The following is a 72,089-nucleotide window of genomic DNA, read 5'->3' as shown; positions in this document are numbered from 1 at the left end:
TGAAAGCACAGGCTCTGGGGTAAGTAGCCTGAAGTCAAAATCTAGTTCATATCCTTAGTGGCTGTGTGATCTTGGGAAATTTCTCTTAACTCTCTGTGTCTTGGTTTTATCGTTTCATCCATTTTTGCCTCTCATATGAGCTGGTGAGCATCACACTAGTTTATGCTTCTAGGACACTTAAAACTACCTGGCTCTTGATACATTTTAACCATTTTGTATCATTTTCTTCACCTTGAGTATTTCATGGCCAGATGGAAATCAATGTCAATATGAAAAAATGTTCATAATTCAACAGGAAGAAATACAAAACCTTATAAACAACTTTGTTTTACTGGCAAGTATATTTGGAAGCTATGTTAAATTGAGAAGGGGAAGGGAAAGCCTCTAAGGGCATCGATTAATCAATGACCGGAAGCTGATGAGACTTGTCTGGAATTTTCTGGAGACTCTGAGACTTAAAATTGTGACAAAGATAAGGAGATGAATTGAGTAGTGTGGAAGAGACATTTTCTGAAGTCAGCAGAGAAGGACAGACAAATATGGTAAGGGGAAAATGGTATTAAGTAATAATATCTATGAAGTGCTTTCGAAAGTATGACACATGTAAATTGTGTTAAATGTAAACTATCATGATTATATCATTACTGTCTGACGGATAAAACTATTCCCACTTCAGTTAGCCACATAAGATCAATTTTCCTATACCTTAGAGAATACCAGTAACCTCCAGTTCAGAGACAGCTTAAATATCTATCCACAGCTGAGCAGACACATACAGCTAGCTACCAGATGAAATGGGCTATATCTTCAAATACTATTGTTTTCCATTTTTTAGTTGTGGCAAAATACACTCAACAATTTGCATCTTAACCACTGTTAAGTATACAATTCAGTGTTATTAACTGTATTCACAACGTTGTGCAAGCATCACTACCACCCATCTCCAAAATTCTTTTTGTCTTGTAAAATTGAAATCCTGTACCCATTAAACAGTGACTCCCTATTCCCCGCCCTCCCAGGGCAATTACAGCTTTACTTTCTGTCTTGATGAATCATACAGTATCCAATGCAATTTTTAAGATATTTAAAATCTTTTGTCTGGAAGCAAAGTGGAAGTTAACATCAATGGCTATGCCTTCAGTGAGTTCTCAGACCACATTACAATGTAGTTACCTATTTATCTTTTATTACATTCTACACCTATTCTTTCTTCCTGGCACAAAAATATCTTCTTTGTAGATTATGGCATTTACCTCTATCTCCACACCTTTTTGCATCTCTCAGCCACTGATCATCAGCCTCTTGCTTAGTCTTCCATTTAATGACAATTTCTGTTTAGTATACAACAGCCCTTCTCCCTGCAATGCAATTTCTTCACTCTGAAAAGCTCTGACTCTGGCTACTGGTCTCTGTTATGTACTCATTCCTAGAGCCATGTCTTCAAATATTTCTCAGAACTTCTTCACATCTAAAAATCTAGGATTGATTTATTGCTCTCTGACTATATTCTTCTGGTATTTCAAGTATCCTGTATAACTTCTTCATCTGCCCTTGCTTTTCTTCTACATCAAGATATCAAGTTCATGGACTTCCCAATTCATCATTTTAAAAATTTATTTCCAGCCTTTATGAGTCACCACAATATACATATGTTCTCAGGAATTATGGCCCTACAATTTGTATGTGGGAACAGTTCCTGTGTCAGGCATTATGGACATAACAGTAAATAAATTCTAGCCCCTGCCTACAAGCAGCTAATTCCCAGCCTAAGACAGACTGCAAACAACTAACACGCAGAGTGGTGAGTCTAAGGAAACTGATTAGGATGTACCTAATTCGAGCTGGGAATATCACAAGAAAAACTTTTTGAAAGTCATGAGACATGAGCTGTGCCTAAAAGAATAAAAAATATAGGGAGAAATAAGAAGAAATAAATTAGGGAATGAGATGAGCACAACAGTAGAAAAAGGAAATCTCTTTAGGTCAAGGGAGCTTAGAGATGAAACAGGGTGTGAGAGTACATAGGGAGGCTCATAAACTCAGTGTGGTTAGAGAAAACAGGCTGAAAGGAGAAACGGGAAAAAGTTACAAAGGGAATCAAATGTGTTAGTAGTTGAGGGAAAAGCAAATATTGAAGACGACCCACAGATCTTGGATAACCCAGTGTTTGGTAGTAACTTACATGAAAGGTTTTGACAAAATAGCGGGATAGATGGAGAAAATAATAACTAAGTGTTATATTTCCTCAGTAGAAACAAACAAACAAAAAAAACGTGTAACACAACCTGATCTTTGAACTGGCCTCCACTTATCTTGCTGCCTGGATTGGCATACGTATTCCGCTGCCTGAAAACTGCCCAACACGTTTGAAACGTTGTTTCTCACTATTACACCCAGGCATTCCTGCTTCACCAGCTGAGTTGTAAGGGGCCTCCAGGAGGCCTAGATTGTTCTCCTTATCATATACATTATTTTCATTTATCGATTTGCCCAGAACATCTAATGAAATATTATGGACACCAATAACATGAATACAAACATAGCTATAGACACAAAAAAGTAAATTGATGTCTTTTGAAAGGCTGTCATGTCTTAGATGCTAAATTTGGAATATGTGCTTCTAATAAATAAATAGCTTGCTTTAATCATTCTGGTTTATGAATATAATATAGGGGAGCAGCTTTGATTTTGCCCTCAATCTTAAAAAACAATTAGCCGGGCATGGTGGCAGCACCTGTAGTCCCAGCTACTCAGGAGGCTGAGGCAGGAGAATGGTGTGAATCCGGGAGGTGGAGCTTGCAGTGAGCCAAAATCATGCCACTGCACTCCAGCCTGGGCGACAGTGTGAGACTCCATCTCAAAAAAAAAAAAAAATCATACAAGGAGTAAATGATGATTTAGCATAAAACACAGTTCATAGGACTCAAACTTTGTTATTTTATGGGATTATACTAACCTGTTAATATTCAAAATTTACCATTTCAAAAGAAGAAATATTGGTCTGGGAAAATTGCCATTGCTTATACAGAAGAATGGAGGAATCTTTTTGAGCACAACAATTCTAATGATATTCCTCATCACTGGTTCCAAAACCAAGCCCAAGGAAGGCCTGCATAGGGATAACGTGTAGAACATGCAAAAGAAATACACATCACCAGCTCCTCAACCCAGAGCTCCAAGGGAATGGCCAAGGAAGCTGTATTGTCCTTAGAAATTTGAGGCTGTTTTGGCTTACATTAAATCCTGCTCAATCATATGTATGTACACAGACACACACACACACACACACACACACACACACAGACAGTGTCGTCAGTGAAGCCTCTAACAATGCATCTTGACTGGATAGATTCAACAATTAAAATGACTGGAAGAAAATAGGGCTTCATAAGTGGCACTTACTATTCACATAACACATTAAAAGGACATCTCCTAAATTAAATCTTGTCTATGATAAAAAGGAAGAAAATCATGACCCAAGGCTAGTTTATAACTGCAGAAATGTTCAAGACAGCCCAATGCTTTCGATGTTTAGGAACTGACAAGAAAGTACAGGTCTTTATAATCTACCATTTTGCCTCATTTGATACCAGGTGACCTTCATAATGCAGGCAACAGAGAATTGCAAGATTTGTCGGAGATTTCAGGTCTTTGGAAAGCTACGCCCTTTCACAAGAACAGCCGTGGAAACAGGAAGAAAGTCAATTCCCACTTAAGGCAATCAGAATTTACAAATATTCCTTCCTTCATTGAAATTTCAATAGGCACTTCAATATTATCTTTAATTAATTCTTTTGTTCAATCGTACATCACATAACATTTTGGTCAAGGATGGTGCACACACATGACAGTGGTGCAATAAAATCATAACACTGTATGTTTACTGTACCTCTTCTATGTTTAGACATGTATAGATACACTTACTGTATAGATATAAGTAAGCATATAGCTATACTTAACTGTTGTGTTACAATTGCCTACAGTATTCAGTGCAGTAACATGCTGCACAGGTTTCTAGCTTAGGAGGAATAGGCTATACCATATAGCCTAGGCATGTAATCAGCTATAGCATCTAGGTTTGTGTAAGTAAACTCTATGATGTTCATACAATAATAAAATTGTCCAGCAATGCATTTCTCAGACATACCCCTGTCATTAAGTGACACATGACTATATTAGTTAACACTGTGGGAACTTCATGGGAAATGCACTCTGCAGCTCCATCATAAATAGAAACCATTTATATCAAAAAACACATAAAAGCATAGTTGCAAGATTACAATTCCTTCCAGATATTTCATTTAGTATCTCCACAGATCACTAACTGCCTGAATAGCATTCTTGAGTCTCCACTGCCTCACATTTGATTTCAGGTCATTCCATCAATTGTCAAAGACGCATCCAACGTTAGCTTTCCAATTACTGGTTTGGATTGTGTCAACATTGTCATCTTGGGCCACAACAACACAAAAGGCTAACTCCGTGAGGTAACATAGACACCGATCAGTGAGATTTTGCTGACGGGTGGTACCATTTTTTACCAAGATCAAGGGTATTCATACCTTCAGGCATATAGATAACATTGAAAAGGGCAGGTTCGTAGATAAAAAGGCAATGAGGAAGGGTTATTGCAGGATACATGAGCTACGGTGTCTCCTGTTTAACCTGAGTCTGAAGAGATTCAAAGTGCAGGTGCCATGCATGCCTCTTCAATAGTTCCATGTCGATTGATTTTCTGGGCTACACTTCCCAGCATTCAAATTGCTAAATGCATATAAACGACAACTGAATATTTATAACCTGGATTTGTGCTTTTGAGTGACCTTATCTATAGTTATGTGCCTCAGTGATCTAACTTGGGGTTGACTCCAAACTTTGATAAAGTAAAGACCCTGCTTATTCCTTGAGTACTGCTGCACTGACAACTGATTTAGTGAATGCCACTGTGAAAATAATAAACCTCTTGGTGAATATATTGAGACATGTCTTGTAACCTGTACACATCTTAACCAGGGATGTTACTTGATCTTTCTATGTAAAGGAGTGTGTGGAGATAGAACAACATACAGGATTGTAATTGTTGCCTGTGAGACTAATAGAAAATTCAAGCTAGTGAAGTATGTTTATGCATGGCACACTTCTCACTAGCAATTTTAGGAAGTTATACCCACAACCCATATGTCTTTTGATATGTGGGTTACCTTGGAGAGAGAAAAAGGAACTCTGAACACAGGCACGAAATCCTTTAGAATTTTATCTAGAGTTGGACTTGTCCCAAAGCTTTTGTATAAACTTGCTTGATGAGCAACTGTTGTCCACTGGTACCTTCACTGTACAATCCACACACAACCAAACTTCACAACTGGAGTCCTAAATTTGCACTTTGTTTGGTAAAGTTGAATGAAAAATGGTCTTTTAAGCTTATACTCTCTTATGAGAGCTGTTATTAGATTAATTTTACTCCAAGATATGCCAGTTAGGAAATAACTTCTAATTTAATTTCACCAGCCCCCTGTGGGTGGACTAATTAGTCATACATCACACTTACTCTGGTGGTGAAATGCCTCAAAAGAAGGTCTGCAGAGTGTTGCTCTACCTAGAAGGACATGAATAAAGAGACTTAAAAATCATTCATTAGGAAGGAAGAAGACTTTCCTTGCCTAGATTTTCACTTGTAGGATCCAATTAATTTTATCACTTAATATTTTGTCCTGGTGGGCATTCATTTTACAAATTTGTAAGATCGGTAGAAATGGAAACTTTCAGAAATCAAATTGTAAATGTTCTGTAGACGTTGACAGAAATAGCTATTTGGAGCTGTGCTTTTGCCAACTAGACACTCTGAGAAAATCTGTGAAAGGATATTTTCAGGAAGTCATTGAACCCCCTAAAAATCAAGTTTATTGTTCTTATCATAATATAAATAATTTATTATCAACCACTTTCAATATTCTAATAAGTAACCTTTATTGTTTATTTCATTGGCATGATCTACATAGACACATGATTTATCTTCTTTTGCAATAAATTCAGAAAATTTGCTGCCTGGAAAAGCCATGTTTTAAAATTACCACCTGTTTGATGATTTTCTTATAAAAACATTTCCACTTAAGTATCTATCTCTATTTGTCCTTTATTTTCCCTTCCATTCTAGCTCTACCCCTTGTCTCCTTTGTGTGTCTCAGGATAAGTGCCCTATAACATTATGTATTTCTGGAAACCCTTTGATACAAAGTTATTACATGTAAAAAAAAAGTATGTTTTAGCAAACTCTTTGTTCACAGATTATCTTTGCCTACTTGCCTATTAGACAATTTTTGTAGGCTCCATATGCTATTAATTTATGTTCACTTTTAGAAGAATTTTCATCAAAAGCAAAAGTCCTATGTAAATTCATTATCTGCTATTTGTACTTCTGTGTATATATACACACAGAGCCACATACATATATGTAACTCCGGAGGCCTGCCTGGACTGTTTAATAACTGTCCTGAACAAGAGCAAGAAAAAGCTGGTCAAATTTCAAACAACAAGTTGAACTGGGGAGCTCACATCTTTGCATAAAATAGACACTAGCGGCCTTTAAAAATTAAACATTTCTACTGTTTTAAAAAATTATAGCCATCATAGTATGAGGAAAAAATGTAATAATCCTTTTTAATTCTTGCCATTTTATTAACCAGAGTCCTTACGCCCTAACTTCATTGGTATCCCTTTGAGATTAAACAGAACACTTAATTTAAAATTCTGATAAATAAATAATTACACCATTTACTTGAGGTACTCTTTCACCTTTCAAGAAATATTTTGAGAATTCATTAGCTAAATATTGCTATAATGCAGGCTAGTAAAAAATGGAAATAACGAGTTCATTGTAAAGTTTAAACTAATGATGGTATGATCTGGAATTTTTGTTAACCTAGAATACATAATTAGCTCTAGAGGTGAAATGAAAGACAAAATCACTTCACATATTAGTAAAAAACAAATAATGTAACTTTATAAAAGCTACTGCTGTTTTTTTGCTCTTGAGAACCGTGACATCTCTAATTAGGAAACATTATGGAAAGGTTAAAGATGAGAATACATGCAGTCTGTCTACAGGAAACCTCAACTGCTCAGGTTAATGAAATGTCTGCAGAAGTCATATTAATTAGCAGGTCCACAGGAAACTAACATTTATTGTATAAATTCCATGGTAAAATGTATTAGGGCTCCAGGCACACAACTGTGCGCCATCTACGTTACCACACAGTGCCTACTTCTTTCCGTCTTTATTCATTTCTCTCCTAATGGTCTGTATGTTATTGTTACATAGTTCTAAAAATCTTCCATGAGGCAGAAATTTCATTTAATGATATAGCTTTGAAAATAAAGAAAAACAGTAGAAACTTTCTATTTTCTTATAAAGCAGAATTGTTGAATTTTCAAAGTTTCATTTATGTAATGTCACAAGGTGACAAACGTATTTCTTTAATTCCCTCTTGTTGTTATTTTTGTCTAACATCAACCAAAGCCGTTTCTTTCATTTGAAGGTGAAAACTGCTCATCAAAATCAAGTTTAAGCTGAGAAACAAAGAACTAAATTTGCATGAGAGATTATACACTACATAAGTATAAAACAGGACCAGAAACAATGGTGGATTAGCAATTTTAAAAAAGGTGAACGCAGGTTATCATCAAATCAACTGTTACCAACACACCAATTCCACCTCTAGGCCAGAAAATTAGCCACTTCCCACAGGAAAACAATAATTGAAGACAAAGTTCACCAGTGAAAGTTGGTTATTTTTTTTTCCATCCTTGCATCAACTAAAATGATATCTATAGTTCCTCTTAACACTTTTCTTACTTTCAAATATGTGGGCATGCTTAATTAGCTAAGGCCATGTTTCATACGCACATCTGGCTACAAGGGAAACTGGGAATTTGAGCCCTAATCCTAATGTTTGTAGAGTATTTAGAAATTTGAGAATTCCCTCCAAATAAAGAGTTTTTTAAAACACTGTTAGACAAAAAGTTTGAATTACAAAATGTGGTAGCAGCTCATGTCTAACTCAAATGCAGGGAAAAAAAACTATAAACTCTAAAAAAAATAAATACACATTTGATGGTAATAAGAAACAGAAAATAGGCAGAAATAGTAGAATATTTGACCACTGATGAAGTTTTTAACCGTTGAATAAAGAAAAATTGCAATGATTTAAATTTGCATCAATGCAGCTTCACACCTGATGACACTCCCTGGTCTGTGCAAAATTGGATGTCTACGAGTAAAGCAGTGAGTTTTACTAGCTTGAGGAATAAGAGCACAGAGTTCCAGGCTGACAGAAAAGAAGAACTGGGAAATTTGAGTGACATGGGAGGAAATCTCACACAAGTGAAAGTCACAGAGGAGAATGTCACAGAGTAAAAATCTAAAATCAGCACTTAAACTTCATTCAGATATATGACGGCTGCTACATTTCACATTGATAAAAAGAGACTCCATAGAATCCAGCAGAAAACAACACCTAAATTGCTAGTACAGAGCAGATATTTCAACCATTGCATATAGCTCAGGAGTAAAAGTTTGGTGTTTGACTACACAAAGAAGACTAATATTAGAAAAGAGTCACTCTTCAAAGGAAAATAAAAGAACATATCTGTACAAAATATCATCCACATAATCTAACATATAATTTAACCTGTCTAGACATAGAACCAGGAAAATATGACGCATAAGAAAAAAAGTAAACAATGGATTAAGACATTGAAATGGCCCACACGCTGGGATTAGAAGATAAGAAATTTAAAATAAGCTATTGTAAGCATATTCAAGGATTTAAGGAATAGATGGTCATAAGAGTGAATATATGGAGAATCTCATCAGAGAAGTAAAAACGATAAAGAAATAATGGGACAAATTTTAGAACTGAGGGACAGAATATCTTATATAAAAATGACGTCGTATGCACATACCAGTAAATTAAAGGTGGCAGAAAAAACTATCAGTGCACTTAAAAACAGATCAAGAACAATTTCCCAATACAGTTAAGAATACAGAGGAAGAAAAATAATAAAAATAGGGCCAGTCTAGAACTAATATAATTGGAGTCCTAGAAAGAGTAGAGAAGGAGAAAATGAGACAGAAAAAGCTATTTGAAAAAGTAAAGACCAGAAGTTTTCCTAATTGTCAGCATATATCAACCTACAGGTTTAAGAAACTCAAAGAACAGAATAAAAATAAAGAACCAAATGCAGACATACCATAGTCAAACCACTGGGCAAAAAAACAGTAAATCTTGAAAGTAGCTAAAGGGAGGGAGAAAAATAATGTACATACATGGAAACAAATAGACAGATGACCTGTCATCAGAAATGACAGTTTAAAAAGCAATGAAACCACATCTTCAAAATAAAAAAAAAACCTGTCAACTCTAAATTCTATAACTAGAAAAAGTAATTCTTGAGAAAATAAAGATTTATTCAGATAAAAGAAAGCTTCAAACATCTGTCTTTAGCAGACCTAAATACAAGAAATGCAAACGGAAATTTTTCAGGCTAAAGAAAGATAACAACAGATGGAAATTCTGAACTACAGGAAGCAAGGAGAAGCTCTGGGAATGGCAAGTGCATCAACATGAAAAACTAAGGCTTTTTTCTTTTAATTTTATAACAAACAACTGGTGGTTTAAATAAAAAATTAAGTGTACTGTTGATAATGTATGTAAACTATTCTAAATTAATAACTCTGACAGGAGACTAAACGCAACAATTTTGCTGCAACATTTCTTTATGTTACATGAAAACGTTGACTGTTAACAGTAAGTGGACTGCGATAAGCCCAGGGTGCTGATTATAATCCCTAGAGAACCACCACATCATATGAAGACATTCTTCTAAAATGTCAATAAAGGAATTAAAATGGAACGCTGAATATTGTTCAGTTAATATAAAAGGGCATGAAAGAAAGAACAGAGGAGCAAAAAATGATGGAACAAATAGAACATAAGAGCAAAATAGGCTGGGCGCGGTGGCTCACGCCTGTAATCTCAGCCCTTTGGGAGGCCGAGGCAGGCAGATCACGAGGTCAGGAGATCGAGACCATCCTGGCTAACACGGTGAAACCCCGTCTCTACTAAAAATACAAAAAATTAGCCGGGCGTGGTGGCGGCACCTGTAGTCCCAGCTACTCGGGAGGCTGAGGCAGGAGAATGGCGTGAACCCGGGAGGCGGAGCTTGCAGTGAGCTGAGATCGCGCCCCTGCACTCCAGCCTGGGCGACAGAGCGAGACTCCGTCTCAAAAAAAACAAAAAAGAAAAAAAGAAAAAAAAGCAAAATAGTAGGCTTAAATCCAACCTTATCAATAATTATTTCAAATGTAATTTAAATACTCCAAATAAAACACAGATTGTCCATTGGTATATTCTGTTGTATGAATATACCACATTATCTTTATTCATCTGCCAATAGACATTAATAAAAGTACCTATAAGAGATGCATGCCAAATATTATGGTATAGATAAGCTGAGAGTAAAATAATTTCCAAGTATACCATGGAAACAACAAGCATAAGAAATCTTATGTGGCTATATTAATAGAAGAAAAAGTAGACCTCCAAACAAGCAATATTACAACAGAAAGCTATTTCATAATGATAAAATGTCAAGTACTTATGAAGACATAATGCTGTATTGCTAACTGATAGAATAACTAAAGAAAGTTAAGATAAAATAATTTTGACAACAGCTTGACCTAATCAATATTGACCAAGACGATAGAATATATGTTCCATTATGCTACATGTGAAACATTTATCAATAGACTATAGACCACAAAATATCCCTCAAGAAGTTTCAAAACACTGTAATCATAGAAAGTATGCTTTCTGACCATAATGAAAATGAGTTGAAATGGGTAAAAACAAGCTACCCAGGAAAGTCTACACTACTGGAGGATTTAAATACACCTTAAAATGCCCTTTAGCTCAAGGAAGAAATCATGAGAAACACCTTAAAATACATTGAACTGAATACAAATAAAAATATACTATATCAAAATGTGTGGGATAAAGTTAAGCAGACCCAGAGTAAAGTTTTTGTATAAATGCTTATTCTAAAAAAGAGAAGTTCAAAACAAGTGAACTAATTTTCTACCTTAAAAAGAAAATCTAAAACAAGAGAGCAAATTAAGTCCAAAACAAGTAGAAGAAAGGAAATAGAACAGAAATTAGAAATCAATGAGACAGAAAACAGACACAGGAGAAAATTAACATGGCCCAAAGTTAGTTCTGTGAGAAAGAAAGAAAATGCAAATTATAAATATCAGGGATTAATGAGATTGTACAGTTGTAGACACAAGAGACATTAACAGGATAATGGAATATTGTGAAACATTTTATACCAATTTTCATTACTTGGATGAAAGGGTGAATTCCTTGAAAAAAAACTTATAAAAAAATTCACAAGATTAAATGGAACATATGAATTGACATTTACTAAAGTAATTAATTGTCAAATACTTGCACATAAAAACATAAAACTAAATAAAAAAATAAGCAAACTCCAGATCCAAAGAGTTTTGCTGGTGAATTGTTTCAAACATTTAAAAAAAATAAAATGTTTAAATTATTTCAGAAATAAAGAAGGGGGAAATTCCAAACTTGTTTTATGAGTCAGAATTCTGACACCAAAACTACAAAACCCAGGAATGCAAAACTGATTTCAGCTTAAAGAGCTATCACCATTCTAATCTGTGATTCTAATGAATTTGGCTATCAGGGATACTTTATACAAGTGGAATCACAGTTTGTCCTTCTGTGACTGATTTCCTTTACTTAGCATTAATGTCCTCTAGGTTCATCCATGTTGCATATTGCAGGGCTTTCTGTTTTTAAAGTTGAATAATACTCCGTTGCATGAATATACATTTTCTTTATCTATTGATCTGCCAATAAACATTAACCTTATTCCCACATTTTGATTAGTGTAAATAATGCTGCAATGAGCCTGAGAATCAGAGAATCATCCCAATTTCAATCCTTTCAGATAAATAACCTGAAGTGAGATTGCCAGATCATATAGTAGTTCTACTTTCTTAATTTTTTTGAGGAGCCACTGTACTGCTTTCCATAGAGGCTGCACAGTTTTACATTCCCAGAAACACTGTACAAGTCTTCCAATTTCTCCCCATTGTTAATACTCATTATCTTTTTCTTTCAATAAGACCATTCTAAGAGGCTTGAGGCAATATCTCTGTGGTTTTGATTTGCATTTCCCTGATGATTAGTGATGCTGAGCATTTTTTTCATGTACCTGTTGGTCATTTGGATATTTCATTTGGAGAAATATCTATTACTGATTAAAAAAAGAAAAAACTCTCAGCAAGCTAGAAAAAGAAACTTTCTCGAAGTGATGGAAAGCATCCACAACAAAACATATAAACAATATTATATTTAATGGTGAAAGCGTAAATGTTTAAACCACATAGATTAGGACAAGAAAAGGATGTGTGTGTTCGTCACCTCTATTCAACATTGTACTGGTGATTCCAGATTTTGAGTATAAATATTTAGGGGACAACTGTTGTCACTGAAGCCCAAATCTTGGTCATCCTCAGAAAAAAAAAAAAAAGTTGGTTAGGTTGTATATAATCTAATATACAACCCTAACCCTAACCCCAACCCCAACCCCAAACCCAACCCCAACCCCTAACCCTAACCCCTAACCCTAACCCTAACCCCCAACCCCCTAACCCCCTAACCCTAACCCCTAACCCTAACCCCCTAACCCTAACCCTCTGACCCCCTGACCCCCTGACCCCGACCCCGACCCCGACCCCAACCCCAACCCTAACCCAACCCTAACCCTAACCCCTAACCCTAACCCTAACCCCTACCCTAACCCCAACCCCAACCCCTAACCCCCACCCTCACCCTAACCCCTAACCCGTAACCCCTCACCCTCACCCTCACCCCAACCCTAACCCCTAACCCTAACCCAAACCCTAACCCCTAACCCCTAACCCCAACCCTAAGCCCAAGCCCAACCCTAAACCTAACCCTAACCCTAACCCCTGACCCCGACCGTAACCATAACCCTTCTAATTGGTCTCTGAACTTCCTTATTCAGGGCTGCAAACAGGAGGGATGTTACTTACCGTCAATGCAGCCCCGAGTTGTCCCAAAGCGAGGTAGCGACCCGAACGTCTGTGCTGAGGAGAATGGTGCTCTACCTTTGCGGTATCCCCCGGGTCTGTGTAAGCAGAACGCAGCTCCGCCCTCGCGGTGCCCGTGGCCCACCCGCCCGGTTCTGTGCTGAGAAGAACGCTGCTTCGCCTTCGCAGTACCTTCAAAGTCTGTGCAGAGAGGCACGCAGCTCCCCCCGCGCAGGCGCAGAGAGGCGCACCGCGCCCGCGCAGGCGCAGAGAGGCGCACCGCGCCCGCGCAGGCGCAGAGAGGCGCACCGCGCCCGCGCAGGCGCAGAGAGGCGCACCGCGCCCGCGCGGGCGCAGAGAGGCGCACCGCGCCCGCGCAGGCGCAGAGAGGCGCACCGCGCCCGCGCAGGCGCAGAGAGGCGCACCGCGCCCGCGCAGGCGCAGAGAGGCGCACCGCGCCCGCGCAGGCGCAGAGAGGCGCACCGCGCCCGCGCAGGCGCAGAGAGGCGCACCGCGCCCGCGCAGGCGCAGAGAGGCGCGGCGCCGCCGCGCAGGCGCAGAGAGGCGCGGCGCCGCCGCGCAGGCGCAGAGACGCGCGACGAGCCGGCGCTCCGCCAGGGGCGCGGTGCAGGCGCAGAAACGCACGGCGACGCGGCCCCGTTGTGGAGGCGCGGCGCAGGACGGAGACGCACAACGGAGGGTCGCCGGCGGGGCGGGTGCGGCGCAGGCGCAGAGATGCACACTGCCGGGCCGGGGGTTGGGGGGCGTGGTGCAGGCGCACACGTGCACATTCGCCCGCCGTCGGGCGGGGGGCCGTGGTGGACGCGGTGCAGGCACAGAGACGCACGTCGTCAGGGGCACAGCGCAGAGACAAATGGAACCTCAGTAATGTGAAAAGCCGGGCACTACAGGACCTGCTTGCTCACGGTGCTGTGCCACTGCGCCTCCTGCTGGCGCCTGGGGCAACTGCAGCGCCCTCTTGCTTACAGTGGTGGCCAGCGCCTCCTGGTGGCGCCAGGGCACGCAGGGCCCTCTTGCTCACAGTATGATGGCGGCACGCCGCCTACTGGCAGCTAGGGACGTTGCAGGGCCCTCTTGCTCACAGTGTAGTGGAAGCATGCTCAGCTGCTGGCAGCTATGGACACTGCCGGGCCCTCTTGCTCCAAATGTAGTGGCGGCTGGCTCCCTTGGTGGCAGCTGGGGACACTGCTGGGCCCTCTTGCTTGCAGTGTAGTGGGGGCACGCCCTGTTTTGGCCGCTGGGTGCACTACAGGATCCTCTTGCTCACAGTGTAGTGGCAGCACGCCCCCTTCTGGCAACCAGGGCACTGCAGGGTCCTCTTGCTCATGTTGTGGTGCCCGTGCGCCACCTGCGGGCAGCTAAGGACACTGCAGGGCCCTCTTGCTCACAGTGTAGTCGTCGTATACCCCTGCTGGCAGCTGGAGACACTGCCAGGCCCTCTTGCTGGCAGTGTCGTGGCAGCACGCCACCTGCAGGCAGATGGGGACTACGCAGGGCCCCAATGCTCCTGGTGTGACAGCTGGGGTCCTTGCCACCTCCTGCACCACTTAAAGTTGGAGCGCTAGTTATTAAGCCCCATCAGTTCTGTAAATTCAAACTGAAATGGAGCTATTACTGGGGAGAGCTGATGTCCCAGTTCTTGTCTAACTTGGAGGAAAGATTTTCACCAAGAGGCAGCACAAAGATGGCAGATAACTTCATTGAAAAGAAATACAGTGTGAAGAGCTTATTGTAGAAAAAGGAGGAGGAGTGGGCTGATTGTGCATGAAAACAGCCTAAGAGTCCGGTGCAGGGAATTTTATTTTGGGCTTCTTCACATTCCTGCCTGTCTCAAGTCTCTGCCTGTTTTGTCTGGTTTTCCTGCTACTGCCTTAGGTCCCTGACTTGCCCCACTTAGGCGTGTGGGACCTCCTCACTGTTGGTTGAGGTACATGTGTGGTGATGAATCCAAATCCACTCTGGCACCAGCCTCCTTCCCGCCATCCCAGGCAGGCTGACCGCAGTGATGTTTGTACCTACTGTGCCTGCCTATCTCTTTTGAATGTCCATCTCTGCCCTAATGTGTACTTATGGTGCCAGGTTTCTCTGAAGGATGTTCCCTTTGGCCTTCTTATGAGCATGTAGCTAGCAATATTCTGACATTTTTATTGCAGAGTGAACGATGATTGGGGCATGTTAAGAGGAGTTCTAGGGTGTTTCTTTCTGCATAGGTAACTCTTCTCCCTCCTACCCACAATTGAAAAATGCCCATCCCCTCCGGCACTAGAGATGCTACTAATATGTGAATTTTTGGTGGTCCCTCCAGGTGAGCCTTCCCAGACTTTCTCTTTTCCAGGAGCTCCCTCTCCTGTTCATGTCTAGTTATCTGTCTACTCTAACAGAACCCACTATCCTCTGTCTTTCCCCAAAATAGTGAGGGAATGATTAGTTGGAAACCATAAGAAATGATATGCATGTAGATTACAACTTTACAACTTACACAAATAATCACTCAAAATCATCCTTACAATGGAAATGCAAAACTACAGAATTTCTAGAAGAAACTATAGAAGAAAAGCTATGTGCCTTTGGGTTTGGTCTGACACAAAAGGTTGATATACACAGAAGAAATGACAATGTGGATTTCTTAATATTTAAAGTTTATACTCTGGAAGAGACCTTGTTAAGAGAACAAAAAGACAAGCCAAATATTGAAGAAAATATTTGCAAAATACAGATCTGAGAATTTGTAATCAAAATATATTTAAAAATTGTTAAAACTAAACAATAAGTTAAACAGCCCAATTAAAAATGCACACAGATCTGAACAGACACCTCACCAAATAAGATGTACAGATGGCAAGTAAACATACAAAAAGGTGCTCAACAAACTAGAGAACTGAAAACCACAATAAGATAGCACAGCTGGTCTATATCTCTTAGAACAGCTAAACTCTTTAAAAAATGACAAATTGCTGGAGGAAAAACAGAACTCTTTTCATTGCTGGTGGAATACAGTGTATAAGACCAAAATATGCCACCCCGAAATATAATGGTAGGAAACCAGAATATGCCACCCCAAAATATGTCCCTTTGGCTTAAGAATTATTCCAAGCTGATTATTTTGAAAAAAAAAAATGCTAACAAAGGAAGTTCTGAAAACAGAGTAGAAGTTACACTTGTGTAAGGAAAATTTACATCTATAAAGGAAATCACCATTTAAAAGCTACCTCTCTCGACACCAAGAAGAGAAGGATAACTAAATCACTAAAGAGTCTTATCAATGGAGAATGCATGGACTTAAGTCTCTATAACAAACCTTACCCTTGTCTACTGTGCTTTTGCTGGTTAACTCCCCACTACTGCACCTCAAATCTTCTTTTTTTAAGTTGAAGATAGTATTTATGCTTGAATTGAAAGCCACCTGTTGGAGATTTACTCATTTTTCCCTGAGTATCTCCCATGTATCCATAAGGTATACATGTTTTTAAACTTTTCTGTTTTTCTCATTTTAATCTGTCAGTTTTTACAGAGGGTCCTATGTAAGAATTCCGAAAACATAGAAAATTATTTTTCCTCCCCTATGACAAGCTGGGCATTTTTTTCCAAAGCTAAACAAGTCTCACCTTACAATCCAAAAATCACATTCCTAACTATTTTGACAACTACTTTGATGTTATTTCCAAACAAAAGCTACCATGCAATTATTTACAGAAGCCCCATTCATAATGAACAAAGGGGAAAAAAGGAATCAGAAACTCTTACAATAGATGACTGTGTGGGAATCCACTCAGACATCAAAAGTTGTTATAAAGATTATTTAAATGAAAACATTTGAGATACTGAAGATAAAGGAAGAAATCTTATTAGAACTTACTTTATCCAATTAAAGCAGAGCTCCCAGAAAAATACAGCTGCCATTAACCCCATCCAAGGAGTTTCGTGCAAATTCAGCTGCCATGAAGACTGAATTGCTCCTGCAATCAGCTACAGGTCAGAATGTTTGTCTCCAACACAGGACTCCCTCTGAGACACACAGAAAAGCCCATGACAGGTACTCTGGTTGTAGGCATCTGATGATATTGCTTAAATAAATTTAAGACCATCCACTTGACTCAGTGAAGATCTCCAGAAGTCTACTTGAGAAATCGATGAGTTCATGACACTGCTAACCCAAGATCCAGCAAGACTGGAATTGATAACATGGCACTGAATGAACTGATGAAAATTGATTATAATTTTATAGCTTTTTTGGAGCACTGCTGGTTCTTTAATGTTCTAGTTTCTGGATTTAAGAAATCTCTTTCTCTTAAGCTAACTATAACTCACAACAATTTATTAGATTATACTTTTATAAACAGAAATGAAGCATTTATCTTTTTTCCCTGTCTGATTTCTCCAGAATTTTGAGATTCTTACTGAATACTCTTATTTTCATGACAATATAGTTGTTAGCAAAAGTCCAATAAAAATCTGTTCACCTTATAACAGTACATACTTGGAAACTTTGGTTATATTATCAAGGCTTTTACTGGAATATCATATTTAGGAATAGTGTACCTAAGATCACTTATGACCAGCAATTTTAAGGAACAAAGGTTGACTTTTATGGAGCCAATGCTAACAAAGCACTCTGAGAAAAGCCAGCCTGATACCTAAATTACAGGGTTCACAGCCTTACAGATTAGTAAAGAAGGTCATTTCCTGGTAGGCCCAGGAATTTGGGGATATTTTGGGGGCCTCAAGAAGAAAGGAATTCACACAAAGCTATAAGGACTGAAGCTAATATTTGATAGTATGTTCTTGGCTTGGCTTTTAGCCTCAATAAGGCCTTTAAAAGTCCAATCTGAGATTCTGTATGAAAACTTCCAGCAAAGAAGCTTGAAAGCACCTGTGTGGTCATTGCCTGTTCTTGCTGCACTTACATAAATAATCAGGCAAAATCTAACAAAGCTAGACTTATTTTTGAAACAAGAATAATCTTACTTTTGTTATCTTTTATCAGAAATGATGGTTACTACAGAGAGAAATTTTATGTTTCAATGGAAAACTATAATATGGCCAGGCATGGCAGCACACGCCTATAACTCCAGCACTTCGGGAGGTCAGGAGAGAGAGGAATGGAGACGGCAGCACGAGTCCCTAAAATAAAAGCAGATGTTTTGAGATCAGTTATATTTGTTCGGACAAAAATTAAAGACAGAAGCCAAAGTTTAGCCTGAGGCTATAATTAATTGGGCAATAAGCCAGAGGCACATATGGCATAGACAGATTTAAACATTTCTCCCTTATATTAATACAAATACTAAAATTACAAATACATTGATTCCAAATAAAACAAATATTTAAAAAATTTAATGAATAAACACCGGGGTCTACAGTAGTATTTGAAGGAGATCTCACAAACAGGTTTGGTTTTTGAAGGTTAGAACTGGTGGTCTAGAGAATTCACTTCATTCCAGACACAGAAAGAGAGGAATTTCTTGGGTTCCTTCAGGAATGCGTCTAGCTTTGCCTCATCTTTGTTTGAACTATGGATGTGGCAGAAGAAAACATGAGGATTTCACAGATTTAAGGTGTGAAAAGTCACTGGATTCTCTAAGAAGTCTGGGATTCTTCTGCTGGAAAAATAAGTTTGTTGAGAAAAAATGAGTTAGAGGAGGCTGTTATTGAAGTGAAGCAGAATTGTTTTTACTAATCTGCTTATTAACCACTCTGTAGTGTGGAAACAAATTTTTCATGCACAAGGTCCTCTTACTGTTCCTGGAATGCAGGGGAAAGACAACAGATTAGTTTTTCTCCCTCAGAACACAGCCACTAGAAACATCCTACCTCAGATGAGATATTGCCTAATTATTTTCAAAAGACAGTGAAAAATGATGGATGTAAATATTTGCTACAAAATAAATACATGCTAGAAACAGAAGCATAAGGGTCACAGCTATATTAGAACTGCCTGTGTTCCCCTGTCACTGAGATTGAAACAAAACTGTCCAATACAATCATTCACAGCGTGGGAGAGGGGAAGTTGAGGGATGGAAAGGCCAGGCATAAAAGCATTTCAGAATTTCAGTCCATAAGGAAGTGGCTTTGTGCATTGTGGGTTACTGTGTGCAAGGTGAAGTCTGGAGAATGAAAACGTGCAGTAACAAGGGCTCCTTTGTCCATCTCACCTCTCTAGATACCAAGTTTCAGACATGTTGCGTTTTAATTGAAAGGCTGATATAATTTTTTTTAAAGAACACTTGCAGTGTTTGAAGTGACAAAGGCTGCTGTGACAAAAAAGCAGGGAATGGGAATTTTTTTTAAAAAGCAAACAACAACAACAAAAACCCCACAGAAAAGCAAACAACAAACAAACAAACAAAAAGCAGAGCAAGAAGTCGAACACCCTGGGCTGTGACTACTTCCAGGAAGGGGCTACAAGAGGCAGTTGGAAATTCTATTTGCTTTGCAACTGTGGATTTTCCGGCCTGCTTCCTTTCTAAAGTACATTACTCTGCTTTTGGTTCATGAAGTTATCCATTTCTGTTTTCTGGAACAGCTATGTATTTTCTTTATCTATCATCTATCTATCTACCTGCCTATCATCTATCTATTTACTATCTATCTTTTCTATATTTCACTATCAAGGGCTTGGGTCAAGCAGGATAGAATTCCAGTGTGTGTTCACTCTACCATTTAAAACAAGAGCTCTCGTAGGCATTCTCCAGCACATCATAAACCTGAGCTTTCTAAAACAGGGTGTGGCAAACAAACTACCATGCATGGGCCGTGTCTGACACAGTCTGCATTTGTAAGTAAAGTTGTATTGGGACACGGCCAATACATGTGTTATATAATGTCTCTGGCTACTTTCATGGTATAATGGAAGAGCTGAGTCATTGAGAGAGAGACCATAGTTATCTTTTCTGCTCCTCGCCCTCCTCCCACCCTCCCCCCTCAAGTAGACCCCAGTGTCTGCTGTTTCTTTCTTTGTGTTCACAATTCTTATTATTCAGCTCCCACTTATAAGTGAGAACATGCGGTATTTGGTTTTATGTTCCTGCATTAGTTTGCTAAGGATAATACCCTTCAGCTTCATCCATACTAATGCAAAAGACATGATCTTGTTATTTTTTATGGCTGCATAGCATTCCATGGTGTATATGTAGCACATTTTCTTTATCCAATAAGTGATTGATGGGCATTTGGGTTGATTCTATGTCTTTGTTATTGTGAACAGTGCTGCAAGGAACATTTGCATGCATGTATCCTCATGGTAGGATAATTTATATTCGTCTGGGTATATACCCAGTAATGGGATTGCTAGGTCGAATAGTAGTTCTGCTTTTAGCTCTTTGAGGAATCAGCATACTGCTTTCCACCACAGTTGAACTAACTTACACTCCCACCAACAGTGTGTAAGTGTTCACTTTTCTCTGTAACCTTGCCAGCATCTGTTATTTTTTGACTTTTTAATAATAGCCATTCTGACTGGTGTGAGATGGTGCCTCACTGTGGTTTTGATTAGCATTTCTCTAGTGATCAGTGATCTAGAGCTTTTTTTCACATGCTTGTTTGCCACATGTTTGTCTTCTTTTGAGAAGTGTCTCTTCATGTCCTTGGCCCACTTTTTAATAGGGTTGTTTTTCTCTTGTAAATTTGTTTACGTTTCTTATAGATGTTGGATATTAGACCTTTGTCAGATGCATAGTTTGCTAATATTTTCTCCCATTCTGTAAGTTGCCTGTTTACTTTGTTGATAGTTTCTTTTGCTGTGCAGAAGCTCTTTAGTTTAATTAGATCCCACTTGTCAATTTCTGCTTTCATTGCGATTGCTTTTGGTGTCTTTGTCATGAAATCTTCGCCTGTTCCTGTGTCCAGGATGGTATTGCCTAGGTTGTCTTCCAGGGTTTTTATATTTTTGGGTGTTACACTTAAGTCTTTAATCCATCCTGAGTTGATTTTTGTGTATGGTGTAAAAAAGGGGTCCAGCCTCAATCTTCAGCACATGGCTAGCCATTTATCCCAGCACCATTTATTGAATTGGGAGTCTTTTCCCCATTGCTTGTTTTTGTCAGAAAAGCTGTGTTTCTAAGGTTTCACCCAACATACCTTTAACTTCTGACCACATCTCTCCCCCAGTCAATAGGCTCCAGGAAATGGGACAGGATTCTTGGAAATAAAGAGCTGACCCTGAGACAACGCAGGTAAACACAGACAAGCTGCTGCATAATAAGTAAACAAAATGTGTATCTTTCATTAAATGTTAAACAATGATAGACTGAGTATGTAAGCATGCTACTGTTACCGGCAGGTCTTTGTTCTTAGAACTCCCAAGATGGGGGTGGGCTGCTCCCAAGATGGTGGCAAGCCTTTTGTTCTCTGACCTGGGATTCTTGGCCTCATGGATTCCAAGGACTGGAACCTTGGGCCATGCGGTGAGTGTTACAGCTCTATTAGAAGCCATGGGTCACGGAAGAGAACCATGGAACCCAGTGACTAGTGTTCAGCTCGATTAGGACGAACCCGGGCACTTAGCCACGCAGGAACAATGAAGAGTCTCAAGCCCCATTGGGAGCAGCAACGGGCACCTCACTAGATCAGAAGTGCAGGGGACACCCTGCCAGATCCAGAGGGGTGGAAGTCAGGAGCGGGTCTGCAACGCGGTGATCAGCAGTGGTGTACGGCAAGTGAAAGCTCAGCTCGAGCCAGGACAAACACGAACCAGAAGAGTATGCAGCTGCAAGATTTAATAGCGTGAAAACAGAGATCCCATACAATGGGAGGGAACCCAAAGGGGGTTGCCACTGCCAGCTGGAATGCGGGGGGCTTGGGGGTTCTATCCTGATCATCGTCCCTACCCCTATGCTCTCAACTGATAGATGATTGACTATTTCTTTACCTCCTGCTTTTAGCCTAATTGGTATTTTAGTGAGCTCTCCTTACTACCTGATTGGTTGGGTGTGACCTGAGTTACAAACCCCGTGTTTCAAGGTGCGTGCATTCACCTTCCCCAGCTAGGCTTAGGAATTCTTAGTCGGCCTAGGAAATCTAGCTAGTCCTGTCTCTCATTACCATCACAGTATGGAAGTGCTTAACTGTGACTTAAATTGTAGAGCCTCAGATTTTAGATCTGGAAGAGCCATGGATTTTAATCCATGCTAGGAGAGGCTCGAGGTTACTCTGGAGAAACACGTAGTTTGGGGAGGATGGAGATTGATGGGTGGGATCTCATTCCCCAGCTCCTTCAATTAGTCTGATCTATTTTATAAATCAGTTATTGGAAATCTCATGCTATCAAATTTCACAATAATGTGCTTTAGTGTACAAGAACTTTGAAATTCATTTTCAGGGGAACTCAATAGATCTTTTAAATCTAGAAATTCCTAAACTTTATTTCTGGAAAATGTTCTTGATTTTTAAGTTGAGATATAATTCACATACTATAATTTACTCATTTAAAGTGTTCAATTTAGCACTTTCTGGAAGTAGCACAGACTTCACCACCATTTAACTCTAAAACATTTTCAGCACCCCAGAAAGAAACACTGTATTTCCCATTTTTCCCTCTTCCAACCTCTGGCAATCATTCCTTTTTGAGGCTGAATAATATTCCATTGTGTGGAAATACTTCATATTATTTATCCGCTCATCAGTTGGTGGACGTTTGGGTTGTTTCTACTTTTTGGCTATTATGGATAATCCTGCTATGGACATCTGTGTACAAGTTTTTGTGTGGACATATGCTTTTAATTCTTTTCAGTATGAAGGGAATTCTCTTTAGTATGAAGAATTGAGTAGAATTGATGGGTCAAAGAGTAATTCTATGTCTTACTTTTTGAGGAACTACCAGACTGTTTTCCAGAGCAATTGTACCATTTAAATCCCACTGATTTCTTTTCTGACATTTTTATTCCTTCTGTCTGCTTTTTTTTTTCTTTTTGTGAAATTCTATTTTAAACTCCGAAGATGAATCAGGAAAATCAACGCAGCTTCTTCAACAAATAAATTACAAGAAAATGATATATAGGAGATATAATGGAAATGTATAAATTATAATGACTTAAAAACACATCAGCTAATCACAATGTATGAACTTTATTTGGGAACATAGATGGAACAGAATTGTCTTGTTTCTGGTTGTTCTGAAAGGCCATAGAAATATAGGAGTTTGTTATTTTCATTGTCTATTTACATATATGTTTAAAATTCTCCATATAAGGGTTTTAAAAATTCCATTGCAAGCCTTATGTTTTAAAATGTACTCAGAATTTGTTTTAATCGGGGATGTTAAGACCTGCAGACATGGAAGTGACTGTCCCATGGAAATATGTTCATACTCACAGATCCCTAGAAATAGGAGGCACAGGGAAGCCCCTGACAGAGGCAGAAGGAGAGAGGGAAAGGCATGGGCAGGAGCTTCTGCTGTGGTCTCTGTGGGACAGCAAGGCCAGGCAGGGCAGGCAGGCTTAGGCTGTCCGGCATGAATAGCTTCAGCAGGCTCTGGGGCATAGGGGCCATCTCTAGTTGCCTAATACCTGGCCCTGGGGTGATGAGGGAAGAGCGGTATTGTCTCCTACAGTATCAGAGCCAGATAAAGTAGGTGGTTAGGAGTATTGGTTCTGGACTGGTAGTTTAATTGGCTGGCCCTGGGAAAGGCAATCTTTTCCCAGTAAACCCCAGATGCTAGAACATCAAGAAAACAGAAAATAAGAAAATATAATTAATGCATTCCATATGCACAGATGGAGTCTTCCTTTGCTTCCACGGAGGAAGAGTCCACAGAAGCCTGGCACTCCTGGACCTGAGGAAACCCTGAAAATGTTGGTATCTGCAGATCCTCTCCAAAAAGAGGTCGCCAATCTCCTAAGACTGCAAGCCTGACCCTAGCATTCTGGGAGCCAAGAGGGAGAAACAGTCTGAGGATCTCCCTGCTCAGTAAATTGGCTTTTACTAAATACTCTCTTTGCAAAAGCAGCATTATCCAGTGTCCTGGAGCTTAGAAAAGTTCTGTTTCAAAGTCTGAAGAAAATAAATTGTTTCTTTTTCCAATGTCGGGGAGGAGTATTTGCCTGCCAGTATGGACTGAGGGGTCTTGGGATCACACTCTTCCCAATCAGCTTTGAACCGACCTTTCTGTGTCTGCCTCACCATCTCTACTTATCTAGACACGTGGAAACCCTAACACAAGCCCTTTTGGGAGTCTGTGGTGTGGCTCAGCTGCCTCTGTAGGCATCTCTGTTCCCAGTGGGCTTTGAACCAACCCTCTGTGTCTGCCTCACCATCTCTTCTGCTTACCTAGACACGTGGAAACCCTAATCCAAGCCCTTCTAGGAGTCTGTGGTGTGGCTCAGCTGCCTCCGTAGGCATCTCTTGGGGTTAAACGTTTTCCACTCTGCTAAGGCAGTGCCATCTATTCTTCTGCTTCATCTTCAGAAGAGACTGAGTCCTTCCCCACCCTCCACGCCAAGTCTGTAGCACCCTTGAGGCCACAGGGTTGCTGCCATAGGATTTTTGTACTGAGTGCTCTCTTTCCAAGCAACTGTGAGAGATTTCTATGGAGAAGGCCTCCGGGTTCCTGTCAAATCAAATTGTAGTTGAGTGTTGGGTGCTATTCAAGAAGCATCCACTTTTCTTCTTCCTAACAGAGCCCTGAATTATTTAGTCACATGGTTTGAAACATGGGGTGGGTGTTGGTTGACTTAACCTAACCACCACTGTCTCACCCTATGTCACAGTTACTGGTTCCAAGGTAGGTGCATAACTGAGGCTCATGCCAGGTGCCACACAGCACTCCCTTGGTCCCCCTAATGGACTTGGAGATGGGCAAGGGCCTCAGTTGTTCCAATTAGAGTCAAATACAAGTTGTGCTAGGTTGTTAGGAACAAGAATGTGCTTGTTCATGTTCCCTCTTTGATGAAAAATGCAGCCTCATAAATTATTCCTAGAGATTTTGCCACACTCAGAATGATTCTGACTTCACTGAAGGCATAGCAGAAAATCGGCAAGAGACTTGAGTCCTGGGTAGCATCCATGAGCTTCTTTTTGCTCAAATTCACCCTGAAGCCTAGCCTCCTTCTGAACTAGCCACATGAGTCAATAAAGTGCCTTCTTATTAAAGTCAAATTGAGCTGGATTTTTAGTTACTTGCATCTGCAGGTGTTCTGTGAAGCTGATCCTATTAGTTTGTATCTGAGAATATTTAGAGTGTTTCTCTCATGGTTGAGTCAATCATTTCAAGGATGCTTGGAGGGTAAAAAGAATGATCAATTGTGCTGCCAGGCACAATTCATTGGGCAATAGAAAGCTTTACTTACTGGGCAGTAGAAAGTTTCATTGTACATTAATTACATATCTTGTTTCTGTCTCAACCTCCTGTTTTTTTGTATGCAAAGGAGGTAAGAAAGTCCACATAAGTCCAGCAGCTAATATGCCTCTCAGGAATGATCCAAAAAAGAACTGAATTATGCAAGCCTTGTTAAAATTCATCATCATTCACATTTCTGAATATTTAAATTAGAAATTCAGAAAAAGTCATTTGTTTCAGAGGTAGTTTGTATGTATGTAGGTATTTTTTCAGGATCAAAAGTTTATTTTTATAGTCTGAGTTTAATTTACATATAATAAATTTACCAATTTTAAGTGTACAAATGAATGCATTTGGACAAATATATATAGTCATATACGCAACACTACCATTAAAATACATTTCATTACCTCCAAAATTCCCTCGTATGCTGCTGTATTCAGTGCCCTCCCCACACCACAGCTCCTGGCAGTTGCTTTCTTTCACTCTAGTTTTGTCTTTCTTAGAATTTGTTACAGGCCACAAGCAGTGACTCATGTCTGTAAATCCTAGCATTAGACTGAGAAGGGAGGATCACTTGAGCCCAGGAGTGGGAGACCAGCCTGGGCAACATGCATATGGCAAAACCCCATCTCAAAAAAAATACACACACAAAAAAAAAATTAGGTGTGATGGCCCACACCTGTGGTCCCAGCTACTCAGGATGAAGAAACACCTGAGCTGGAAGGTCAAGGCTGCAGTGATCTGTGATCACATCACTGCACTCCAGCCTTGGTGATAGAGTGAGATGCTGTCTCAAAAAAAAAAAGAATTTGATATAAATGGAATCATATAGTAAATTATCTTATACCTGGTTTCTTTCATATATTTTAATGCCTTTGAGATATGTCCATGTTGTTTCCAGTATATATGTCATTCTTCTTATGTTGGGTAGTAACCATTGTGGGAATATATTACAGCTTGCTTATCTATTCTTCAGTGATAAACTATTTTTAAAATGTTTGGCTATTAAGAAGAAAGTTGTTATGAATACTTATATTCAGGCCTTTGTGTAAACAGATTTTCACTTCTCTTGGTTGAAAACATAGAAGGAATTATTATTTTTTGAGTTATGGATTTTTAAACGACTATCAGTTTCTTTAAAAAATGTAAATTCTTAAATTTAAAAGTTTAGGATGTCTGACAAGCCTGACGAAAACAAGCAAAGGGAAAAGGATTCCCTATTTAATAAATGGTGTTGGGAAAACTGGCTAGCCATACGCAGAAAACTGAAACTGGACCCCTTCCTTACACCTTATACAAAAATTAACTCAAGATGGATTAAAGACTTAAACGTAAGACCTAAAACCATAAAAACCCTAGAAAAAAACCTAGGCAATACCATTCAGGACATAGGCATGTGCAAAGACTTCATGACTAAAACACCAAAAACAATGGCAACAAAAGCCAGAATTGACAAATGGAATCTAATTAAAGAGCTTCTGCAAAGCAAAAGAAACTCTCATCAGAGTGAACAGTCAACCTACAGAATGGGAGAAAATTTTTGCAATCTATCCATCTGACAAAAGGCTAATATCCAGAATCTACAAGGAACTTAAACAAATTTAGAAGGAAAAACCAAACAACCTCATCAAAAAGTGGGCGAAGGATATGAACAGACGCTTCTCAAAAGAAGACATTTATGCAGCCAATGAATATATGAAAAAAGATCTCATCATCACTGGTCATTAGAGAAATGCAAATCAAAACAACGACATACCACCTCACGCCAGTTAGAATGGCAATCATTAAAAAGTCAGGAAAAAACAGATGCTGGAGAGGATGTGGAGAAACAAGAACGCTTTTACACTGTTGGTGGGAGTGTAAATTAGTCCAACCGTTGTGGAAGACAGTGTGGCAATTCCTCTAGGATCTAGAACCAGAAATACCATTTGACGCAGCAGTCCCATTACTGGGTATATACCCAAAGGATTATAAATCATTCTACTACAAAGACACATGCACACGTATGTTTATTGCAGTACTGTTCACAATAGCAAAGACTTGGAACCAACCCAAATACCCATCAGTGATATACTGGATAAAGAAAATGTGGTGAGTACACACCATGGAATACTATGCAGCCATAAAAAAGGATGAGTTCATGTCCTTTGCAGGGACATAGGTGAAGCTGGAAACCATATTCTCAGCAACCTAACACAAGAACAGAAAACCAAACACTGCATGTTCTCTCTCATAAGCGGGAGTTGAACAGTGAGAACACATGGACACAGGGAGGGGAACATCACACATCAGGGCCTGTTGGGGGGTTGGGGGCTAGGGGAGGGATAGCATTAGGAGAAATACCTAATGTAGATGATGGGTTGATGGGTGCAGCAAACCACGATGGCACGTGTATACCTATGTAACAAACCTGCACGTTCTGCACATGTATCCCAGAACTTAAAGTATGATTTAAAAAAAAAAAAAGAAAGGAAAAAAAACAGAAGCAGAACAGATCATTTTTTAAAAATCAAAATTTTGGTAAAAAAACAAAAAACCAAAAAAATAAAAATAAAAGTTGAGGATGTCAACTAATTCTTAACAACTTTCAATTAGAAATCTAGTGCAAAAGAATACTGCTTAAAAGTAGAGTGAAATGTTAACTACATTGGAAATACAAATAGTTACAAATTTTAGAATTTTTAACACAATTGAGAATTTTCAGCTTACAATTAGGTGGATTTAGAAATATCGGAACACCTCTGCTAAGGGGATGGTGTGGCATCTGTGGAAGTCTGCTTGCACACAGCTGGAAGCCTTCAGGGGTAAAAACAAACTACTTCTCTTCCTGGGATTCAGGCATATCCAAATATATCTGGTGAACAGATAGAACTTTATTGTCAAATCTATTTAAAGGGCTAGACAATGGGGTAGGGAGGAGACTCAGAAGCCCCCAGGAAGGAATCATTCTGAGTGAAAAACACAAATAAAAAACCTAACACACATATTAGTCCAGTAATTTCTATAGTTATTCATGAAATGCTTGATGTGCTTCCTTTCTATATTAGGAACTGCTACAGGCATGGGCACACCACGCCAAGCAAATCAAGGTAAAGCCCTTACAAGCACGAGGCTCACTTCCATGGAGGGAAGAAAGAAAATAGACATACAACACTGACAGCGTAGAGTACAATGGGCAGGAATCAAGTAGAGTAAGGGACAGATAATGATGGCCTAAGCTGCTGTTTTAGGTAGAGTAGTTAGAAAAGGCCACTGAGATGAGACTCCATTTGAACAGAGACTTGCAGAAAGAGACAAGGCTGAAGCAGGCAGATCACTTGAGTTCAAGAGTTCGAGACCAGCCTGGCCAACATAGTGACACCCTGTCTCTACTTAAAAAAAAAAAAAATAGCCGGGCATGGTGGTGGGTGCCTGTAGTCCCAGCTACTCAGGAGACTGAGGCAGGAGGATTGCTTGAACCCAGGTGGTGGAGGCTGCAGTGAGCTGAGATCACACCACTGCACTACAGCCTGGCAGCCTGGGTGACAGAGCAAGACTCTGTCTCAAAAAGAAAAAAAGAGACAAGACAAAGTTGTGTGTGGTGATTTCTGGCAGAGGGAACAGAAGGTTGGAGGCTCTGAGGCAGGAGGGATGGGCAGGTCTGAAGAGTAGACGGCAGTGCAGTGAGAGGGCCATTAGCAAGGGCCTGGGTGGGAGAAGAGCCATCGGTGAGGTGGGCTGTGAGACAGATCCCCAAGGGGCTTCTGGGTCAGGCAAGGGTTCTGGGTTTACTCTGAGTGGGAGCAGAAGGTTCTGGAAGCTTTTGAGCAATAGCAACCCCAACTCCATCCTGGTCAGAACGGAGGGTTATTGTGACGATGGCCTTCTCTTTTCTCAACGCACAGATATGAGCCTTCAGGGAGACATTTCTAATGGAAAAACTGAAACGAAAGCTACACCTAGGACATTGGGGGCCATGCAATTTTCCTGTGAGATTCCATTAGGACTCTGCAACCCAGAGGAACTCTCTCCAAGAATCTCCTCACACCTTGCGCACAGGGAGGGCAGCCCAGCAGGCGGAGGCCCCTGGCAGGCCCGGGGGTGCGGACACTTGGGGCGTCCCTGCGGTGTCCTCTGCACGGCTGGCTGGGGAGGGAGAAGGCCAAGCCGGTCGTGCTGCTCCAGACTCTATGACAGCAGAGACTTTACTCACCTTTGCTTTTCCCAGGCCCTCCCTTTCCTCCTCCTCCCTCTCACTTACCTTCTCCTCCTTTTCTTTACTTGTTCTCCACCAACCTGATTTTTCTTTTGTGCTTGGCTTGTGGAGGATTATTTCTGCATGGCATAGGAAGGAGATTGTGAAAGCCCACTGCTATAGGAAGGATTCCCGAAACTAAAGTATCCGTAAGTGTCAATTTTAAGCAGCTAAATGAATCCAGTCAATGGAATGACAAATTGCCAAATCATGTCTTATGCCCAGCTGACAAGAAATCCCTGGAGCATATATAAACCAAGGAACAGGTGCAACTCCAAAAAAAGCATTCAAGATGAGTTACAAAGATTATGACAAGGTAAGACGGAGCCAGAACCACTAGTTCAAGATTAGATAAAAAAGAATTACATTGTAGCTAGATATTTATTTGTTTAAATATACCACTTTATAATACCATTTATTTGCAGGAATAATTATTAAAAATTCAGTCAAATTATTTTAAGGAAGAGTACAGAATTTTTCTATTTTAATCTGGGTTCTGTAGTTTAGACTATCGGTTTCTCCCCTAAGATTCTATTTCTAACTAGTAACAGTGTTTTCTACCCTTATGCCACTTGAGTGGGAGGACATTGTTGGTCCAATACTAATTCTGCAAACTGCAACTTACAAGATTTTACAACATAGTCTTAATTCTTTCCCTAAAAATCCACACATGGCATGGGGTTGGGGGTTAGAATATTTCGAGTGAACAGAAAGAATTAAAGGTACTCGCAAACACAAAATTTACTTCTCCTTGGTCCACATACAGACGTGGAGATACAGATTAAATTGCTACTTCTTGAGTCATGTACATTAGGCCTAAGTCCCAATTCTGCCATTTGGCATCACATTGGTCAGGCTACTACTACTTTTACGTATTTAAAATATAGGGATAATAATAATACCGACCTTATAGGGTCATTGGTAGGATGAAGTGAGATTTTGCCTGACCGACACTTAGCCAGGTTTCTGTATTATAGTAGGTGTGCTATAACTAGCTATATTAGGGTTGTTCCTACTGGTCTTTTACCTAGATGATTACTTCTAAATTAAATAAAAATAGATAACTGAACATTATTTATACAATTTTTTGCTGTTTTTTATTTCTATAAATTTATGGGGTACATAAGAAATTTTGGTACATGTATATAATGCATAGCGGTCAAGTGAAGGTACTGAGGACAGCCATCACCCGTAAAATCAATTTTTGTTAAGTACAGTCCCCCTGCTCCACTATCAAATATGGAATTAATTCCTTCTGTCTTACCATATGTTTGTCCCCATTAACCCAGTCCTCCTCTTCCTCTCTTTTCTCCCACACTCATCCTTCCCAGTCTCTGTTATTTATTTTTCCCCTCTTGACCTCCATGTGATCAAATATTTTAGTTCCCACATACAAGTGAGAACATGCAATATTTATTTCTTTGTGTTTGGATTATTTCACTTAAGATAATTCTCTCCAGTTCCATCCATGTTGCCACAAATGACATGTTTTCTTTCTTTTTACGACTGAATAGAATTCCATTGCGTATATATATGACATTTTCTTTATTCATTCATTTGTTGATGAAAACGGGTTGATTATATATATTTGCTATTGTGAACAGTGCTGCAATAAACATTCCAAGTTTAGGTATATCTTTTATATATTGATTTCTGTTCCTTTGGATAAATAGGATGTGTACATGAAAAATCCAAAGAAATTTATAATTAACAAGCAAAGTAATTAGATACAAGGTAGTATACACGAATCAAATGTATTTTGAAACAAAAGCAACAATTAGAAAATTATTTTTTGAGATAAGATCTTACTCTGTCACCCAGGCTGGCGTGCAGTGGCACAAACTCACTGCAGCCTTGAACTCTTGGGCTCAAGCAGAGTCCTCCCACCTCAGCCTCCTCCCATCTCAGCCTCCTCCCACCTCAGCCTCCTCCCATCTCAGCCTCCCCAGTAATTAGGATTACAGTCAGGTACTACCACGCTTGGCTAAATTTTTTTTTTTTTAGAGATGGGGTCTCCCTATGTTGCCCAGGCTGGTCTTGAACTCCTGGCCTCAAGTGATCCTCCTGCCTCAACCTCCCATAGCGCTGGGATTACAGGAGTGAGCCACTGTACCTTGCCTGAAAATTAATTTTTAAATGACATCATTTACAATTGCATTAAAAATATCAAACACTTAGGAACTAGTGAAATGTGTGCAAGAAAACTATAAAACATTGACATAAATTAAAGAAGAGTATCTCCAAATAAATAGAGATACTCCATGTTCATGGGCTGAAAGTCTTTATATTGTAAAATATAAATTATTCCTCCACATAATCTATAGAATCTAAGCAATCCCATTCAACATCCCGGCAGGTATTTTTATGGAAATTAGCCAGTTGATTCTAAAATTTATATGGAAATGCAAAAGGCTAAAATAGCAAATACAATTTCAAAGAATAACAAAGTAAGAATATTTAGAATACTAGATATCAAGACAGTAATTCAAACAGTATGATATGGACATGAGAATAAATAAAACAGACCAGTGAAAGAGAATAGTGTTTAGTGAGCATACCTCTTTGGAAAACCACTTAGCAGAATCAGTTAACACTGAACATATGCACACCCTACAGCCCCACAAATCCCCTCTCTTCTAGGTACAGAATAATGCCCCCGCAACATAAATATCTAGCTACAATATAATTAGTATGTCTCCATACTAATCCCCAGAATCTATGCATACGTTACCGTACATGGCAAAAAAGAATTAAGGTTATAGGTAGAATTCAGTTGACCTGATCAGCTGACCTTAAAATAGAGAAATGATCTGGGATTATTCGAGTGGCTGCAAACCTAATGAGATGAGTCCATAAAAGGGAAGGAAGAAGAGCCTGTGAGAGGGGTTTGACCTACCCTTGCTGGTTTTGAAGATAGTCGAAGGGTCCTCAAGCCAAGGCATGCGGATGGCTTCTAGAAGCTGGGAATGGCCCTCATCCAGCAGGAAAATGGGAATCTCGGTCCTACAATCACAAGGAATTGAATTCTGCCCACAGCCCAAATGGGCAGGAAGTGATTCTCCCCTAGAACCTCCAGGAACAAACACAGCACTGCTGGCACCTTGATTTTAGACTCTACTGGACTGCTGATCTACAGAACTGTAAAAATATAAATTTGTGTTCTTTTAAGGCACAAAGTTTGTAGTAATTTGTTACAACAGCAATTGAAAATGAATACAGCAGCAGAATAAACAAAAATCCTGACATATGTCACTGCAGGCCACCCCCTTGGTTCCTGAGCAAGTATACATGTGTGCACATACACAAGCACATGCCCCTCCCCATACCGAGAATTCCAAAAAGACTGCACCTATTATAATGCAATGGCCCTTCTTTCAACCGTAAAAGCCCTTGTCCTCTTCCAATGGGAGACGGCCTAGAGTCAGATCCACACAGGTCATTCCACAAGTCCAGGATCTGAGGATGCCGTCCACCCCTCTGGGAAGGTATAACTGCAGTTTCATGATCTTGCAACCTCTAGGCTCCAGAAAAATTTAACTATTACCAAGGTACCTAATCTAATCAAGGAGAGAAAACAATTTGAGCCAAAAAATTAGAGAGAGTCAGGTACAGTAACCGTGGTCCAAACAACACGTTGCAGCCCCCTGGGCAGTGCGGAAGGGAGACCCTTGGTCAGATGGACAATTCGGCTGATGCAGGTTCTGTCTGTGTGGAAGATGTGGTTTCTGCTCCCTTTTATTCTCTGTGGCCCTGCCAGAGAGGAGCCTCGTGAAGGGCTGTGGCCCAGGATGGAGCAGCCATGAAAGCCCACATTCTGAGGGTGGGTGAGGAACCTGAGGTGGCTCAGGGGACGGAACGGTCATAGGGTTAGGGTTAGGGTGAGGGGCCTGAGGTGGCTCAGGGTTAAGGTTAGGGTTAGGGTGAGGGGCCTGAGGTGGCTCAGGGGACGGAACGGTCATAGGCTCCCGCATGCCAGGCCAGGGCACTGTGCTGCATCATTCTCTCCAACGCTGTGTTGATGCCTATCAATTGATTCTGGCTGTAAACAAACATTTTCCTCTGAATCTTGCCGTTCTTCCTGCCCTGTCTCCAGACCTTTAATCCATGACTTCTATCCCTGCCTCCTCTCTGGCTCCAAGCAGTGGGAACAGAGAGCTGAGGTAGCACCAACACCCCCAGGAACTCTGCTCAGCCCCCAAGCCATGAAGAAGTGAGAACTTGCACCAGGAGCAAACATAGCAAAAGGGGTTTGTGAGGGTACAGGATTCTCTGCTCCCCCATCCTGACTTCCAGAATACCGGTTTCATGGTTCCCTGCCCAACTTTGTCATGGGGAAAGGAATTCAGATTTATGGTTCAAAAAGATGATTGTGGGACTGTAAGTGGCCCTGGTCCCCGGCCTCGGGAAGGAGCACATCTTTACAATCTCAATACACCTTTCCAGCTGGTGGCTGTCTGCTGTCATATTAGTAGTACTGAAGCTACATTTGTCTGTCTTGCATTGCCTCACCGATGGCCTCAATAAGCAGCCAACACTCCCTAACACAGCCATGGCTTTCTACCAAGAGTGCTAGACACCAAGCCATGATACCTTTGCTAAGTAATGAACACTGCATAATTTTAGATAAATTAAAGTTTTAGATAAGTCCAAGGCTCATGGATATACCCTAATCCAATCATAAAATAAAGCTCACATCCAGATTCATTTAGTTACTTGATCATTACTAGGAATTTTCCTTGTTACAAAATCCAGAGAAAGGGGCTCAGTTTGATATTCATATTATCTTAGTTATCTATTTTCAAGATGGAAGAAAAACGACTCTGGATGACACAACGGATCCCCGCAGAGCACTCCTCAGTTTAGAGAGACGGAAACTGAGGCCTGATCACTGTCCTCTTGAAAGGCTGTAGCAAAACGGGACCCAGAAGCAAAGTTTTCCATCCCTGGACCCAGTTACTGTCCTTGGTCAAAGCTCAGACTGTGAAATCCTTGCCTAGATTCGATTCTGAAGAGAGGGAAGAAGAAGGGGGAGGAGCTTGAAGAGAGGAAACCTGGGAAGGGCCGATGGGGCCTCCGTGGGATCGTGGGATCGCTGAGGCTTGTTTAGGAGTCTCCAGCTGCGGCGGCAGAGGGGCTGCACCCAGGGACGCTGGACAGCGGCAGCAGGGAGCTGAGGAGAAGTCCATCCCCAAACTCCACCCACTGCAGTTAAGAGTATAGCGACTTGGTCTTAGAAAACCTGGGCCCTCTCTATTTTGAGGTCTGGAACAGCTGGAACAGTCTGGCTGCAAGACGCATGCAGGACGCAGATCTGCCCCACATCCACTGTTGTTCTCCACTACTCCAATTAACTTCATAAAACTTAAAGTAGGAATGTGTTGCTGACATGGCAATACTTGGATTTTGTTTGCTGTGCTTTCTGAAAAATCTCGTTCCATTAATTTAATTTATTAATGTTTTCGTATATCCTTATTTGTTTTCCATTTTATGAACACTATGACGAATGAAAACAAAAGCATTTCTTGTTCCACAGCCCGATGCCAAGGTGAGCAGTTTCCAGTGCAAGTCAGGGGCCCTGGGAAGACTTCAACAAGCAGCTCTGGAAAACGAGGAGGCTCCACCCTGGAGAAGCCGCATCTCAGCCGTCACCCCGGGTGGGGTGAGACCAGGAGGCGTTTCCATGATTTATGTAACACCTCGCTCCCAAAAGCATCTGAAGCATTTCACACACGTACACGCCTCGGGCAGAATTAAGAGTTAAATAAAGGCTCCTGGACACAGACGTTCCCATCAGGGAGGCCTTCGTTTCCAGGGGTCGACGCGTGGGAGCTTCCTCCGTCCAAGCGCAGCGGGTATTTGCAAAAGAATAAGCTCCCCCAAGAAGGGTCCTCAGAAGAGCGCAGACCTCCGGCCGGAGGCGGTCCTGAGCGTTAGGGCTGGGCCGACTCGAGGGCGGGTCCTCTCCGCCCTGCGGTCCCCTGTCTGCCCAGCGTCCAGCTCAGAGGGGCTCTTCGCTCCCAGAGGACGTGCCTCTCCCGACGCCTTGCGGACTTCCCCTCCCAGGAACGGCGGAGTTCTGCACGGACGCGGCGGGAGAAAGCAGCGGGTTAGGGTCTGGGCTTTTTGTGGCTCGAAGGACACACGGAGGGAAGCATCCGCGCGTGGGAACAAGGACTTCTCCCAACTCCTTCCAAGTGGGTCGTCCACGGACGCACGGGCTTTCCGAATTCGCCCCGTGTTATCCCTGCTGGCCACTTGCTAGCGCCGCGCACACCTGCGGATAAGGAAACCAGTATTTTTTTGAACAGCGTCCTCCAGGAGAAAACCGTCCAGTTTTGAGCCTCCGCCCACCCCCAGAGGAAACCCGACAGATTTGTGCCACGGTTCCTAATACCTAAGTGAGAAGCAGACACCTGGCAACCCCGGCAAAGGCGCGTCTTAGGCTCACTGGACGCTCCCTGCACCCGGTCCCTCTGGCTGCCGAGCCCCCAGCGCCTTCCCGTTTCGGAAAGAGGCGGGCACAGACCCCTCAGGGTGTCCCGGGGGACGGCAGGTCCGGCTGGTAGCTCCAGGAAGAGGCGGGGCGCTGGGACCCCAGCGCTGGGAGCTGCGCGCACTGGGATCCGCTGGCCGCCTTCCGCGTGAGCCCGGCAGCACAGAGCCCAGCAGGCGCACAGAGCCCACTAGACGCAAAGAGCCCACCAGGCACAGAGCCCACCAGCGCACAGAGCCCAGCAGGTACAGAGCCCACCCAGGCCCACCACAGAGCCCACCAGGCACAGAGCCCACCAGACGCACAGAGCCCAGCAGGCACAGAGCCCTCTGCATCATTGCTCACCTGTATCAGGGCTTTTAGGCCCAGATGCCAACAAAGTTAGAATCCAAGTGAGCATCTGGGCCCCCAGTGGTTACAAAGCTGAGCAATAAGTACGAAGTCATGCCTGTCTTTTGTGCTCTGTCACTCAGGCTGGAGTGCAGTGACGTGATCTCAGCTCATGGCAACCTCCGCCTCCCAGGTTCAAGTGATTCTCCTGCCTCAGCCTCCTGAATAGCTGGGATTATAGGTGCGCGCCACCACACTCGGCTAATTTTTGTATTTTTAGTAGAGACGGGGTTTCATCATATTGGCCAGGCTGGTCCTGAACTCCTGACCTCAGGCGATCTGCCCGCCTCGGCCTCCCAAGTAGCTGGGACTACAGGTGTGCACCATCATACCCAGCTAGTTTTTAAGATTTTGGAGAGGCAAGGTCTTGTTATGTTGCCCAGGCTGGTCTCAAACTCTTAGGCTCAAGTAATCCTCCTGCCTTGGCCTACTGAGGCACTGGGATTACAAGCATGAGCCACCGCATTTGGATGAGATGCCTTTTCTAATGACCACGTATGAAATTGCACCCAGACCACCAGCCTCCATGTCCATGATAGAAAATCCTGACACAGGCTGGGCACTGTGGCTCACGCCTGTAATCCCAGTACTTTGGGATGCCAAGGTGGGCAGATCACCTGAGGTCAGGAGTTCGAGACCAGCCTGGCCAACATGGTGAAACCCCATCTCTAAAAAAATACAGAAATTAGCCAGGTGTGGTGGTGCATGCCTGTAATCCCAGCTACTTGGAAGGCTGAGGTAGGAGAATCGCTTGAACCCGGGAGGCAGAGGTTGCAATGAGCCGAGATCACGCCACTGCAGTCCAGCCTGGGCAACAGAGTAAGACGCCGTCTCGAAGAAAAAAAAAAAAGAAAGAAAGAAAATCCTGACACAGCTTCTTCACAGCTCAATACTCAAAAAAAAAAAAAAAAAAAAAAAAAAGCCACCGAAAGGGAAAAGATATTCACAAATATATATGTGGTACAGGACTCAGCCAGATTATATCAGGAACACCTGGAATCTCAATTAGAAATAGAAAAAAAACAAACCCTAATAGTAAAATGGGCCAAAGACTTAAACAAGCACCTCAAAAACAGGATATCCAAATGAGCGGCAAATCTACAAAACTGGATTCATCAATGAAATGTATACCAAATCCACACGCCCACCAGAGCAGGTAAAATGCAAAACACAATACTGGGTGTTGACAGGGATGCCAACTCTCATGCACAGCTGGCAGGGATATTAGATTCCTCGACTTGAAAACCTGGTATACAGTGTACACCCAACAGAAATGTGTACATACGTGCGCCAAAACACATAACACAGAAATGTCCACAGTCTCAGTAATCATCACAGCTAAACCATGGCAACAACCCAGAAGGACACCATGTGAAACAAGATTCATAAACTGTGGTCTATTCATGCAGTTGAATACTATGCCACAGTGAAAAAATCAACCACACCACACTGTCTAAAATTCATAGATGAGTCTCACAAACAATGTTCAATTAAACAAGGCAGACACAAAAGAACACGTGTACGACTCTATTCAGGCAAGAGTAATCGACAGTTACAAGTCAGGACACCACCCTCGAGAGGGTGGGCACTGAGTGGAAGGGGAATCGGGGAATCTGTAGTGTGTCCTGGCCTGGATGCTGGTTACATGTGCATCCACTTTATAAAATGCCATCATCTATGTACCCACGACTAGCACTGTTTTCAATATATATTTGATATTTCAGTTTTGTTTTCTGGGGTTTTTTTTTGAGACAGGGTCTTGCTCTGTCACCCAGGCTGGAGTGCAGCAGTGCAATCCTAGATCACTGCAGCCTCAACCTCCTGGGCTCAAGTGATCCTCCCGCCTCAGCCTCCCGAGTAGCTGGGACTACAGGCACACGCCACCATGCCCCGCTAATTTTTGTATTTGTTTTGTAGAGACAGTATCTCGCTCTGTTGCCCAGGGTGGTCTTGAACTCCTGAGCTCAAGAAATCATCCCACCTCAGCCTCTCAGAGTGTTGGGATTACAGAGGTAAGCCACTGCACCCAGCCTATATTTCAATAAAATTTAATAAAAATCAAAACAATACAAAAAAAGTTATGGACATGTATCTACTGATGTGGAAGTTTTTTCACAATACTGAGAGAAACTTACAAAGCAATGCATATAGTATGATCCTGTAATTACAAAAAATAACATATATGCATAAAACAGGATACACAATGACATTCACTCATTTAAAAATATTTATTGAGCATGTGCGATGCACCAACACACAATTTATTTGGAAGACGTCTACACAACTATACTATCCCATGCAGAGTCCCATCGCGTACATCGCCACCTTAGCTCGCATGCTGAGCCAGGGCAGTGTTCCCTACATGCCACTGGCACAGCCCTGTGCAATCCTACGTCCCACATGAGTGGATGAGCGACGGCAGTAAGGGCACCACTAACACAGGAGGCGGGGACAGTCACTGTCACACGGTACACGGGCTGATATGCGTGCGTCCTAGGAGTGTAGACCTAGACGTAGCTTAGGAACATGGAGCTCCGACCTAGCCACGGGTCGGCACTGTGGGCACCACGGGTGAACACCTGGAAACACAGCCTACTTCTACAGGGCAGACACTGGGCAGCGGGGGTGGCCACGGCAGCTCCTGCCAAGCCCAAGCGTGTTTGTCTGTGAAGGACCCTGACGTCACCTGCCAGGCTGGGGAGGGGTCAGTGTGGAGTGAATGTTCACCGACTTTCACAGGAGTGTGCAGCAGCCAGGTGCAGCTTGGTTTGCTTGTGTTCATCACCCCTCAAGATATGCACACTGCTTTCCAAATAAAGCATCAACTATCATCTCCAGATGGGAAAGACTTTTTCTCCAACCTGAAAAAGATAAATGACGACAGGTCAATCAGATGATAAATCATTTGATTAACATGCTACATTTCCTAATGGTTTAATATTAGACAACAGTATTCAGGTGTAGAATTTTTTTAAATGACAAACTTTTAACAAAAACTTATTACAAAGCAAAGCACAAAACAATATAAAAAATGAAGGAAAACCATTTATTTTTATTTTCTTTGCCACATTATTCCTGAGTCCAAAGAAGAACATTCCATTTTCAGCAGCCTCTGAGCAAGGAAGCCTGAGTGAGCTGGGCGAGCTACACATGAATTCACACACGGATCCGAAGGCTGCCAGTCAGAACACGCATCACGGACAACACACCTAGACTAACTGCTGCCTGGGAAGCCACAGAGGCCTGTGTAAAGGGAGCGCCAAGGCACAGCTCAGGCTTCTGTCCATCTGGGGGCCCCTCTGGACATGGCACGAGGGGCCTCAGGCTGATGTGGGTCTCTGCTCTCCCTCACTCACCGTGTCACCTGAGGAAATGACTTCCCTTCCAGAGCCCTCCACTTCCTGGGCTGTCAGATGAGAAATGAAGCCAATAACAACAGGTGCTTTCTGTGTGAGGATTAAATCACTCCTGCACAAAAGGCATGGACCCCAGTGTGGGCCAGCATCTGCCATCACTACCACCACCCAGGCCTGTCTCCCTGAGGACCGGCACCCACAGGACAGAATCTTACAACTACGTATCTTACTTTTTGAGATGTGGGGTCTTGTCTGGAAGTGACAGCCCAGCTCAGAGCCACAGACATGTGCCTTCTCCACACTGGGTTTCTCTGCAACACAACTGAACCCGTCACCACGTCTCCTGTATGGACAGGGACTGGGTCGTCCATCATAAACAGCGTCTGCTTCCAGTGTGTGGTGCTGCAAGACAGGGGTGTGTGTGACCTGGAGGCTGAGCTAGGGCAGTCTCCACATGGCCCTCGGGGTGCTGACTCGGGCTCGCACTGGCTGTCACCCCCAACAGCACCCACACAGCCGGCAGTCCACCCTAAGGGCCTGGGGACACAAAGCTTGGCTTTTCAGGCTAACTCGGGGAACATATACCCCCCCCAGCCCTGTGATCTAAAGGGACTCTATGGGATACACTGGGATCAAAGTTATGCTGGTGAGACAGATCCTGCCAATGCAAACACAAGGCTGCTCCTGAGACCACTCAGATTCCAGGAGGTATGGACGGCTCACCCTGGGTGGCCCAGAGGATGCGGGAGCTCAGGGGACACACAGCTGCACTAAAGGTCCTGTGTGGTGCTGACTCCCCAGCCCACCAGGAGGACTGCTGTGCACCCCCTTCCTGCACCCTTGCCTAAGCTGCAGAGGCTGGTGATCTAGCTCCTGCTGTTAAACTGTGGTGTACACAGACAGAATCAGGTCCAAGGAGTCGCTTCTGTGAAGGTTACAAGATGAGGACAACTGTCACATTTGGGGGGAAATAGTAAAACGCTAGGATTCTGCACTGCGTTGCGTTGGAAACGTCTCTAAGTTCTTCAGGCTCTGTCTTCCCTCAAACTCCCACTGTGCATGGTGGGGCCAGCAGTGAAGTGGGGGGCTCCTCAGGTCCCCAGTTTTTCCCTGACTGTGGCCACACCCCTCACCCCAGCCTGTGACCCAGGTCACTGCCCCCTCCACGCCCCCAGACTCGGGGATGGGTATAACCGGCCTCCAAGCTGCCCACCTCCACCCGGTGATGGCACTGGAGGGGGCACCACAGGACTCTTGTGATGGGGACCACATGCCAGGCCAGGCCATTAACCCCGCACCTCTGCGACCTCCCTGGAGCCGGGGTCCCCTCGCGGGGCCACCACGCTGGGGAGTCAGCGGGCCAGGTGCCAGAGCGGGGCAGCCAACCCCACCCAAAGGGAAGGCCTGCAGGGCCCCGAAGGCAGCTCCACCGCCACGCATGCTCAGGGTGCTGGCGGGGAAATATGTCCCAAAAAACAAGCGTCTCCAAAAGCGTCAGGTGAACCCCGACGTCCTGTGGAGGCGCTTTGGGTCAGACTATGAAGAGCTGTGGCTGCTCCTCGGGGGCTGGAAGACAGGGAGCTCCTCTCGTTGGGGCTGTTGTTGGGCGGGACGCCCCAGGCTGGGCCGAGTGGTGGCGAGACCCGGAAGGGGGCACACAGGCTGCGGTGTCTACACCACCCCTGTGCCCCCACGCGCGCCGCCCCCACGCCACCGCCCGCACCCCCATGTGCCCCGCCCACCCACAGCTGCCACGCCGCGTCCCACCCCCTCCTGCGCGCCCCATCTCCGCGCCCCCCTACTCCCCTGCGCCCCATCTTCGCGCCCAGCCCCATCCTCCACGCCCCCCACCCCGCACCCCGTGCCCGCGCCCCGCACACTCACGGGTGGAAGGGCCCGGTGCTGAGCACCTGCGGCGGCTGCCCCTCCTGCAGGCTCTGGAAGTGGACGCTAAACCAGGCCGTGAAGCCGTGCAGGGTCCCCGCCTTCCTGATGTCGAAGCGCAGCTCGCCCCTCAGGGTCTGGGTCAAGCAGATGACAAGGCACGCGTGGGCACCGCCTGGCACCGCAGGGCCCAGGTTGGGGCGGCCCCCTCCGCGCGCCCCACGCAGACGCCGAACGCGTCAGGAACCGCAGAAAAGCCCCCCGCCCTGGGGAAACCACCCCTAAAACCCGCATCGTGAGCTCAGAGGCTTCAGTCAGAAACATTTCAAGCATCTGAGCTTTTTGCGCCCAATTTTCTGCCCCAGATTCCTGCGGAATCTTTTCGGCGCTCAGCTCTTCAAGTTAAGGAGTTGGAGAGCTCCAGGCTGGGCCTTTCCACAGCAGAACGAACTAAAAACCAAAGCGCGCCCGCGCCGCCACGCCCGCCCCATCTCCAGACGCGGCGCCAACTGGGGTGCCCGGCAGGGCGGGGGCGCGGGGAAACCGCCCAGAGCCCACGAGCGCCACCGCGCGGCCAGACAGGGATTCACGCAGGGAATTCTAACAATTCTGTCATGAAGGGTGGCTAAAAACACTCGAAAAAAACTGTAATGCAAATACCATAATGAAACGAAATATAATTTATTTGATTTTGAAGATGCTGAGAATATTAAACATAAATCTAAAATGAAGACGCTGGAGACATTTATAAAGAAAATGATGTACAATATGAAAGAATCAAAATAGAACGTAAAAAAGAAAGAAGACTGGAAAAAATCAGTAGCAAACGTTTTATAAACTCACTTGTTTGTATAATAAAATAATTAGTTATTCACTCACACCCCCAGCACTCACTGAAGGTTTATGATAAGCCAGGCTCTGGTCTGAGTGTTTCGTGGTCACTGACTATCGAATGTAAGGAGCAATTCAGCTTTTTCTCACCTCTAGATCAGAAATTTGCACGGTTCTCATGTCCAACTGCAATATAGTGCACGGTTCAGAGAGACAGTCTTCTGGTTTCAAAATGTGGTTATACTTGGGCTTTGAAAAAAACTCCTTAATTGCTAAAGATCTAGGGGAAAAGGTCAAAGCGACTGTTGAGAGAAATTGCAAACATCTTAGGCTTCAAAACACACATGTGGGACCACCGTGAGTGCTTTCCCTTCTGTGTCACCAGGATGCTAAGCCACTATCTGGGGTCCTGGAACCCCAGAGCAGCCCTCAGGCCTCCAGAGGCCCTGAGTGCCTCCCCCCTCTGAGAGGACCCAGACCCTACCCAGGTAACCAGAGACTTCCGGGGCCTGACCTGGAGGCATTAAGGAGCCTGCGAGTCACTGGGCACTTCCCTGTGAGGTCTCATTCATGGGATCTGAGCACACGGAAACCAACACTCACCCCTCATAACCTAGAGGACAAGGGGAGTTGCAGCGTGTCTTGCCTAGTTTTAGAATGTATTTGATTTCAAAATATCTTTTGTGGGTTTTCTATTAACAGTAAATGAACGCGGTATTCCTGCTGTAGGTTACTCTACAATAAACGAAAGGAACTAGAAGGGCTGAGGTGGCCCGAGTGAGTCTGAGTTTCAGGAGAAATACTTGCTCTGTTGCTACACAAATTCAACACAGAAACAGACACTAGACACCGCATGGCCCCTGCATGTCACCATTTGCCAACCCCCATCACTGGTTGCACTGGGCTTGTAAGTCACCTATTATTTACCACAGAAATGTTTTTAAAAATAAGCAAAGCAGTAACTTCTGAAATAGCAAATAAAAGTGAATGTTTTAATAAAGATTCCACTATATTTACATATTTATTTTTCTGATAAAAAAATTACGAATTTAAAAATTGGAAACTATGGACAAGCATAAAGAAAAGCTTAAATTACCCATATGCCTGTCTTAGCATTGTGATATACTTATTTTTATCCTCCAGACATATTTATATAAATTTATTTATGCAAGCAAACATCCATTCTGTATACACGGTTTATTCTGCCAAGTTTTACTGTCTCTTAAACCCTTTCTAAATATCATTACATATCCCTAAAAACCTATGGTTTCTTTTTTAACACATGCACAGCAGTGCCCCACCAGATGGATATACAGCAATTCAATCACGTTCCTCTGGACGGCCACTGGCTTCCAGTGCCGGGAGGAACACTCAGGTGGGAGGCTCTGGCAGTGACTCGGGTGGGCGGCCTGATGCCAACCTCTAAGGCCCCGGCAGCCACACCTCCCTGCCACTGCCAGGCAAGCCCGGGCTACTATCTTACTCTTTGCTTGTCTGGTAGGGAAAACAGCATGTATTTTAATTTGCATTTTAACTACTAACAACGTTATAATTTTTCATAGATTGGTAATTTTATTTATTTTCTGCAGTTTGCCTGTTCATATGATTGGGCTGTAATTCCATCTGGCTAGTCATCTCTTTCTAATTGATTCCAAGACCTGGCAGCACATGATTTCCCTAATTACTTGTTTGCTTTTACAATTGTGTTTTTGCTGATTTCTGCCACACAGACTGCCAGATTCTATCTAGCCCAGGGTCCATTCCATCCATTGTTGCTGCTCATTTCTCCACCTAAGATGGTGCACACGGGCCCCCATGGATGCCTGTCGCTGACGCTGATTCCATGCAGAATTAAGTTTTCACATATGGCGTGAGAGAACAAGGGCTCATCAACTGCTCCAGAATAATTTGCTGACTTGGCCCTCACTCCCTCCTAATCGTAATGCCACCTTTTTCACATACGAAAACTTTTCTTCCTTGCATTCTACCCTGCTCTGCCTATCTGTCTTTTCTTGTTATAGCACCATACTGCTTTAATTACTCCAATGCTACAACAGATTGTCCTATCTGGGTGCACAGGTACCCTCATTTATCCAACTGTCGTATGGGATCTCCTACGGCCTTGGCCCACCTGCAGACTGTGGACAAGGAGGCCCCACAAGACAGTGCCAGTCTCAGCTGTGGACACTTACTTCAGAGCGCTGAGGTTGAACTCGTATGCGTTGTCCCAGAAGAGCACCTTGCTACGATAATCCTTATCAGCACTGCAGGGCACAAGGTGCAACGCAGCCATGGTGGGCCAAATGACCCCGTCCTCCTTCAGCCAGGCATCCCGGGCATACAGGATGGACTCGATCATGAACTCAAACTGCATAGGAGTGAAAGACACACAGGAGACACATCACAGGCCCTGTGGCTGCACAGGCCTCTCACCACCACATTCGTAACACTAGTCTGAGAGTTCTACAGTTTTAGCCTCAAGAATATTCCTGCCTAGGCCAGTGTACCATGCAAGAGAACATCGCGAGGGTTTATTTTATGCCCACATGTAATGGTCACTGATGCATCTCACAGCCTGGGTTTAAGTCACATAATTTCCCATTAGAACTATGAACTGGAGCAGAGCTAAAAGCAAGGACAAATCTTCACTCTTGTCCCATCTCAGTCATGGAAGAGTTCGTAGCTACCAGATTTTGAAAGAGCCCTGAAGTGTTGCAGGGTCCCAACTGTTACATAAAATATATTTGGTCTGTAGCATTCTCAGAATTTTCACAACCCTTTAAGTGGACTGAAATCACTCCTTAAGAAACCGAAAGCCATGCAGGCATGCCCTGGCCATTCACGTGCTCCTTTGGTCCACCTTGCATCCCTCAGAAGGTCCAAGTCAAGGGAAGCACATCACATCTATGACTGAGGAAGTGGGGACCCAACGCCCTCAAAGGCCAGGCTTTCTGTCTAAACCAGATCTTGCTTCGAACACAGAAAGGAGTAGAGGGAGCACCAGCGAGGTGGGACCAAGGCCTGTGGCCCTTGCAAGCCACCCGGGGAGCCTGCACTTCATCCTGTAGTTGTTGAGAAACAACAGAAGTGTTTTGCTTTCCTTAAATAATCTCCAGCTGCTTTTATTATAGAAGTAATACATGTTTTGTATGGGAAATGTAGAAAACTTAGAAAAGCTCAAACAAAAATAAAAATCACATATTAACCCAGTACCCAGAAGGAACCACTGTTATCACTCTGCAGTTTACTTTCAAGTATTTTTCTACACGCGCACACAAAAAATATATACATCTTATTTTTTAATCTTATTTTTTCAGTTATATAGTGAAACAGCTTTTTTAGTGTACAGCCTACGAACTTTAGTGCTTGTGTGGATTTTATCCTCACAACCACAGCCAGCATACACACGGCTCTGCCACCCAAAACACTCTTCACCCTTTTCTCTGGTGGTCATGCCTTCCCCAGCCCCAGCCTCTCAAGCCACCGATCTGGTCTCCATCCCCGTGGTCTTGTGTCTTTTTAAGAATATCATATAAATGGAACCAAACAGTACATAACCTTTCAAGACAAGTTTCTTTCACTCACTGTACCGTTTCTGGGGTTCCTCCAAATTACCTGTTTCAATAACTGGCTCCTCTTCACTGCTCAGTAGTATTCCGCTGTGTGGATGCACCAGTTTATCCTTAAGGATTATCCAGATGAAGGACACTTGGGTTGTTTCCAGGTTTTTTTTGCAATTATAAAGAGAGCTAGTATAATCATTCACGTACAGGTTTTTGTGTGAACACAGCTTGCGTATCTCTGGGCTGAACACACAGGACAGGGACTCCTGGGCATAAGGTGAGTGCACCTACAAGTCTATAAGAAAACACCCACCCGTTTCCACAGTGGCATGTTCCCTCCAGCAATGCACGACTTTCTGCTGTTCCTCATCCTCAATGGCAGTTGGTATTACTATCAGATTTTTTTATTTTAGTCATTTTTCAATGGGTGTAAGTGATATCTTACTGTGACTTCAATGTGTATTTCCCTGATGGCTATGTTGAACATCTTTTCATGTGTGTATTTCATATCTGTATATCCACTTTGGTAAAGTGTATGTTCAAGTATTTTGCCAATTTTCAATTGGCTTGTTTTCTTCCTGTTGAGTTTTGAGATTTCTCTGTATATTCAGAACACACACTGGATATATTCTTTGCAATATTTTCTCCTAATCTTAGCTTGTCTTTTTTATTCTCTTAGCATCATCCCTTTGCAGAGCAGTCGTTTTTAGTTTTGATGAAATTCAATTCATCAACAGTTTCTGTTATGGATCATGCTTTTAGAGTAAAAACTCTTTGCCCAAGTCCAGGTGATGAAGATTTTCTATGATTTTTTCAAGAAGACTTATAGTTTTATATTTCACACACTTAGATCTATGATGAATTTTAAGTTCAGCTGTGTATGAGGTGTGAGGTTGAGGTGTTGTTTTTTAGATGTGGATGACAACTATTCCAGTAACATTTGCTGAAAAGACTGTCTTTTCTCCATTAAATTGATTTTTGAACCTTTGTTAAAAAAATCAATTGACCGTATTTGTAGAAATCTATCTCTCATCTCCATTCCATTGACTTACATGTCTGTCCCTTCACCAATACATTGTCCTGAATACTGTAGCTTTAAAATCAAGTAGTATAGTTCCTCCAACTTTACTCTTCTTTTTAAAAATTGTATCAGCTACCCTGGTTCTCTTAGTCCATTTTTGTGTTGCCAAAAAGGAATACCTGAGGCTGGGTAATTTATAAAGAAACGAGGTTTATTTGGCTCATGGTTCTGCTGGTTGGGAAAGTTCAGGATTGGGCATCCAGTGAGGGCTTCGGGCTGCTTCCCCTCACAGTGGAAGGCAAAGGGGAGCTGGCATGTGCAGAGACCACAGGGTGAGAGCAGAGGCAAGTGCGTGTGCCAGGCTCTTTTTCACAACCAGTTGTTGTTGGGACCTGAGAGAGCTAGAACTCACTTATCTACCCACGAGGAAGGGCATTCATCTATTCATGAGGGATCCACACCCATGACCCAAACACCTCCCACTAGGCCCCACCTCCCAACACCACCACACTGAGGATCAAATTTCAACATGAGATTTGGTGGGGACAAACCATAGCAGTAGTTCCTTTACATTCCATATACATTTCATAATGAGCTTATCTATAAGAACAAATCCTGCTTGGATTCTAATTGGAATTTTATTAAGTCTACAGATAAATTTAAAAAGAACATACAACTTTACTAGGTTGAGCCTTATCTCTCCATTTATTTAGGTTTTCTGGGATTTCTTTCATTATCATCTCATCATTTTCAGCATCCACATCACGTTTTGTTAGATTTCTAAGCCCTTCATATTTTTGAAGCTACTGTAAATGATATTCTTTAATTTCTAGTTGTACATTGCTAAGATATAAAAATGACTTCTGTATGATGACCTTGCACTCTGTGATCTTGTTAAACTCACTTATTAGTTTTAGGAAATTTTCTCACAGATTCCTTAGGATTTTCTGTAGGTTTTTTTGTAGATGTCCTATGTCATGTTAAATTTCCTTCCATTTCTAGTTTGCTGAGAATTTTATCATGAACTGATGTTGAATTTTGTCAATTTTTTTCTGTATTGATATAATCATGATTTTTCTTCTTCAGACTGTTAATATGGTAGATTACACTGATTGATTTTCAAATATTGAACCAGCCTTGCATTCCAAGGATAGTTTCTTTTTTTGTTATGGTGTATTATTATTCCTTTTATATCCTGCTGGTTTAAATTTGCTAATGTTTTCTTGAGGATTTTTACATTTATGTTCATGAGGGTTATTGGTCTGTAGTTTTCATATTTTGTGTTAACACTGGTTTTGGTATTAGGGCAATGCTTACGTCATATAATGAGTGAGGAAGTGTTCCCTCTTCTTTTCTGAAAGTTGTTTAGAATTGGAGTTTTTTCTTCATTAAATGTGTTGATAGAATTCACCAGTGAAATCATTTAGGCTAGAGATTTACCTTTCAGGTTTTTAAAGTATTAATTCAATATCTTTACTAGTTATTACACCATTCAGGTTATCTATTTCATGTTAGATGAACTGTGGTAATTTGCAGTTTTCAAAAGAATTGGTCCATTTCACGGACCTTCTTTGCTTCTCACTCTATGTATGTACACAGAGGGAGAAGAAGGAAAATGATAACTCAAGACTGTTCCAGGAATACAGCTGTTCCTTGGTGTCGATGGGGGACTTGTTCCAGGATCCCCGTGGATATTCAAATCCTTGGATGCTCAAGTCCCCCAAATAAAATAACGTGGTTTTTACATACAGGCTACATACATCCTCCGACAGACTTTAAATCATCTCTAGATTACTTCTACCTAATACAATGTCAATGTTATGTAAGTAGCTGCTATACTGTATTGGTGTGTTATTTGTATTGATGTTTATTGTTGTATTGTTATTTTTATTTTCAGATATTTTCAATACATGTAGGTTGTATCTACAGATGTGGAGCCCACAGATATTCGACCGTACTTCAAATTCTTGTCTTCTTCACCAATCGATTGCTACTATGTCTTTGTTCCAGAGTCCTCAAATAGTTTCTCCCTGTCTACTCTCCAGGATTTATAGCTGCATTCAGTGGGAGAGATGAAAGGAATATGCCTTCTCCATCTTACCTGGAATTAAAGCTAGGTTACCACTATGTCTAATTTTTAAACACAAAATTGGAATCATACTGTACATACTCTTTGTACTTTTTTTAAAAACTAGTAACATGTCACCAACTTTTTCCAAAGATTGTTAAAAATCTTTCTAAAACATAATTTTTAATGACCATATGTATTGCTACAATTCTGTTGTTTCCAATTTTCTCCCCATTTTAAATGGTGCTGCCATGAACATTTTTTAACATAAATTTCTGTACAAATTTGACTATTTCCTTAGGATAATTTCATCAAAAAAATTTGGTGCCCAGTCTCTGGGTCCAGCTGCTGGGAAGGAGGACACTGCAGTCTCAGCACCCACCAGCTCCTCCTCCTTCTTCCTCCCCCGAGCTCAATGTGCCCTCAGAAGTGCAAGCTGCTGATTAACTATGCTGCATTTTTTATGACGTGAAAGTTCGGAAATGCTCCACACCAAAAAAAAAAAAAATCAAGAAAAGAAAAAAGGCTGTCATTTTTTGTCTCAGTGCAGACAAAGTGCATTGTTGTAGAAGGAGGTGAAGAGACCTTGATTGGAGATGTCTAAGTGTAGCCATAAGCAGTCCTTCAAGCATGTGGCGGCAATGTTTACTGAAAAAGATGTCTCTGTACTTTGTATGAGGCAAGCTTTAAAACCAAGGAATCCAGAAGAGTTGATGGTTTTGTGTGTGTGCGTGTGGGCACCAGAACTAGCACCTCTGAAAAGTAAAATGATCGACATGAGCTCCAGGGAATGCAACCAAAAAGAAACATCAAGGCATAAAACACGAACGTCAAGCAAAGGGGCCAGAAGTCCTCCCTTAGGCCTGTCCCACTGGGAAGCCAGGCGGCCTTGGTTGTGGCCTCTGCAGGGTGCCCTGTGTAGATCGTCCTTCAGTGCCACAAACTGAAAGTGCCCGTGTTTACTCTTATCTTCTTGTTGTGTAAATAAGACAAATACATTTAGGCCAGAGTCTTGCTGAGGGGGAGCTGTCCCATCATCTGAACTACGCATTCTGTAAATATGTGCAAACAGCCTTAAATAAATCCAAAGTCTAAAGTTTTATTGGTGTGAAATTAAATTCTTATTGGCCACGTGCCTGTTTTCATGAGCTAACTTATAAAGATTTTTGTTAAACTCAGGATTTGTGATAATACAGTCCATAAAACAGTACAAGGCTGTGTGAAGAGAATTATTACATCTTTGTTAACCTCAGCAGTTACTTTATTTTGCTTAGAAAATTGGTCATAATGTGGTTGTAATTTTGGTCCACATTCTTTATTCTTCCTTGAGCTAAAGAGAATAACAGAATATAGTATGTCCTCACCACATATTGACAGCACGAATACACTAACAACGGTAAGACTGAGTCTGGCAGTCTTTTAATTCTACCAAGTGTGTAACGGAGACCCTCAGTGACCTTGCAAAGCGTCCTGAAATCCAGGAGGCAGCCCCTGCACCTGCAGTGCCACTGGCTAGTGGGAGACTGCTGAGTGTGCAACCTGCTTCTCGGAAATCGTGGTGCGACCTCAGGAGAACAAGCAAGATCCTGTAACAACTAATGATAACGCAAATTAGGGCTCCATTGTCACCTGCTTTGTTAACAAAAATGATTAAATGGTCTGTTGACGATCTAGGACACCTGTGGTATCTCTACTTGCATCTCCTTCAGAACTTTGATGCTTCTGGAAGAACAAAAAAATTTTAATGCTCTTTGACTTATTCTGCCCTATTTTCCTTCAAAAGGCTTTACCAATTTACAATGCCAAAAAAAGGGCATGGCGGTGCACATTTCCCCACAACCTCAGCATGGGGAGCATCAGATATTAGAGGATCGCTCAGCCAACTTCCCAGGTCAAAACTATTAAAGTTACTTTTAAATTGTTGGTGGCATTAAACAATGTTCAAGCTACTGGCCTCTGGCATTTCTCCGCCTTTCTAGTCCCTGCTCACCTTCCATGAGGTTACCTTTATCTTATGTTTTTCTTATTGCAACTCTTTACATCACGCAATTCTTTAGCTGCAATTCTTTAGTTTCATTTACCATTTAATAATTTTTAGCTGTGCTAATGTATGAAGGGGAATTTTTTGTCAAATATTTTATTTGACAGCTTCATTATGAACTTGGTTCTTAGAAAGACCTTTCCCATACTAACAACAAATAAACTTGTAGCAATTTTTTTATGTTTCCTCCTTTTCTTAAATATTTAACTCTTGAGCCCATCTAAGGTTTATTTTAGCAGATGGTGTGAAGAAGGGCCTCTTTTCTCCAAATCAGTCGTTCCAGCACCATCTCTGAACAACTACCTGCCCCTGCTGCACTCACTGAAAGCTGCCCCTCCTATGCTAAACGCACATGCACTCTTCTCTGTCTTCAGACTTTTACTACATGTCAGCGTCAGAGTAGGAAGATGGGCCAGAAGAGATGAAGGCCTGAGGGCTGAGGGGCTCTGAGAACAGGCAGACAGCAGGCAAGGAGGATGTGAAGAGGGCCAGACGCACAGGTGCAGGGGAGAATGCGGCAGCTCAGGAGAGAGGCAGCCTGGGGACGGAAAGTGAAGGTGGGTACAGCTGCACCAACGACTCCCAAATTCACACCCTCCCTCCCTCAAAGCCTACCAACCCTGCACCCCAACAACTATTGCCATAGGAACTCTCACAGCTCCGTCTGCCTGTTCTGGGCCTCCTTGGCCTACGTAATGATGGTGGTGGTCCCTCAGTCTCCCTGGGGGGAGTCTGAAGTCGGAACGGCCTCAAGCCCTCACCTGCAAAGCTCCACCTTCCCCCTCCACTGCCTGCACTGGAGAAAACCACCACACGGTCCTGTCTGACTTGCCCCAGCACTCCTCCAAATGTCCTGCTCAGGGTGGCCCCTCCAGGCCAACGCCCACCGAGACCCCAGGCCATGTCCCCACTGCCCAATCAATAGCTGGCCCTGTACATCGGATGGGCGTCCTATGTTCAAGAACCACACAGATGTCCACCCTCCCCAGGGCCCTCCCTACCCCGGCCCCCAGCCAGTCCTGGTGGCCCACTCCCTGCGGCTCAGGGCTGGGAGGCACCGTCCTGCTCACGCCAGGCCCCCTTCGGCACATCCTGCCTGCTGGCCCTGCTCTGCATCCCCACACCTGCCCCATGCCAAGCCCTGGCTCCTGCATCTTGACAGTAAAGTCACAGTCAGTCCTGGAAGTCTGTGCACCTCCCACGCAGAGGGGCCTCCCCTCACACAGGCTGTCCCAGACCTCTCTGCATGCTGGGGGACCACAGCCAGTCCCTGGCCTCCAGTCCCGGCCACACATACCCAGGGGCCTCCAAAACACAGCCCACCTCTTACTCCATCACTCACACACCAGTGGCACTCCCCTCGGTGTCCAGGATGTGGCACAAAGTCCTCAGACACACAGTTCCCTACATCTGGCCTCTGCCTCCCTGATGCAACACAGTCTGGCCAATCCGGCCACTGGGCAGCCCTGGGACACAGCAACATGGTGAACACGGTGGCTACTCCTCTCCCCTCCCTCTGCCTCGCGTCCCTCCTGTGTCCCTCTCACCCAACCTAGGGCACAGCCGGACACTCCAGCAGCCAGGCTTCCCCATATCACTGCCCACACACCCTTGGCCTCACCACAGCCTCACTCCTCCTCTGTCCTCTTTTTGTCCCCGTGGCCGGGGCACCAGCTGTCAACAGATACTTACTGAATGGGCGCTGCTGTTCGGGGGCAAAGGCGAATGCCCCTTCAGGGAGTAGGAGTGGAGCCCGTTTCTCCTGTGTGTCATCTTATGGCTCCACAGATGTTATTAATAAGCCAAGTCACAGCATGGACATTGAGTCTATTTACATTTATCTTCTGACAACAAAATTTCAACAGGACTAAAGGCCCAGTGCCATCTGTTACCAAGGGAAACCGTTTCCTGGGAAGCAGCAGCCATACTCCACACTCCTTCACCCAGACCCCATCTTTCTGGGTCTCTACACTGAGACAAAGTTTCAGGTTGGGATGCTCCACTGCAACGTCCTGTGTCCCAGGATGCTGAGCCCAGGAGGAGAGCGCCGGGCAGACAGCATCCAGCCACACTCCCGTCAACTTCCCTCCAAGCAGACAGCGTTTCTACAGGGCATATTTGCAAGCAACCGGAAAACAGTCCACTTCCACCCACATGTGAAACTCAGGGTGAGCAACCGAGGCTATGCTGGCCCTACAGATGCCCAGGTGGCTTCACAGCATCACTGGGGCCAGTCTAAGGTGAGGAGACCCCGGCCAGGGACGAAGGCCCTACTGGCATTAAAGAAACAGCCTTACCTGTTAGGCACAGGATTTTTACAGACCCCTGAGGAGAACACAGTTCATGTAAATCACTCATGAAAATGTTACATCATTTTTTAAATCAGGTGAAAATTCAAGACACTGAGCCAATGTCCACACAAGAAATTAATTATACCTCACATTAGGGAAAACATCAAAATGAGTCATGCACGACCCTTGAGATCCTGAGGTCGACCCAGCCGAGCCTGTGCTCAGAAGCCCCCCAGCTCCGGCCCCCAGCTGCCCGCACGCCCGCCCTCACCAGCAGGCAGGTCCCCATCCACTCAGACACCAGCACGTCCACCTTCTCGGGCAGCACCACATCCTCCACCTTCTGCTGGAACACAGTGATGATGTCGGCAAAGCCATTCTGCAGGACCAGCTGCCCCGTGTGCTGTGCCATCTCACTGGCCTCCACTGCGTACACCTGCAGCAGCAGAAGCACTGTCAGTGCACATCCAGCCCACACACGTCCCGTCATCTACTCTCCTGAGTCACAACCAGCATCACGAGAAATGGTCAATGACACAAGAGGGAAGCAGCGTTCCAGACAGCAGAGGCAGCGAGGGCTGGGCCACACCTGCCCCTCCAGGGGCACCCAGAAAGGAGCCGCCTCTAACCCTCCCAACTGCCCCCACCTCCTGGACAAGACACAGACGCAGGACTGCAAGCAGACGGAAAACTCGCATGCCCAAGCCGGCTGCCACACGCACAGCAATCTTAATCCATGACCAGCACAACAAGTTCTTAGCACCCAAGTGACAATGCTGGTCTGTGCCACATCTGAGGCCTGTCAGACAATTTCAAACCCAGGTTCTCAGGGAAGGGTCTGGTGGGAAGCGCCCAAGCGCTGGGTCCCGGGTCCTGCAGAGCCTGGACTTGGGTGGACACTGTGCTGCGACCCCACCCACTGTGTAAGGAGTCTCCAAGGCTGCAGCTCGGCTCAGCTCAGCACAGTACAGACGGCCCAAGAGGGGTGGGGAGGGGGCCCAGCGTGTGCATCCCTCCCATCCCCATGAGACCATCCACACCCAAGGCCCAGCACAGACATGTGGGTGCACCTGTTTCTCTACTCAACTGAAATAAACGTCTCACAGAACATACCCCGCCCCACGCAATTCATGGGAAATTTTCTATTCTGCCCTATTCCTGTCTGTGCTGTTTGTGACTCATTACGTGGGCGCCACAGCCTCTAGCATGCAGTCTCAACACACTGCTATTTTACCGACCCTGGGCCCCACGTGCAAGGACGCTCATCAAGACCATGGAGTGATCAGTGAGCCCCCAACAGCTCAGGGTCACAAGTCAGCACACTCAGAAGCCACCTCGGACATCACCAGCCTTGGCACAAACACCCGGGATGCACTTAAGACCCCACTCACCGCTTTAGGCCGCGCATAGTGTGCACAGAAGAGACTGATGATTCCAGTTCCACAGCCCACGTCCAGGATGACCTTATCTGTCAGGGACTCTTTATTCTGCAGGATGACACTGTGGTATTTAGTTGTTCGCGGCTGGTCTGCCAACATTTCCAAGTGGAGTTTCTGGAAGAAATGCACATTCAGAATCACTGCCTGTGACCTAGAGCCATGCTGAGGTCTGGACCGAGATGGAGGGTCAGAGCCACAGCTGATGACCCCTGACCCCAACACCCCACATCTAAAAATATGAGCAAAACACAAGAGCAACAATACAGGCTTCTGGAGTCCCTCAGCTCAGCACAGCATGGCCAGGCGAGCAGAGAGGCAAGAGGGACCACTGTGCACACAGGGGTGCAATGTTGCCCAGACCACCCATGCCCACCTGAGGCAGGAGGGACCACCGCATCCCAACCAGACTCCCCAGGGCCAGGTGTCCAACTAGAGAAAATAGCAATACACCATGAGAGAGAGGCCAGCGTAGGTGGGCAGGGGGTCCCCCAAAGTCCTGTGCACACATGAGCTCACCCCAAGGGATAAGCGAGAGACCCAGCCTTGTCCTGAGGGAGGAAAATGCCTGAAACCCAAGGACACCCACATGAGAATCAGCCACCTGGAAAGGAGGCAGAGAAAGGCTTGCTCAGGGCAGCCAGCAAAGCCGCGGGCTGGTGGAGAGGCTGCATCCCTCCCACCAGCACTCTCAAGCTGCAGAAGGCCCAGCCTAGAAACAGCATTGCCAGAAAGAAGACAGGCAGCAGTCAGGAGCAGAGCGAGGACGGCGCCCAGACCATGACAGCAGACAGGAGCCTGCACGAGGCCCTCAGAGCCCACCATGGAGCCTCCCAAGACTCCACAGAATAAAAAAACAAAGGGACAGGCGGGAGGCGGCGGGAGGCACAGACAACAAAGCAAGGCCCAACTCTCCTGACCGGAAGCAAAGGATGGGAAAGGCCTACAGTGCCAACACCAATGGAGACAGAGCTGGGGCAGCTCCATCAGCACCACACAGCACAGTTCAGAGCAAAGCAGGTTCCCATCGGTTCACATCAACACAGGAATCAATTCACCCAGAGGACATGATTATTCTAAATACTTCTGTACCTAAAAACGGATCTTCAAAATACATAGAGCAAAACCAATACAGATGCAAGAAGAAATAGACAAATTCACAATTATCATCAGAGATTTCAACACTGTGCTCTCAGTAACTGACAGAAGTAGAGAGAAAAATTGGTAAGACTGTGGAAGGCCTGGACATCACTGTCAACCAAGTTAATCTCATTGGTATTTAGAGAACACTTCACCCAACCCCTTATAACAGTAATAATAAACAAAAAATATCTAGGAACAAATTTAACAAGAAAGGTGCACAACCATGTATGATAAAGAGATATTATCCTTATCTTAAAATGCTAAGAGATATTAAACAAAGCTTAAGGAATCAGAGACTGAGAGTCAATGTTATAAAGATGTCGGTTCTCCCAAAATTAACATAAACATTCCATGCAGTACCTACTAAAGGAGGAAGCACAACAAAATGATAACAAAATTAGTTTCAAAACAGTTAAGTGCCCAAGGCTAATGGGGAAAATGCTTTAAAAAAAAGAACTGCTGGAGACCTATAGCTCTTGCAGGCCCGACAAAGGTGCAGTGATGAAAATGATGGAGCACTGGGAACTGCAGTAAACAGACCAGTGAAACAACAGGAATTCTACAGCAGACCCCTGAAATCCCGAGCACGACAAACGCACCGTTTCACATCAATGCGAAGGGAATCGTCCAGTAAGTGAGGCTGGGGTCGCTGGAGATTTGTGGGCATACATTAGGGCGGAATTTTACATTATATTTTTTACAACAAGTAATTTCTAGATTGTTTATTATTTAAAATCTCATTGTTTAAAATAAGATCAGAAGGCCAGGCAGGGTGCCTCACCCCTGTAATTCCAGTACTTTGGGAAGCTGAGGTGAGGGTACCTTAAACCCAGGAGTTTGAGGATACAGCGAACTATGATTGCACCACTGCACTCCAGCCAGTCATATGACAGAGCGCGACACCATCTCTAAAAAACATTAAAAACAAAAATAAAATAACATAGAATCATAACAGTTCTGAAAAAAAAAGTGTGGGTATTTATAATCTTATAGTGAGGAAGGTTTTTCACAAAGAAAAGAAAAAGAAGTCACAAAGAAAAGAAAAACATATCAGGCTATACAAAGAAAAAAGTTCTGTGTGGGAAAGAATTTCACAAAGTCACAAAAATTCACAAATTCAGGCTAAATTACTTAACACATGAATCAACAAAAATCAAAAGAAAGGGGCAAATAATATGAAAGTTTACAAAAAAAGAAAAAACACAAAAGGCCAATAAACACATAAAAGATGATCAATCTTACTTAAAAAATGGACATCAAAACTAAAAGATGCCATATTTAACCTTTAAGATCAAAGTCCTTCTTCCCTTTGATTTGTGGTGATTTGATGTGTGGTAGAGCTTTCACACACCATCAGTGGATCCATGCCATGGTCTGAAATGTCCCCAAAAATCCACGTACTGAAACTTAATCGCCAGTGTGATGGATTAAGAGGCCACCTTTGGAGGTTACTATGAAACGGTCTGTGGTGGAAGGAGGTGCTCCCAGCCCTCCCACCTTCACCACGTGAGGACAGCCGTGAGGCGCCATCTTGAACGCCAAAGCCAGTGCCTCCCCAGCCTCCAGGACTGCGAGGAACAAAGCTTTGTTCTTCATAATTTACTCAGTCTAAGGTATTTTGTTACAGCAGCACAAACAGACCAAGTGTATAATTAGCAAATCTTTCTGGAGGGCGAATTGGCAAGATCCACTTAAGGAAACCACACGTACACACACACACACACACACACACACACACACACACACACACCCCCCTAGGAATTTACCCTATAGAAATTCTAAACAGCATTTAACAGGATTATATAGGACTCCATTACAGCATTATTTATCATGATAAACAGCTATTAAATAACCACTGTCCAAATATCAACAGGATCCTTTTAAAGTAACACAACGCTCTGCAGCTGTTATAAAGAGTCACAGGTGCCAATATGAGAGATCTTCAAAATACTACAGCTACGTGAAAAGAGCAAGGTGAAGACCTGAGTGGTGGAACAATGCCTTTTCTATACATTAAAAACATAAAATGCATTAGGTGTCACTTGGACTTCGTAAGCACAGAGGAATCTGGTGGGCAGTGGTTCTCTGAGCTGAGAGGCGGCAGAGCTGGGAGGCTGGCATTGGCTTTTCATTATGTATCTTTCCTTAATGGACAGAAATCACTAGCCATGTACAGACATGAATAGTTTTTAACACTTTTAATTGTGAAATATGGCATACCTACAAAAAAGTGCAATAAAAAGTATCTGCACAGTTTATCAAGTATTGTTATATAGCAAACACCTCTATATCCAAACATCTCTATACCTATATCCAACCCTAGAACACTGCCAGCACGTCAGAACTCCTGACTCAGCCACGCTGGTCCCAGAGCCTCCCCTACCAGCAGGTAACCTCCATTCAACAATCAGGGGAGCCACTCCTGCCCTCAGTCAGTCTCAGTACCCATGCGCACTCACAAACAGTACCTTCTGGCCGGGCGCAATGGTTCATGCCTGTAATCCCAGCCCTTTGCGAGGCTGAGACAGGAGGATCACTTGAGGCCAGGAGTTCGAGACCAGTCTAGCCAACATGGCAAAACCCCCTCAACTAAAAATACAAAAATTAGTCAGGCATGGTGGCACGCACCTGTAGTCCCAGGTACACAGGAGGCTGTGGCAGGAAAACTGCTTGAACCCGGGAGGCAGAGGCTGCAGTGAACCCGGATCCTGCCACTGCACTCCAGCCTGGGTGACAGAGCAAGACTCTGTCTCAAAAAAAAAAAAAAAAACTTTCTCATGTGGCCTCTTAACTTTATATAATTGAGTCAAACGTTATAGATTCTTTGCCCTATTCCTTCTTTCAACTAACATCATTTTTATAACATTCATCCTGCAAGTAACTGTTTTCATCTAGTTTTAAAATGTAACCAGAGATTGTTGCCTGGACCATCGGGTTATAGGCATTTCTCCATGGTGGGGAAAAAATGTCGGTAAGCTGTTTAGAAGTTGGGCTTCTATTATTTTTTTAGGGACAGCGTCTGGTTCAATCACCCAGGCTGGAGTGCAGTAGCGCAATCATAGCTCACCGCAGCCTTGAACTCCTGGCTTCAAGTGATGCTCTGACCTCAGCTTCCCAAAGTCCTATGATTACAGGCATGAGCCACCACACCTGACCTAAGTATTATTATTCATAGATTTATAGAATTTTTTCTATTTTTTTTTTTTTTGAGACAGGCTCTCGCTCTGTAGCCCAGGCCGAAGTGCAATGGCACCATCATGGCTCACTGCAGCCTCGGCCTCCAAGGCTTGAGCAATCCTCCTGCTTCAGCCTCTCGAGTAGCTGGGACTACAGGCCTGCACCACCATGCCCAGCTAATTATATTTTTTATTTATTTTTTTTTTGTAGAGACGAATTATATTTTTTATTTTTTCTCACTATGTTGTCAGGCTGGTCTTGAACACTTGGTCTCAAGCCAATTGTCGTCTTGCCTTGGCCTCCCAAAGTGTAGGGATTACGGGTGTCAGCCACCACACTCAGCCTAATTTCATTTTTAAAGTAAAATTTACTACTTTTTTTTTAAATACTGAGGGAGCATGCGCATAATCTCATTGCTCAAATCATAGCTCTAAGCCAGGGGTCGGCAAACTAAGCCATGGGCCAAATCTAACCCACCACCTGTTTTTGGATGGCCTCCAAACAGTGGTTTTTACATTTTTAAATGATTTTTTTAAATCAAAAGAAAATAATTTGTGACACATGAAAACTGTACAGTATAAATTCAAATTTCAGGATCCATAAAGCTTTATTGGAACACAACACTGCACATCGTCCATAGTGGCTTCCACACAACCATGTCAGAGCTGAGTGGCTACAACAGAGAAGCTCTGGCCTGTAAGACTATGGGCCTGCTCTGAACGTTGCAGTAGGAACTAAAGCTAGAAAGAACCCACCGCCTGGCCGGCTGAACAGGGAATTTAGAAAGCAATACCAGAGTTCCATAGCTGCCGAAGTACTCTTCATCCTGCCACGTGTCCTCGGGGTCGTACTCATCCATGTGCTTCCCCACATGGTTTGCTGGAATGTACCCACAGCAGCCCGCACGCTCACCCCACCACCAATCTGCAGTGGTTTGTCTCAGGATAAGAATTTTTTCTCCTCTCAAAAAACTGAGCTGGAAAAAAAAAAGTTAAAATTCAATAAGAAAACCAGTCATTGGTATTTCAAATGTGGCTCAGTGATAAATCCCATCAATGGTGACAAAATCACAGAGATTTCAAACAGGAGTCAGTGGGTAATGACAGCAACTGAGAATGTTTGCAAGTGACACCATGACTTAGCAATGCCTCTGGAACATCTACCTGAAAGGAGGGCACAGCTTAACTGACATTTTTAAAAAGAAGGAGTAAACATTTTCAAATGGCTTAGGAGAGAATTTCTCAACAGCCTCTTCATTGTAACTCAACTATGCCAAGTGAGGCTTAGTCTAAGAAATTCCTGTCGCAAAGTAAACAAAGCTACGTCCAAGCAGATATAGCTTGATATATTTGGTAGCCTTACTTTTCATTAACTGGGTGGGATCTAAATTCCAAATAGAAACCAGAACAGGTGCTTCTGCCCCTGGCTGAGGGTCGCCACTCCATACCTGGTGTCTTTACATCATGCTTGAGGCAGAACTGGTTAGGCTGTGAGCTTCACACACAGGTCTTGTGTGGCCCTAAGCATCTGAATACTACTTCATTTAACTTTGGTATGACTTCTGCAAAATTTATCTCATTTTGCCACTGAACATGCTGAAAGCCATAAAGCACGGACCACCACGCGTGGCTACCTGGGTCTCATCGGTGGCAGCATAGTCCGCGATGGCCACGAACTCCTCTGGCTGTACTCCCTCCTGCAGGAGACCGGCCTCACTGCACTCAGCAGGCTCTTCTCCCTGCTGAAAGCCAAGGAAAGGGTGAGGAGAGGACGCTGGAGCTTCTTTTTTTTTTTTTTTGGCTATGTTATTAGGATGGTTTCAAATTTCAAATACAGATTCATGTGTCCAAGGATTTATTATACAAACTATTTGGATCATCTTTACTACTATAATCAAAGGCTGTCACCTTCACTCTACATTTCTTTTCTAAAAAAAAAAAATGATTTGGACCCTAAAAGAGAACATCAAAGCAAGAAGTCAGAAACAGGCACCGCTAGTGTCTATTTGGTGAGGAGCCCTTGTCCTTCATCAGCTCTGCTTCCTGCAGGGGATCATCAACCCCATGAAGAGAAACCAGTGTGAGGACAGAGCCAGGGGCCCAGCGCCCAAGGCAGGCACAGCCAGGGGCCTGTGGAAAGAGCTGATGGCATGGCACAAACCTCCACGAAGCAGCAGAGCCAGCTTGGACCCACACGGGTCCTTGGAGCCTCCCCCAACCCCTCCATTTTTTTTTTTTTTTTTTTTTTTTGAGACAGAGTCTCGCTCTGTTGCCCAGGCTGGAGGGCAATGGCATGATCTCGGCTCAGGGCAACCTCTGCTGCCTCCCAGGTTCAAGTGATTCTGATGCCTCAGCCTCCCAAGTAGCTGGGACCACTACACCCAGCTAACTTTTTGTACTTTTAGTAGAGATGGGGTTTCACCATGTTGCCCAGGTTGGCCTCGAAATCCTGAGCTCAGGCAATCCACCTGCCTCATCCTCCCAAAGTGCTAGGACTACAGGCGTGAGCCACCATGCCTGGCCATTCACTTTATATAAGAATAAGCTTGCCTGGAAGACATCACTGCAGGGGGCAGAACCTCAAATCACACACTCCAGTTCAATGAATCAACCTTGCCTCGACACATACATTTTAAACACATCTTCCTAAATATAAAAGTAATTCGTGTTTACTTTAGAAAATGTGTGAAAACACCAAGTACACACAAGAAAATTAAAACCTCCTGTAATTACGCTCACTGATCACAGATAATAACAGACAGCACACTGGTGTTTATACTTTCAGACTTTTAAAAAAGTGGACACATAACGTAAATACAAAGCGTTCACTGGGTTCACACAATAAGCCTGTGGCCTATGGTTTTCACTTTATAAACTCTGAACATTTTTCTTATTAAATATACTTCTAATGCTATTTAATATCTATATAGTATTCCAGTCGATGAATTATCATGACTTACCTATCCAGTTTCCTAGTCTTGTACATTTAGACTTTTCAGTTTTTACTATTCTAAATTATGTTAAGATGAACTTCTTTCAACATAAAAGTCATTCTGTATGTACCTTAATCTTCTTAGGGTAAGTCTCTGAATGTGAACTTGAGGGACCAAGACTACGCGTACTTTACGGCTTTTGGTTTTACCACCCAGTGCTCTCCAGAAAGGTGTTCCTTGGACTGCTTGCTGAGAGGGAACTGCCAATCTTCCCACACTCTCACTCAATAGATACCAATCACTTTAGTCTCTGTCAATTTCATGGGTAAAAATCACTTTTGTTACTTCCATTTCCCTCTTTTTGTGTGGTTAGGAGTTTTTAAAATACTTGCTGGCATCTTTTTTTTACCTTACTAACTGCCTATTTGTACCCTTTGTGCTTTTCCCTATGCCAGGAGCATGACTCACTCTAAGGCAGCACTGCCCTCTGCTTGCTCTCCACCCCATCCCTGATCCACCCAGCCCAGCAACCCTTACTAACCCCCCGGTGGGCGGCCTTCCACACCTCCACCATGCCCGTGTCACACGCAAAGCCCTGCGTACACGTATACACACACACACACACACACACACACAGGCCATTTCTTTGCTTGGCTTTAAGATGGAATCTCGCTCTGTCGCCCAGGCTGGAGTGCAGTGGCACAACCTCGGCTCACTGCAACCTCCACCTCCCCAGTTCAAGCAATTCGCATGCCTCAGCCTCCCGAGAGGCTGGGACTACAGGCGTGTGTCACTACGCCCGGCTAATTTTTGTATTTTTGGTAGAAATGGATGGGGTTTCGTCATGTTGGCCAGGCTGGTCTCGAACTCCTCACTTCAAGTGATCTGCCCACCTGAGCTTCCCAAAGTGCTGGCATTACAGGCGTGGGCCACCACGCCTGACCTGCACTTTGCTTTTCTTACACAATACCTTCTGGAAAAACTCTCCAACTGTTAGAACCCTGATTTACTAGCTCCAATGGCTATATGATATTCCATAGCAGGAATTCCGCTTGATTCTTCAGCCATCCCCCATTGATAGATTTTGTCTTGGTATCCAGTTTTCTACCAACATAACCGATGCTGCAACAAAAGAAGTCTGTGCAGATAAGCTTATGTGATGACATTTTATTTCTGCAGGATAGAATGCCAGGGTTGAAGAACACGCTTTTTTTTTTCTTTTTTTTTTTTTTTTGAGATGAGGTCACCCTCTGTCACCCAAGCTAGAGTGCAGTGGCGCGATCCTGGCTCTTGGCAACCTGCACCTCCCAAGCTAAAGCAATCCTCCTACCTCAGCCTCTCAAGTAGCTGGGACTACTCTTTGTGTAATATAGATACTATCTGACATCTCAAGAAATTCCCAGTTATCTTGTTTATGATCAGCACCTCAAGAGTCAGGTCAACAAAAATTTCCCAAACTGAAGCACAAAATGAAAAAAAAATAATAGAGCATGAGACATGTCAAACAGAAGCAAAAATTCTAACCTATGTTTACATGGAGACCCCAAAAAAGAAGAGAGAAGATGAGGCAGAAAAAAAAATGAAGAGATAACGGTGGAGATTTTTCCAAAATTAAAAAAAAAAACATCAAGGCCAAGGTAGGCAGATCACCTGAGATCAGAAGTTTGAGATCAGCCTGGCCAACGTGGTGAAATCCCGTCTCTACTAAAAATACAAAAAATTAGCCAGGCGTGGTGGTGGGCGCCTGTAGTCCCAGCTACTCAGGAGGCTGAGGCAGGAGAATGGCGTGAACCCGGGAGGCGGAGCTTGCAGTGAGCCGAGATCGCACCACTGCACTCCAGCCTGGGCAACAGAGCGAGACTCCGTCTCAAAAAAAAAAAAAAAATGTAGGCAAAACACATTTCATAGTTTGACACAGCAGACTCACACTAGTAAATATAAACATAAAGTTGTCAGGTTGAAGGGAAAATGATCCTACATGAAAACACAGAATGCAAGAAAAAGGGAAAGACCTCAAAAAAGGCAAATAATATGTGGGGAAACATAAAAAAGACTATTTTACTTTATAAAAAAAGACTCGATAGCATAAAACAACAATGATAATTTATTGTGGGGTTTACAACATATGTAAAATTAAAATGTTACATCAACAGTATACAAATATGGACGCTGGTAAATGAAACTAAGTTCTAAGATCTTTACCTTATGAAGTGGTTAAAAAAAAAAGACTGAAATTGAGTTAGGATGCATACTGCAATTTCTTGGGAAAACACTAAAACAATATAAAAAGATACAGCTAACAAGCTAGTAAAGGAGGTAATGTGGAATTACAGAAAATACTTTATCCACAAGAGGGCAGGAATGGAGACATGCACAAAAAAGAAATGTGACAAATATAAAACAAACAGCAAGATGTTACACTTAATCATATTAGTCATAACATTAAATGTTAATAGACTAAATACTCCAATTAAGAGGCAGAAATTGTGTTTAACAGAGGAACAAAAAACCAGACCTAAGAGCTAGACCCAACTAGCTCTTTACAAGAAAAACGCTTTAAATATAAGGACTTAAGTTGAGGAAAAAAATATACAGACACACACACACACACACACACACACACACACACACTTTATGTAAGCACTAATGATAAAAAAGCTGGTACAGCTAATTAACATTAAAAAAGGTACATGCAAGAAAGGAAGTATTTATTAACAGGTAAAAAGACAGATATTTTATAAAAAATAAGGTCAATTCATCTAGAAAACAAAACCTATACTAAATATATACACCCAATAACAGGGACTCAAAATATACAAAGCAAAAAGTGATAGAACCAAAAGGAAAAATACATATATCTACAATCATAGTGGAGAATTTTTAGTAACTGACAGAAGAAGGCTAAAAAAGAATCAGAAAAGATACAGAGATTTGAACAATATTAATAACACATTTAATGACATTTACAGAATGCTACACTCGACAACTGCAGAATACACAGTCTTTGCAAGTACTCATGGAACCTTCACCAAAATATTCCATATGATTAGAATCTAAAGCAAAGCCTGAATAAATTTCAAAAGACTGACATTATGGAGAATGTTATGTTCTCTAACCAATGTAATCAAAGCAAAATTAAATAAGAAAAAGTAAAATTTCCAAACGGTTTAGAAATTGGTCAACATACTTTCAAATAGCCCAGAAAACTTCTAATTTCCACTGAATATATTAGAAAATATTTTGAAGAATGAAAATGCATTTAAATATGTGAGGAACAGCTATAGCAGTGATTAGAGGAAAGTCGTAGCTTTAAAGACTATTAAAGAAAGGTTTAAAATCAATTATCTAAGCTTCCCTCTCAGATGTTACAAAAATTAACCCAAATACAACAGAATGAAATAAAGACAAAAGCAGAAATCAATAAAATAGAAAAACAGAGAAATCAACACAGATAAAATTGGTTCTTCATAAAAATAAAACTGATAAAACCCTAAGAAAAGACTGATCAAGTGTGAAAAAAAGAGATAAAACACAAATTACCATTATAAGACATCTCTTCTATAATGGAGGGTGGTATTAACAGGATGAACACAAGTATTACTGAAATACTACCATGACCAGTCAGCAAAATTAAAATAACAAGATACCATTTCTAACCCGTGAGACTGACCAAAACTTACAAGTCTGATACTGTCAAGTGTTAGCAAGCACTATTGTGGGCTACTGACAGACCTGTGAACTCATAAAGTCATTGTGGGGAACAACTGATCATTATCCAGTAAAATTGAAACTTGTAATCCCTTGCACCCTGCAATGCCATTACTGGAGCACAGAGGCATGGAGAAGGATGGTCACTACAGCATTGTTTGAAATAGAAAAAACTAGAAACAACTTAAGTGCCCAACAAAAGGGGAATAAGTAAAATGGGGTATATGCCTACTGTACAGCAGTGAGACTGCAACAGGCCCATACACATATCTACAAATAGGATACTTTACACTTTCAGAGAAGGAACACACTACAGGAGTACCCTACAGTGGCAGGATTGACCAGCATTACACACATAACAACAAGGACAAATTCGCCAAAGGTAAAGTTAAGTGAAGAGTCAAGCTACAGGTGACACTGAGAGTATGACACCACTTATGGAAACTCTAAAAAGCCCACACAAACAATATCATATGTCATTCAAGGATATCTATATAAGCCATAGAGGTATAAAAATGGTGCAGTGGCACAAAACATTCATGATTCACGGTAGTGTTTGCCTCTAGAGAGAGAAGAGGAGGAATAGGACTGAGAATGGGGAACAAACTTTAGCTAGAGTTTTGCTTTTTCTTGTTTAAGAGATGAAGTCTCACTTTCTCGGCCACGCTGGAATGCAGTGGCCATTCACAGGCACAATCATAATACACCACATCCTCAAACTCCTGGCCCCAAGTGATCCTCCCACTTCAGCCTCCTGAGTAGCTGAATTACAGACACACCCGACAGTATTTTTTATATATATACACACACACACACATATATATACACACACATATATATAGCTTAATGTACACTGTTTAATGTACTTGATGTTTACAATATCATTCTGGAAATGTCCTAATATTTGTTAAATTTCTCAAAAGAAAAACAAGATGTCCAGGGAATTAAAACATTTTATGAATAATTAAAGAAATTAATGAAAGATTCTGACTATAAATAAAATTCCTATATATAAAAAGCTGAATGAAAGATCATTGGAATGAAAGAGAAAAAAAGAAAACATTAAAATTGACATAACAGATACGGAAATGCTTGATTTTTAAAAACAGTATCTACTATTCAGTTGGTGACTTTTACATAATCAACATTCCTTAAAATTTGAGGGTTTTTTTTTACTGCTAACTTGAATGAAACTACATGAGTACCCCAGGCAGAAACAGTATGAATACATAAATCTTTTCCAATGTGTCCAACTTGCCTTCAATATATTGCTGGTATTATGCCTGAAATTTTATTGAACAGCTCAGAAAATATGCTTGCTTTGCCAGTTCACGTACCAGAAATGGAACCCTAAATGATGCTGATGCTTTGGGGCTAAGTATTTCCTTAGAATTGTTATGGTGCCCAATGCAGGATGTCACCTCACAGGCACTGCGTTTCCTCTGCCTCACAATCTTCACATTTAAGCATTCTACTGCCGGTGGCCACCTTCCAAGGCACAAGTCAAACTCCATCACATCTGTGAGCTGACGCTTAGCTCTCTGTAATGCTCATATTCATTAAACACAGATTTTTAAGAAGTGGAACCGAAATTACCTGCGATTCACTTCTGGGACAGTCACCTGATGTTGCCATAGTTCTCTTGGGCTCTGCCTCATAACTGCTACTTTATTTCATTTTCTTTTCCATTTCTACTTTTAAAAAGAGAAGGAGACACAAAGTACTTGTTACATTGCTTAATAACTGAGTTCACTTAACTTCTAAGGTGCACGATAAATGTCCTCTACCAAATCGAAGTAAAATGTGTATGTGTGAAGAATAGTATAGAAATGAAAATTTACAATTCTTTACAGAGACAAAAGGATTTAAAAATCATAAACTTCAAATAGTGTGTTTTCTTCACTAGTCTGCAAGGTATTAATCTTGTTCATTTGCTGAAGCCTGTTAGTTTCTGTTAGATCAGGAGTCGACTTAAGGCAATAAATCAGTATTCATTAATTTCTTAGAACTGCGATAGCTTTAATTCCAATTAAAAGTCCCCACCTGGGACTTGACAGTGTTTCCACTAACAGGAACCAAGATCTGCATCTTCCAGTCTTTTCCTTCTTCTCAATTCTTATTTTTCCAGTGATAGTGTACCTACACACTGCTCTGGGATCAATGTGTTTTTAAATTGCATAGCAATTCTTTGTTTAAGATGCATGCTTCACTTCTAAATCCAGACTTGAAGCTTATTTTTGCGATATTCGTAGTTACAAATGCTTACTGATTCACATAATTGTATTTTCATTGGAAAACCTGGGTCCAAATTGGAACGGGGTCGGAGTGGAGGCCGCGGTGCGCGCAGGATCTAGCCCTTCTAAGATGCCCTCGGGAGGAACAGGATCATGGAGGGTGGGAACAGGTGGCCAATGAAGGGGGGTGAGAAGGACGCAGGAAGCGAGAGGGCCGCGCGTGGACGCAGGGGCACGAGAGGGTCAGGCTGGGACAGCGCCGCGAGCTTCGGGGCAGGGGCCGCCAGGCAGGTGGGCGTGGCCGCGAAGGGCGTAACAGTTGGTGGTGGGGTGGGCGTGGCCGTAGAAGGCACTGGATGGTGGGAGTGGCTGGGAAGGGGCGCAGCGCGCAGGGAAGGGTGTGACGGGGACCGAGCTCCCGTTTGGACGCCAGGGCAGGTGGCAGAGATCGCGAAGGCGCTCGGAGGTCCCAAAAGGGGGCGGAGGCCTCTGCCCGCCAGCGACGCACACGCAGTGCGAGGACGCCTCACCTGGCTTGTCCTTCCTTACGTGCAGTCCAGCCATCTGAGCTGCCCATCAGGACACCTACCTCAATCGCGTTTCTCCGCTGAGTTCCGCGTCCACACCGCCAGCGCGGAGGGGCGGAAGGTCCTTTCCAGGAGCCTGAGCCACCGCCCTCAACCCGCGCAAGCGCAGTGCACGCAGGCCGTCAGCCGAGGAGGCCCGGCCCAGGGCTCGGCGCCCCGCGCAGGCGCAGTCCTAAGACGTCCGCCATTCCAGGGAAGCCGAGCCACCGCCCTCGACTCGCGCAGGCGCACCTCTCACAGATCGTCTGCAGCTAGGGCTGCGCCCCGCGCAGGCGCACTTCACATCTGCGCCTCCCGCGGTCTTGCGAGCGGAGGCCAACGCCCCCCTGTGTGGAGCTCGTCCCCAGTCGCCCAGCCCCGCGGCGGGGCTCGGCTTTGGGTCCGACCCAGAGTACATGGCGCGGGGCAGGATTCCGACCTGGGGCGGGGGGCGGGGTTGGGCCATTCACAGCTTGGGAAGCGACAACTCCTACGAACCACAAAATGGCTGGGACTTGGGAGACCCCCACCTCCTCTGTCTTCCCGCAAATAATTCAGTTAACTTTCCCATCCGCGCTGCGCAGTGTGCGCCCTCTGCCTTTCTTCTGGATAAGTGGAAGCAGAACGATGACGTTTCTGTTTGGGGGAGAGGAAGTTTGGGGTTAGGGAGAAATGGGTGGCACTAATGCCTGTAAAACAGAAATAAAATTCGAAGCCCCCACCCCCTGCAGCCGTCTGACTGGACGCCCTCCTTTACCAGGGAACCCTGAAGTTCAACCTGAGAGACTATTCTGGCCTTGAGGGGAAGTCAGAGTTGGACATGCCTTTTTACACTCCTCCAGCATTAACATCAAGGCAGACCTTAAGTCTGATTTAAAAAAAAAAAAAGTAGAAGGAAAATAAGTTTTGGGGCCCCAAAATTATTAAGCTTAAAAGGAAAAGTCAAGCTGGGAACTGCTTAGGGCAAACCTGCGTCCCATTCTATTCAAAGTCGTCTCTCAGCTCACTGAGATAAATGTGTATCTGATTGCCACCTCTGGAGAGGCTAACCAGAAACAAGGGAATGCAACTATTTGTCTCATGTTTACCTATGACCTGGAAGCTCCCTCCTGCCTGTGCTTCGAGTTGTCTCACCTTTCCAGACCAAACCAATGTTCATCTTACATATATTGATTGATGTCTCATGTCTCCCTAAAATGTATAAAACCAAACTGTGCTCTGACCACCTTGGGCACATGTCATCAGGGCCTCCGATGGCCGTGTCATGGGCGTGCATCCTTAAATTCAGCAAAATAAGCTTCCTAAGTTGACTGAGATCTGACTCAGATATTCAAGGTTCACATTTTGGTAACCACAAAGGGATTCTGAGTAGAGGTGCCACTGACCATTGAAAAATCTCCTGTCAGTCCTTAGTACCAGCTTGAGTTACCTTGATGGCTCAAACCAATAGGACAATTTGCTGAGGCCTGGAAGCACCCCCTCCAGAGAATCCCTGATCTACCCAGATTTGGTCAAGATCTAGTTTATTTTGCTGTACAACTCCTTTTGTGTGTGTCGGGGGGAGGGGGGTTGGGGGGCGGGGTGTGCTTTACTCTCTTCCAACATAAGGAAGTCAAGTTTTTTCCTGCTTGCATGACAATGGAAGGCAGGTAACTCCTTTATGGAGTTTGAGCTCGCTTCCCACAGGAAAGATGAGAGGTCTTCTTCCCCTGCTTCTAGGGTGGTAGAAAGCAATCTTCAGCCTGAGACCCATCCCTAGGAAGTAACTGAATTGGGGTTTGTCTTGGCCATTAAGATTAACAACCAGCTGGTCTTAATTTCTCCTTACCATTAGTGTGCTCAGTAATCTTATACATTGTCCAATCCTTCATTTCGCTTAACTGGTTTTTTTGTTGTTGTTTCTGTTTTTTGTTCTTTTGTCTTTTTCCCATTGAGTTTGACGACCTCTATCTGACTTGATCAAAACCAGCCTTCCTTCCTTCTTTCCTCCTTTCTCTCTCTTTCTCTCTTTCTCTCTCTCTTTCTCTCTTTCTTTCTCTTTCTTTCCTCTCTCTCCTTTCTCTCCTTCTCTCCTTCTTTCTTTTCTTTCTTTCTCCTCTTCTCTTCCCTCCCCTCCCCTCCCCTCCCTTCCCCTCCCCTCCCCTGCCCTGCCCTGCCCTTCTTTTTTTTCTTTCGCACGGTCTCCCTCTGTTGCCCAGGCTGGTGTGAAGCGGCATGGTCTCGGCTCGCTGTAGACTCCCTGCCTTGGGCTCCCGTGATTCTCCTGCCTCGGCCTGCTGGGTGGGTGGGATTGCGGGTGCGTACCACCACGCCTGGCTGGTTTTGGTATTTTTGGTGGAGGCGGGGTTTTGCCATGTTGGCCAGGCTGGTCTCCAACTCCTGGCCTCTTGTGGTCTACCCGCCTCGGCCTCCCGAGGTCCTGGGACTGCAGACAGAGTCTCGCTCACTCGGTACTCGGTGTTGCCCCGGCTGGAGTGCGGTGGCGTGGTCTCCGCTCGCGGCAGCCTCCACCTCCCAGCCTCCTGCCTTGGCCTCCCAGGGTGCTAGGATTGCAGCCTCTGGCCAGCCGCCGCCCCATCTGGGAAGTGTGGAGCGTCTCTGCCCGGCCGCCCCGTCTGGGAAGTGAGGAGCACCTCTGTCCGGCTGCCCCGTCTGGGAAGTGAGGAGCGCCTCTGCCTGGCTTTCCCGTCTGGGAGGTCTACCACGGAGGCCAGACGCAGTGTGGGGGCTGGAGGTGGTGGCTCACACCTGTAGTCCCAGCACTCTGGGAGGCCGAGGCGGGTTGGTCACTTGAGGCTAGGAGTTCGAGACCAGCTTGGCCAACATGGCGAAACATATGAAAAATAAAACCAACCAACCAACCAACCCAGCAACAACAAAACAGGCTTACCCTGGAGTCATACTCGAATTTTTTCTATTTTCCTCCCTTTCTGATCTTTTATCCCACTTTCTTTTTCTTCCTCTTCCTTTTTCTTCTTTGTCAAAGACATAGAGGATTGAGTTGTTATCATTGATCCAAAGTCCCTCTCTCATTTATTTTCTTTCATTCCCACCCCCATTTCTATTCCCGGTCTTCCCATGTGCAACCTTCCTAATATGTTTGATATGCATCTTTTTGTTTGTATGTATTTTTAGAAAATGTTTATTATTTTGTGTGCAAAAAAAAGAAAAAAAATTAATTAAAAAAATACAAAAATGAAAAAAAAACAACAAAGGAAAGTTCCAAATTATGAGAAGTGAGGCCTCTGAAGTGGCTAAGTTTCCCCCCCTCCCCACCACACACACACA

The 72,089-nt window shown here is 43.5% G+C and overlaps 1 protein-coding gene across 2 annotated transcripts; it reads right to left on the bottom strand.

The window, feature by feature from the left end:
* Positions 1 to 38,759: 38,759 nt before the first annotated feature.
* On the bottom strand, positions 38,760 to 68,969 carry PRMT2 (protein arginine methyltransferase 2). Of its 2 annotated transcripts, XM_030805998.1 has the most exons (11): positions 68,825 to 68,969; positions 67,598 to 67,692; positions 60,995 to 61,102; positions 60,155 to 60,337; positions 54,997 to 55,158; positions 53,877 to 54,041; positions 44,814 to 44,989; positions 42,772 to 42,901; positions 41,791 to 41,927; positions 40,137 to 40,308; positions 38,760 to 39,411 (listed from the first exon to the last, which is right to left on the bottom strand). In XM_030805998.1, exons 2-11 carry the CDS (start codon positions 67,634 to 67,636, stop codon positions 39,379 to 39,381), a joined length of 1,305 nt encoding a protein of 434 aa, XP_030661858.1. In that variant the 5' UTR covers positions 67,637 to 67,692; positions 68,825 to 68,969; the 3' UTR covers positions 38,760 to 39,378. The 2 variants fall into 2 exon arrangements, with proteins under 2 accessions (XP_030661858.1, XP_030661859.1); XM_030805999.1 differs by lacking the exon at positions 40,137 to 40,308.
* Positions 68,970 to 72,089: the final 3,120 nt, after the last annotated feature.

Source organism: Nomascus leucogenys, chromosome 25, assembly GCF_006542625.1.
Source record: "Nomascus leucogenys isolate Asia chromosome 25, Asia_NLE_v1, whole genome shotgun sequence".
In the NCBI taxonomy this organism is placed as follows: domain Eukaryota; kingdom Metazoa; phylum Chordata; class Mammalia; order Primates; family Hylobatidae; genus Nomascus; species Nomascus leucogenys.
Note: the sequence above shows the minus strand (reverse complement) of the source record. Positions and strands in the feature narration are given on the sequence as shown.

Excerpts from the sequence above, each read along its gene's own strand:
- PRMT2 (XM_030805998.1), bottom strand. The coding sequence starts at position 67,636 with ATGGCAACATCAGGTGACTGTCCCAGAAGTGAATCGCAG. Across the intron at positions 61,103-67,597 it reads GTCCCAGAAGTGAATCGCAG|CAGGGAGAAGAGCCTGCTGA; the intron begins GTAATTTCGGTT and ends CTTGGCTTTCAG. Across the intron at positions 44,990-53,876 it reads GGATGGGGACCTGCCTGCTG|TTTGAGTTCATGATCGAGTC; the intron begins GTGAGGGCGGGC and ends ACTCCTATGCAG.